The following is a 72,089-nucleotide window of genomic DNA, read 5'->3' on the forward strand; positions in this document are numbered from 1 at the left end:
CGGCTGTGTTAATAGCGGACCAAAACAAATGCACGCGCGAGCAAACTGTCACTCATTGGTCAGATTTTGGGGTGTCCCCCCCCCCCCTAACCCTGACTTTACTGATGACCGCGGAGAGAGAGAGAGAGAGAGAGAGAGAGAGAGAGAGAGTCCCGCACGGTGCTGCTGTTGCAGCGTCACTACAGACCCCGGCTCTTCTCTCCTGCGCGGCAGCGGGGACACAGCTGACTGACACCCGGCAACACAAACACCATTTCAGGGTCTGCTCTGCTTGTTGTATCTCCGCTGTAACAACGTGCAGCAGCAGCAGCAGCAGCAGCAGCAGCAGCAGCAGCAGCAGCAGCAGCAGCAGCGCGACACTGTTCGACAGACCTTTCAAAGCCCCTTTCCCTCATTCGGTCACTAAACTGTCTGTACACTTCAGTGTACTTGTGTTCTCCAGCATCTGACGAATGTGATCGTCTGCCCAAATATCAACGACGCAGTGTACCTCATCGCTGCTCCACGTTGACCCACGACGTATTATTATTCTGTCGGTTTGTTAAGTCGATTGCATTCTCAGAGCGTACAAGTCGCGTCGGGTTCGTTTGGAAGTGCGCCGAGATCACCCTCTCTAGGTGGTCTCGGCCCGCTTGTTTTGTTCCGCAACAGAATGTGATTGCTGTGTTCATATATGCCCAACTGAACCGAAATAGGGGGGAAACGCTCCAGGCTTCGGATCAACAGCTCCAAACGAGCCAGGTGTGAAAACGCCCTAAAACACCAGAACAATGTGGTGTTATATTTTATATTTATTAACTTGACCTTCTCTCCCCAGCAACCTCCTGCAAAGCCTCACCGTCCCTCATCTTTCTACCTTTTTACCCTACCCTCCAATCTCCCCCAATCCCATTCAATCTTGTTTTCTGTAGCTCAAATGTATCCCCTTGCCCCCCTTTGCCTTTTATGTCTCTGTCTGTTTGTGTATTGTATGTTTGTTTTTGTTTTGCTGCCATTTTGGCACATTTAAAGAAATATAATATAATATCTGATTGATTGGGGTAATTAGCCTATACATTATGCATTCAACTTGTCGGCGAGGCTATTGAGCCGGACTGTATTGCAGGGGTTCCCAAACTTTTCAGGCCGGGACCCAGAAAATAAGGCGTCAGAGAGCCGCGGCCCAATGCACATCGTCAGGGTTCTTTTTTTTTTTTTTTGCCAGGCGACCGATTTTTTAAGCCAAATTTCACTTCAATCCTATTAAGTTAGTTCAAGTTAGTTATTCATTTATATGTGCTATTTATGAGAGGGCTAACTTGTTGCAAAATAATAATGATAATAATAATAGCCTCATTAAAATACTATTGTTGCTTCGGTTGTTTTCAGCATTTTTCTTTTTTTGTATCCACTTTCTCCCATTTTCTATATTTTCTCCCATCCCAATTTCGTATCATCCAATTCAACCCTCCCCTGTCACGAACGCTGTTTCTTGCCTCCCACAAGCCGGCTGCAATGTGGACTAAGTCATACATAGCACAAGTCCCCTCCGGTACTTGAGGTAACAGCAGTCGCATCTTTTCACCTGCGCAGCTCGATCTCTCAGTGGCGAGGAGTAACGCGTGGGAGGCTCACGCTGCCCACGACACTTCCTGATTCTACTGCGCAGGCGCACCAACCGACCTGTAGGAGTCGCTGTCCACAATGCCCGATCCCCACCCATCAGTTTCCCACCCCCTAATACGGCCAATGTGTATTAGTATGAACGACCAGCTAAACTGAAAGCAATGTGGAGCGCTGGGCTCGAACAGGCGAGCCCAGCGTCTACGCATTCGTGGCGAGCGCCTTGCCCACTCCGCCACGTAGCCACCCTGGTTGTTTTCAGCATTTTATGTGCATAATCTGTTATTTAATTTGAAATGTTCATTGAAATAAGTAGATTTTTCGTTTATTTATTAAGTTAATATAAAACCATATAGTCACATTTTAGAATACAATAGAATAGAATTTTAGAATACAACTAGAAACACTGTCCTGGCCTGCTTCTAAATTCAGTGGCCTGACCCGTGTTTTGAATATTTTTCTTTTGAATGAAGTTTTATCGCTCTATTCTCAAATGCATTAATGTGACGTCAACGGCTCATTCAATTGCTCAAATCCGTCAAACAGCGCATCTCATCAGACATTTTAATCCCAGTTACAATATCACAATAACGTGCGAGTGATGATACAATTCAACAATCCTGAGATTCCTCGTAATTCATAATCCACAAAAACCACAATCCACGCATAGACACTTCAATTTTATGCTTGAATGAAAACACAATCCAGGCGCTCCGTTAAGCAAATCTACAGCGGATAATATATGAAACTAATCAGAGCCAAACGGCCGATTTCATTCATTAAAAATATCCCAGCGGGATTCACATAAGCAATGTGCCGTTATTAAAATAACCACATGCAGCGTGTATCGCGACTCCGAGCGCCGTATATGACGTGCATTATTTTATTTAGGACAAAGTAAATCTATAGGCTGAATATGATTTATTATCAGCATTTAGTTCTATTATTATACATTTCAAAAGCCCCCTCTAGGAAAACGAAGCACAAAAACATAATTTAGAATGGTATAATGGGATCTAGACTGTGAGAAATATTTCAGGAAGCGAGCTGGCATTTCTTTGCGAGGGCGTGGCCCAGCTAACTGAACTTAACCCTGCTCCGGACCAGGTTCAAACTTTCTGATCTGTTACCATGGTGATTTAGAAAATCCGACTTCGGGGAACGGAAAGGTCCGGCTTAAGTCAAGCTATGCTGAAAATTATCCGGCTAACTCAGTTAGCCAGGTACAGGGAACGGGGCCAAGGTCTGCTCGAAAAAGAGATCATTGATCTCAAGTGACTACCTGGTCAAATAAAGGTTAAATAAATGTGTGTTCACTCTTATACCATGACATATTGTCCCAGGAACATCCACACCGTCTGTCTCACTCAGAGCGACAGAAACACAACTGTTGTTGTCAATGAAAACCGTGTCTATGCTAGTACTGCTTCTCTCTCAGAGGCTTCTGTGCAGGTCAAAAGCTCTTGGTAGTAGTTTTTCATTTCAAAAGAACGGCCAAATATTACTACCACTATTATTGTTATGATTGTTGATGGACTGATAGCTGTAATGGCGTACTGAAGCGTTTTCCAGTGGTCACAATAGTAGACCTTGTTCCCTGTGTGTTGTGTATTATCAGTTTGGATGGTTTTAAATTCCTGCTACATTAGTTAAATGGTACCTATTTTTCATGTGAAGTTTTCCCCACAGTGGTATAGTTTCTCTCCTGTGTGAATGACGTTGATATCATTTCAGGAGCATCATTATGAGTGTAACTCTTCTAATATTGGTCACAGCAGTAGCGTTTATCTCCTAGGAATGTGCAGGTGAATTGACAGGTTTGACATTTGCCTGAATCTTCTCTCCCAAGTGAATTTTCTCATGTTTACTCAAATATGATAATGTTCTGAATCTCTTATCACACAAACCACAATGATGTGGCTTCTCTCCTGTGTGAATTATCTGGTGTCTTTTTAGATGAGCCAGTCGACTAAAGCTCTTCTCACACTGGTCACAGAAGTAGGGCTTTTGTCCTGTGTGAATCATCTGGTGTGTTTTCAGATCAGACAGTCGACTAAAGCTAGTCTCACACTGGTGACAGGAGTAGGGCTTCTTTCCTGTGTGAATCATCTGGTGTCTTTTCAGATCAGACAGTTGACTAAAGCTCTTCTCACACTGGTGACAGAAGTAGGGCTTTTGTCCTGTGTGAATCATCTGGTGTCTTTTCAGATCAGACAGTAGACTAAAGCTCTTCTCACACTGGTCACAGGAGTAGGGCTTCTCTCCTGTGTGAATCATCTGGTGTGTTTTCAGACTAGACAGTTGACTAAAGTTCATCCCACACTGGTCACAGGAGTATGGCTTCTCTCCTGTGTGAATCATCTGGTGTGTTTTCAGACTAGACAGTTGTCTAAAGTTCATCCCACACTGGTCACAGAAGTAGGGCTTTTGTCCTGTGTGAATCATCTGGTGTGTTTGCAGACGATGTCGATGTCTAAAGTTCATCCCACACTGGTCACAGGAGTAGGGCTTCTCTCCTGTGTGAATCATCTGGTGTGTTTTCAGACCAGACAGTCGACTAAAGCTCTTCTCACACTGGTAACAGGAGTAGGGCTTCTCTCCTGTGTGAATCATCTGGTGTGTTTTCAGACCAGACAGTTGACTAAAGCTCTTCTCACACTGGTCACAGGAGTAGGGCTTCTCTCCTGTGTGAATCATCTGGTGTGTTTTCAGATGAGACAGTTGACTAAAGCTCTTCCCACACTGGTCACAGGAATAGAGTTTCTTTCCTGTGTGAATGCGCTGGTGTTTATTGAGATTCATCTTTGAACTGAAGTTTTTTCCACACTGGTCACAGCAGAGACCTTTTCTTCCATCCAAGCCTCTTGGTTTCGTCCCAGGCCTGACAGGACAGCTATCTGGATGGAGAAGAGTGTCAGAGGAAGGAGATTTGGTGATTTTATTCAGCTTAATTTCCATGTAAGAGGTTTATAATGGTATGTAGCTGGGTTTTATAGTTTAAGAACACAGTGTAGTCCAGAGTTGTCTACAGTTCTAGACTCAACGCCCACTTTGAAGTCCCCAACACCAACCAACAGAGAGGGGTTCTGACCACGGAGCGCACACAGGACTCACCACTCACTGTGACAACGGCAGAGGTACGTACGGTTCTGAGCTGAACAAACCCACGGAAGGCAGCCGGCCCAGACAACATCCCCGGCCGTGCCCTCAGGGTCTGTCTGTTCAGCAGAGCTGGCTGACGTACTTGCTGATATTTACAACTTGTCACTAGCACAAGCTATTGTGCCGACCTGCTTCAAGATCACCACCCTTGTGCCCCTGCCAAAGAAAAACACTGTGACCTGTCTGAATGACTATCGTCCCATTGCACTCACCCCAATAGTAGGGCTGGGCGATATGGCCAAAAACGTTATTGCGATAAAATTATAAAATTATTTTCATATAACTCTATATCGATAATTATCGTCGATATAATGTCTGTCAAGTTTAATTAACTTTTTATGCCCGGCGCCGATGGACGGGCTATTAATAGACTTGTTTTTCTGCTGTGAATGTCTCGAGTTGATGTAGTCATCAGTCCGCGCACGTTAGCAGTTAGCCAGAGCGAGCAGTGTATCCCATGACAATGTACTAAATAAATATCCCTAAAATACTCTGTTCCGTCACAATACATTGCAACGACATCCACCGTATACCACACACTACTATAACCGTGGCATCAGAATTCACGCCACATACATACTCGGCACGTAAATATATAAAATAGCGCCGTGCAAGCTAAGTATCCTAGCCAGCTTCGTTTCCAAGCGATGTATTCCATGACAATGTACTAAATAAATATCCCTAAAATACTCTGTTCCGCCACAATACATTGCAACGACGTCCACCGTATACCACACACTACTATAACCGTGGCATCAGAATTCACGCCACATACATACTCTGCACGTAAATATATAAAATAGCGCCATGCAAGCTAAGTATCCTAGCAGCCTTGAGTCCTGAGCTGTGGTGCGTAAGCACGTCATCACGTAACGTTGGTTGTTGTTAGTGAGTGTGCTGAGCCGAGGCTGAACGGAGCCAAACTTGGAAAATCGATATATCGAAACTTTGCGACCACGTTTCATGTTTATTTCGAGGAAATAATTTATCGCGATATTTATCGTTATCGTTTTATCGCCCAGCCCAGAGGATAGTCATGCCGCACATCAAGGAGACCATCCCAGACACACTGGACCCTCTGCAGTTTGCGTACCGTCAGAACCGGTCCACTGAGGATTAGACCTGCACGATTTTGGGAAACAATCTAATTGCGATTTTTCTGACAGATATTGCGATTGCGATGAATTTGCGATAAAAAAATTAAAGCAGCCCGAAATGTTTCTTTTTACCTGGGAATTGATACCGGTACCCAACGGTACCTTTTTTCTGTACTTTACTCTCTCTGAAGTCTAAACTTCACAACACACAATCTAAAACCCCTCCCTACCTCCCTCTCCCAAACCGTTCCTACAACAACTTTTTTATGTTGCATGATCATCTATATTTATTTTGTATTATAATTTTTTTTACGTTTAAATATCAACATTATCTGGCAATCCTCAGTAAATACTATCAAACTCCTCTGATGTCATCTGGTCTTTCAGAAGACCAGATATGGGAGGGAGGGGGGGGGCGGGGAGAGAGAGAGAGAGCGAGCGAGCGAGAGAGAGAAAGAGCGAGAGAAAGACACACAAAGAAGCCCAGCTTCGAAGGCTGAGAAAATGCCACCCAAAATTCTCAGCAACTTCTACAGAAGTACGGTTGAGAGTGTCCTTACCAGCTCAATCACGGTCTGGTATGGAAACTGCACTGATAAGGAGAGGAAGGCACTCCAGCGAGTGATTAAAACTGCTCAGTACATCTCTGAAGCAGCCTTCCCCTCACTACAGGACATTTACTCTACCAGGGCCACCAGGAGAGCACATAACATAATTAAGGACAGTACACACCCCCAGCACAGACTCTTCAACCTCCTGCCATCTGAAATCCAGGACTACGAAACTGTGACCCCCCCCCCCACTTTTTATTTTGTGCCAGGCAGACACTCTGACCTGACTGCTGCTGTGACCTCACTGTCACCCTTCCCTTGAACTGTCAATCACTAAAGACACTTAACTGCTGCTGTGACCCATTGTCCCCTCCATATTTATACTTGTAAACACTACTGGATCCTACACTGTGAATCGGAACGTGCAATAACGTCAATGTTACTCACTTGTGCCTTGTATATATATCTTAAAACTTTTTTTTTATATACAAAATATATGTTTACCTTATTTTTTGCATTCACTTGTATTTAAATAAAATAATTTAAGTATTGTGTGATTTTGTGTGAAGGGCGGACTAGCAAAGTAAGATTTGCATTGTACAGCAAACTGTCTGATCTTGAATCTTTAAGACAGAGTACAAAATTTATTTCAGATTATTAATCTGATATTCAATATACATTATTCGTTCATTTCCAATTAATACAATCCGTATGAATTAACCTCTTAAGCCGTAGCCATATTTTCAGAAAATCTGCCTAAAAGTACATACCCAAGTAAATAGAAGATTGCTCCACTTCTACAAGGACCATTTGCATATTCCTGGGCCCTCATTCATCAACGTGACATAGAAAATGTACTATTTCCATACTTAAGCACAGAATTTAGAATATGTGCACGCACAAAAAAAACGGGATTTATCACACGTGCGTACACAGGTCCTACGCACACCTGTCATTTTTTTTTTTTTTGGTCTTTTTCCCCCTCCATTTTCCTCCGATTTTCTCCCATCCCAATGTTAGTCGTATGCCAATTCCCAGTCCCTTCCTGGTCGCTGCGCACTTACCCCCCACAGTCAGATCATCTGGGAGAGTGGAGGCTACCACGTGCTTCCTCCGACACACGTCCAGCCAATCACCGCTTCTTTTCACCTGGCAGCGCGGATTCTCATTGAGAGGGCGTAGCGTGTGGGAGGACCACACTATCCCCCTCAAGTCCAATCCGCACTTAGCAGGCGCCCCGACCGAACTGTAGGAGTCGCTGTTTACAACGACCCGGACCCACCCCGCCAGCTTCTCCCACCCTCTAATACAGCCAATTGTATTAGTGCAGACGGCCAGCCAAGCTGGTGACAACCCCGGAGCTGTGAGCTGGATTCGAACAGGCGAATCCAGCTCACAGCTCCGGGGCTGGTGACGAACGCAATCTCCGCTCGGCCACCTAACCGCCCTACGCACACCTGTCTTGATAAATATGACTTTGATCCTACGTTTGAGCTTGTGCACTGTTTTAAGTATTTGCATACCAGAACCGCCCCGATTAACCATATACGGTAATGGAACACCCCCAAGAAATGTGGAAAAATGGACTAAGCCGAGGGAAGCGTGTTATGTGACAGGCTGACAGACGTGTACACGTACGGTGATGTCGGATATGATATCTATTAACCATTGCTGCCTGGGCAGCGCAAACACTAATAAAGACCGTGCTGGAATATGACTGCCTTTTCCCGTTTTGTTTGATTAATACCCAGGGATTAAAGTTCTCCTCAATTTTATTCCAAATCGCGACGGATTTTCCGTAAATTTTCTACCTGCTGCATATGATTTCTAGAGGCATACAATCTATTTTGATGTCAGTATTGGGTAGCCTATATAAACAATAATACGAGAGCATATACAAGAACAATGAATCTCACTGCCCTGTATGATGTAGCCTGCCTTTCAATACATGAACTTGAATTCCATCATGTTTGTGTGCTGTTGTCACAATGGGTGGTACTGGTACAGTAATAACAGTCTACACAATATCACGATGGACCATGCCATGTAGCCTATGTTCTATTATGACATGATCTGTGACGACAAATGTTCTAGAATGTTTGATTAAGATAGCATACTCTGACAGCATGCCTATGATCAACAAAAACGCGAACTTGAATCCCATCATCATATTTACATAGTCTGTCCACTATCTTTATTACTTTGTTATTCCACCCCCCCCCCCCCCCCCCCCCCCATCTATGTAAAGCGACCTTGCATGGGTCTCTCTTGAAAGGCGCTATGTAAAATGAAGCGATTATTATTATTGTTGTTGTTATTATTATCATGTCTGTGTGCTGAGCTCAGTGACGTTTCAACGGAGCGAGGTAATCTATTCTAATCAACAAATTGAAGTAGAAAGCATTCCGTTGTGGCCAATCTTATTTGGAAACATGACACAAAATAATAGTATGTCGCTTTTTATTTGAAACAATATTTAATGGCGTTTGGAGGTGGGTGTTCTGCTTCTGCCCCCCGTGCCAAACAAGCAAGCCAACCTCTTGTTCCCGCATGAGCCCGTTATAATTACACTACTGTCGCTATTTTACAATGAACTATAATGAATTACGGGTCATACAGAAGTTGAACACGCCAGTGTTGGAACTTGGAAGTAATGCACGGAAGCTTATTTCCGCGTTGAAACTAATGCAGAACTGAGGAGCGCTTATGCCGTAGTAACGATGTTCTACCACTGGGCGTCAGCTACGCATGCTCCGAGCTGTGCGTAAATATAAGCACAAAGTCAAGTTCAAGTTGAAATTGATGAATCCCACACTTTGCTTAGAAATGGTCGTATGCACAGGTTAAGCACATATCTGTGCGTAAGTCACGTTGATGAATGAGGGCCCTGGTATCTAGGGACATAGATGGACCTCAGGGAATGTATTCCCAGTGGCAGAAATATTGTGTCTGTTACTATGCTCGAGTAAATTGTAATGAACCAAATGAGAATATACATTATTTTATAAAAAAATTTAATTCACTTTGAAGGTGAATAACACCATGCTAACATTGACCAGACGTGAAAAATGCAGGTGTTCATTCAGCACCTTCTTGAGATCAAGTGTAGACCAAATAAATAAAAAAGTTAATGGATAAAAGGAAGATGATTTACAGGGTTTTTTGTAGATACAGTACTGATTTTTGCATTGTTCATCGTTATTTTTTTGCATTGCTCATTGATAGACTACAGGCCACCTCATTCCCAGGTTTAAATGACTCCATAGACATGGTGTCATTTATATAGGCTAAGTAGGTTTTTTGCATTGGCCATTGCTCTTACATTGACATTTCTTTTTTTCTTTATTATCTTTTTCTATTCTATGTTTGATTTGATTAATTTACTTATGTTGATTAAATACTTTGATTGTATATATATACATATATAATGTATTCATCTTATATATATTTAGTATTATTGTATATTCCTTCCACAGTGATATATTTTTTGACATAGCCTACCATTAAGTGGATTGTGTCTTTGCCGACCCCTTCTAACTATGTCATGTTATGTATATGCTGTGCCTCCATTCGTTTAGCACCAGCTGTCTCTCATTGTAATTAGACTCTCCCAGAGTCCTGGGCCATATTCCCCGTACCTGGTTCAACTAAGTCGATCAAAAGTCCCATTATCCAGATTCAATTAACCTGATGTTTGAATCCACGCTTTCCCTGTTCCTCGAAGGTGGATTCAGTCTCGTTAATTCGAACCAGACTTGATGCTCAGGATAAGTGCTCAGCTGAAAAGACAGCAGGTGTCGATCGCAGAAATCCTGATTTTCTAACGGCATTGATTGATTGATTTAAAACTTTATTAACATATTGCAGAATGGGTACAATACATACGGCTCAATAGCCTCGCCGACAAGTTAAATGCATAATCTATAGGCTAATGTTAAATCCCTCATTACCCCAATCAATCCGATTATATTTCTTTAAATGTGCCTGATGGCAGTAGGCTTAATGGAATAAATAATCGAATGAGATCTATTGCTAGCGAAAAGAATTAGTTAAACTCTTTCAGAATAAGTAGATACAAACAAGCCCAAAGAGTATCTAATTGATAAGAATTAATATTAAATTAAATTAAAAACACAAAACCAAGAACGCTGTAGCCCTCTCCATATCCTCTTTTGGATAAAATCCAAGCACTCGGGGTAAGCTTTTGGAGAGGTGATCCACCTTGCTAGGTGTAGTGCGTCATTTCAATATATTGTTTACAACTTAACTTGGATTCGACTATGGAACCCAATGGATTTTCTTATTCTAACGAGGATGGAAAACGGATCATCACAAGCTCATCATTACTTGATGGAACACAAGCTGACACTTCAAAGAACTCTGATCTTAAAGATATTTAAGCAATGAGCAAGAAGGTTGATACACTGAGCAATGACCCGGAGAAGGCTCCACTTGAAATCAAATTGACAGAACATTTGAACAAATTCGCAATGACACTCAAACAAGATAAGCTCCGTAAATTCCAGCGGGATGAAAAAGACTTTAAAGAGAACAATGTTTACTCATGGCACAGACCAGAGGCTGCCGGCCCATGGCATAGACCCAAGGCTCAACACTTCCACCAACCCAAGCGCACACGTCCCGCACTGTCTCCTTCAACTTCACCAGTGAAGAAGACTGATGCCCCACGAAGGAACCCCGAAAAGGATTTTTTTAGGAGAAGACCAATCTCCAACGAGCAAAGACAAGGATACATGGACACCCCACAAGGAATACAGAAGAAGAGGACGAGGAGGGGGCAAAAGAAAGCGTGGCTTAGAAGCGTGGCTAACGCTAATGGCACGCATACCAGAGGCTAACTGCCTACGAAAACAGGCACAGAGGCACTGAAAGAGGATTTCACCCATCTAATGAACACACTAGACTAGACAAATATCAAGATGTATCCATCAGTGGACCAATTGCATGCTTTTGCAGAGGACAAGAAGCCTTCTGTCGACTCCTTCAGACATTAAGCACCCCCACAGCCCAAATGGAATGATATATATATATATATATTTTTTTAATTATACTTTTTTTTTATAGTCAACTAATAGTCGACTATCGGCTAATTTCGGCCAATCAAAGTCGACTATCCAAATCCTTAGTCGGGGACAGCCCTAGAATCGACACATTAAGGCATGGTATAAGCAGAATCCACAGTGTGCGTTTACCCCAGTTAGTCAAAATAGTATACAAACTCCCTGTAGTATTTGTTGCGAGTTTGTCCCCTCCAGGGTACCGTAGTCCAGGAGGGGAGTCACGTGATGTTCTGTACAACGTCAGTTGGAATCCGGCAGGGAATAAACAACCAGCACGAGAGAAGTTGTCCGATGTCGTTATTATAATACTGTGTTAAATAACCTAGCCATAAGGCGCTACTTATTACATGGTGTCAGAGTAGAGGTTTAAGTACCCGCACCGAAAAAAAAAAATAATAAAAAGAAAAGAATGGATTCGTACGGCGTTCCAGCTCCACGGATGGACTGGGAGTCGGCAAGTTTACCCGAGGCATGGAGACGGTTTCGCCAAACAACAGAACTGATGTTCAAGGGACCCCTGTGCGGGAAGAGGAGAAGTGCAGTTACCTTTTGCTATGGATTGGGGGAAAAGGGCGCGACGTGCACAATACTTGGACACTCGCCAACGAGGAAGCCAAGAAACTGCAGACATACTACGATAAGTACACGGAGTATATCACACCGAAAGCTAACCCGATCTACGGCAGATATAAGTGTGACGAAAAGAGGCAGGGAGAAAGTGAACCATTCTACCAGTTTGTGACCGAACTAAAGCTATTAGTCAAAGACTGTGGATACCCTAACAGTGACGAGATGGTCAGAGACTGCATTGTTTTCGCTACCAATTCGCCCAGAGTGCGGGAAAAGCTACTTAGCCAGGGAGCTGAGCTAACGCTAGAGAAAGCCATTGATATAGCCCGCTCGCATGAGCTAGCAAGGCAACAGCTTAAAGCTATGGGCCAGGGCAACACCCACGAAACGGTACATAGAATAGGCAGGAAAATGTACACGCGAGACGTAGCACCGAGAGCAGTTAACGCTAGCTACAGACAAAGGGAGGGTTACGTTAGCACTGCAGCTAGGTCATGCGACTACTGTGGAGGGCTACACGGTGCCAAACCGCCTGCCCAGCTAAAGGCAAACAGTGCATTGAATGCAATAAATTCAACCACTTTGCTAAAGTATGCAGATCTAGCTCCCAAAGACAGACAAGAAACTACCACGGTACAGTACATGCCGTCAGGGAGAACACAGTAGAAGAGGACACAGACAGTGAACAGGGAGAACTGTATTTCGACAACATTACAGTGGAGAGCACTAGGGCTGACCTTCGAAGCTTTTTTTGGCAATCGAAGCTTCGGGGCCGAGCTTCGATTTTAATTCGAAGCTTCGAGAAAAAAAAATAAAAAATTTAATTCTTTTTTTTTTATATTTTTTTTTTGTTTTATCTTATGTTGTGGGACTTGTACAGCACTTTCGTAAACGTTGTTGTTTTTAAATGTGCTCTATAAATAAAGTGGGTTGGATTAATTAATTAAGTAGCCCCTTTCGTGACTGACGCATCCAACAAGGTTTCACTCGGCTGTGTGATTTAATTCAAGGTGGATCGCTGTTGTCGTTTGAACAACTTCAGATTTAATGGGAACTACCAATCCCCCAAATCAAGAATGTTTAAGATGAATGAAGTAAGATTTTGATTATTTGAAATATGGCATGTGTAGACTAAACTATGCACAGAATTATGTCAGTCTACAAGGTCCGGATTCTACATGGTCCGGCAATGTAGACCTTGTAGACTCCACTACAGACCAATTATCAGTGAATGTTCATGCATTTTTAAGAAGGGCAACTTCCACAAAAAAACAAAGAACTCACCAAAACATCTCAGTAGCACCTTATCTAAATGTTATATTTCATATATGGAGATTCATATTTATTTATGTATTGCATGCATTTCTACATTTTATTTCCTATTTTGTTTATTCATCCCAGTATCTTTCTTTCTTATGTGTGGAATTCTACAAGGTGCGCGCACACACACACACACACACACACACACCTACACACACCTACATTTAGTCATTTAGCTGACGCTTTTATCCAAAGCGACTTACAAGTTCTGTACGACAAGACAGCAAGAAGGGTACAACTCTATCAGCTGAGTAACAATGTTCATCAAAGTGTTGCGTGTTACAGTGTAGGTTAGTTTATTAGGACAAGTGCATGATAGTAAGGTTAGTCACGGTAAGATTTTTTTTTTTTTTTTTATCATTTCAGATAATGGTTGAAGAAGTGAGTCTTTAGTCGACGGCGAAAGATTGGACGGGATTCGGCTGTCCTAACTGGGATGGGTAGTTCACACACACACACAAATCAAAGTAAAAAAAAAAATTGTTGATTTTTTTTTTTTTTGATTTTTTTTTTGATTTTTTTTAAACTTCGATTTTTTTTTTAATGTTCGAAGCTTGTGCCATCGAATCGAACGTTCGAAGCTTCGAAGCATTTAAGACAGCCCTAGAGAGCACCACCGAGGGAGAACAGTCAGAACTGTACCTAGACAGCATCTCAATAGAGAACGACGGTAAGAGCAACGAGCAGGCCTATGTAGAGGTTGGGATAGGAACGCCCCGACAGCAAGTTAAATTCAAAATAGACACTGGGGCACAGGCCAATACCATTCCCACCAACATGTTCCAGGCGCTGTTCAAAAATGTGACATGCACAGACTCACTCAGTATGGAGGAGACGCGCTGAATGTGAAAGGCACATGTCAACTCAGATGTAAAGTCAGAGACAATGCAATGATGCTGGACTTTTATGTAGTCGACACAAACGCCCCGCCAGTCATGGCAATGAAAACATGCTGTGACCTAAACTTGGTCAAGATAGTGATGGCTGAAGGCGGTTGGATGGCGTAGCGGAGATTGCGCTCGTCACCAATGCAAGAGGCTGCGGTCTCGACTCCTGGAGTCAGCATTACCTGCGGCTTGGGTCGATCGTCATACTAACCCGTTTGGCTGGGTTAGGGGGAGGGCAAGTCGTGGGTAGTAATCTGGCGTTGTGGACAGTGACGCCTACAGGTCAGGTCTGGGCGCCTGCTCAGCAAAATACAGGAAATGGTGAAGGCAGCGTGACCTCCCACGCGTTACGCTTCACCAATGAGAGTCCTCGCTGCCAGGTGAAAAGTGAGCCACTGGCTGTCTCCACATGTGTCGGAGGAAGCGTGTGGTAGACTTCAGGGTTCCCTTGTACCGACCAGTAGGAGGAACATGCGCACAACAACCAGGTAGGGGAGGGGGGGAATTGACATAACGACTAAATTGGGATGAAAAATTTAAAATCAGGCAGAGATAAAGAGGATTAAAAAAAAAGATAGTGATGGCTGTGAGTGAGGAAAATAACAGTGTACCACAGAGCATAATGGAGGAATATGCAGATGTTTTTCAGGGGATAGGAGAGTTCCCAGGCGAGTGCACCTTCCGGGTCACACCAGATGCAACACCGGTAGTCTGCCCGCCAAGTTTCAAGTTCAAGTTTCTTTAATAGTTGTCATACAGAAGTACAGAATACTTTCATACAAAATGCTTCTTACTGTTACGCTCCAGAGACTGTGCTAGACAAGATAGTATCAAATAACATAGTATAGCATGTAATTTAGAAGAAGAAAATGAGGTCACAGTGTTCGGTATAGACATATGTACAATGTTCTGAGTTACCATATAATATACAATACTATGCAGTGTACTAATGTACAGTACTATATAGTGCAAAGCAGAAATGGGATGAGGTACAATTTAGGTACAATTTACAGTAAGGTGTACGAGTTGTAGTGCAATCCTTCATCAATAAATATAAAGTGTGGGGAGTGGGTGCTACAGTGTGTTTGTTTAAAGTGGGTGTGTGCTATAAAGTGTGTGGAGTGGGTGCTACAGTGTGTTTGTTTAAAGTGAGTGTGTGCGTGTGGATGTGTGTGCTATGTGCATTTGGTGGTTGTTGTTGTGTAGTGTTCATTGTTCGTTTAGCAGCCTGATGGCCTGGGGATAGAAGCTTCTTCTGAGTCTTTCTGTGCTCGCCTTGAGACTCCGGTATCGCTTGCCTGACCGCAGCAGTTCAAAGAGGCAGTTGTTCGGGTGACTGGAGTCTTTAATGATTCTCTTAGCCTTGCCCTTGCAACGCTTGTTGTAAATGTTCTGGAGGGTGGGGAGCCCCCCTCCAATTGTGCGTTCGGCTGAACGTGTCACTCTTTGTAGTCTGCTTCGGTCTTGTGCAGTGCTATTCCCAAACCAGGAGGTGATGTTGCCGGTCAAGATGCTCTCTATTGTACATGAGTAGAAGTTCTTAAGGATCTTCTGACTGACTTGGAACTTCCTTAGGCGCCTGAGGAAGTAGAGGCGTTGTCGTGCCTTCTTCACAACACTGTCAATGTGTGTGGTCCATGTCAAGTCCTCGGATATGTAGGCTCCGAGGTACTTAAAGCTGTTGACTCTCTCAACCGGTGCCCCGTCGATGCTGAGGGGGCTGTAGTCCTTGACCCCCGACCTCCTGAAGTCCACAATCATCTCCTTTGTTTTGCTGACGTTCAGGGAGAGGCTGTTTTCCTGGCACCATCCCGCCAGGACCTTGACCTCTTCCAGGTAGGCCCTCTCGTCGTTGGCAGAGATCAGGCCCACCACCACTGTGTCGTCAGCAAATTTGATGATTGTATTGCTGCCACGCAGAATCCCCATCGCCCCTACGAGACAAACTGAAGGACGAGCTCGACAGCATGGAGAAAGGCAACAATCATCTGCAAGGTAACAGAACCCACAGAATGGGTGAACGCACTTGTTGTTGAGAAGCCAAAGACAGGGAAACTCAGAGTGTGTCTAGACCCCAGAGCTCTCAACAAAGCCATACAACGCCCACACTACCCTCTCCCGACTCTGGAAGACGCGACCACAAAGCTCGCAGGAGCACAGTATTTTAGCGTGTTAGACGCAAGGTCAGGCTACTGGGCCATAAAACTGAGCACTGAATCGTCAATGTTGATCACATTTAACACAGTGTTTGGCAGGTATCGCTTTCTCAGACTGCCATTTGGAATCGTGTCTGCACAAGACGAGTTCCAGAGACGCGTGGATGAAACATATGAAGGACTGGAGGGCGTGACAGCGATAGTGGATGACATACTGGTGTTCGGCAAGACGAAGGTGGAACACGACCAGCGTCTCAGAGTGACGCCCTAACCGCACAAGGGAGAGAGGGGTGAGAATCAACCGTGACAAATGCAAGATATGCGTGTCGGAGGTAAGCTACTACAGGCACACACTCTCACGTGATGGCATCAAACCAGACCCAAACAAGGTGAAGGCGGTCAAGGACATGCAACCCCCACAGAGCAAGGCAGAGCTGGAGACAGTCGTCGGGATGATCAACTACCTCGCCAGGTTCGCTCCACATCTCTCAGAGATAAACTCACCTCTCAGACAGCTTCTGAAACAGGACAGCGAGTTCATATGGGATACAGTCCACGACAAGGCCTTCCAGGAGATGAAAAACCTCATCACACAACACCCAGGTCCAGTACTAACATATTTTGACCCACAGAAAGAGCTGCGACTCCAGGTTGATGCATCTAAAAGTGGCCTTGGGGCGGTCATGCTCCAGGATGGCAAACCAATCGCCTATGCCTCCAAGTCACTCAACAGCACCGAAGAAAACTATGCACAGATAGAGAAAGAGCTTTATGCGGTAGTATTCAGCTGTAAACGGTTCCACGAATATATGTATGGACGAAGAGTGTTTGTGGAATCGGACCACAAGCCTCTGGAGGCAATACTGAAGAAACCACTAGCAGCAGCACCACCCCGGCTGCAACGGATGATCCTAGCGCTACAGAACTATGACATCCACATCATTCACCGCCCCGGAAAAGAGATACCGGTGGCCGACACACTGTCATGCAAATCAATCGAATACCATGACAGTGCCCTGCAGGAAGGGATGGAGGCCCAGGTTCACACAGTCCTCAGAAACATTCCCGTGAGCGACACAAGACTCACGGAAATCAAACTGGAAACGGCACAGGATGCACAGCTCGCCGCTCTAAGATGAGCCACGCTTGCTGGCTGGCCAGACACTAGAAAGAAATGCCCGCCCAGCATCCAGGAGTACTGGAACCACAGAGCTGAAATCTCAAAAATAGACGGCATGTTAATCCACGTCGAGAGAATCATTGTTCCACAAAAACTCAGGGAGGACATGATGAAGCGCATTCACGCCGGTCACCTCGGCATCGAGAAAAACAAATCCCGAGCAAGAGACCTACTGTTTTGGCCTGGCATGGGGAAACAAATCGAGGAGACTGTAGCAGCCTGCAGCATATGCCAAGAACGGTGCAGCGCAAACCCAAAGGAACCGATGAAGTCACATGCCATACCCGAGCGGCCGTGGCAAGTGGTAGGCACAGACCTATTCCAATGGAACTCACAAGACTTTATTGTCACAGTGGATTACTACTCTAGGTTCTTTGAGATGGAGAGGCTTCACAGCTGCACCTCATCAGCCGTCATCAGGAAACTAAAGGCAGCAATGGCTCGACACAGCATCCCCGAGTCCATCATCAGCGACAATGGACCGTGCTACAGCTCTGGCGAGTTCCGCAAAATTCACACAGACATGGGGTTTCACACACACTACTGCAAGTCCCCACTTCCCACGTAACAACGGCCTCGCGGAGAAGACTGTTCAGACGGCAAAACGCATCCTGGACAAAGCCAAAGCGGAGAACAAAGATCCCTACATGAGCCTGCTGGAATACCGTAACACACCGGTGGACAATCTGAAATCACAAGCACAGCTCCTGATGAGTCTGCGGTCTATCCTACCAGCAACACACCTGCAGCCACAGATCGCCAGTCAACAAGAGGTTCGCAAACAGAGAGAGGTGTGCCAACAACGCCAGCAGGCATACTACAACAGATCTGTCAAACCTCTGCCCCACCTGCCCACAGGCACACCAATCCGCTTCCGGCAGGAGGATGGATCATGGAGACCTGCAACAGAGACAGAGCCTGCACACACCTACAGGAGCTATCACATCCAAACACCCGAAGGTCAGAGCTACCGACGCAACCGTCAGCACCTCAGTCAAAAGAAAGAGAACACTCACACTAATATGCCACCATCTACCGCTACCAACATACAGCAGACGATCCCCAGCACCAACGACAACACACGTCAGCGAGACCCCACTGAACCCCCAGACATGGACAGTCAGCGAGCCACGCAACCTGGTCACACCACAAAATCAGTTCGCACTATCAAACCGAGACAAATTCTCGATTTGTGATAATTTGTAAAGGGTGTAGGCGGATCGCTGCCCTATATATATATATATATATATATATTAGGGATGTCCGATATTATCGGCCGACCGATATTATCGGCCGATATCGGCAGTAAAATGTGATAACGGAAAATATCGTTATCGAAAAAAAAACATTTTTTTTTTTTAACTTTTATTTAACCTTTATTTACCCAGGCAAGCAAGTAAGAACCAATTCTTATTTTATTTATTGTCAAAAGTATGCATGTTGGTTTAATTCAACAACAAGAGATATGTAATGTTAATTTTTACTTTTTTAATTATCATATTTTGCACAGATAATGCTTACATTTAGAAAGCCTTTTGAATGCATCCAGTGAAATTATTAATTACCTGAAATTATTCAGTTTTTTGGGGGGGAAACCCTGCATATATCGGTATCGGTTGATATCGGTATCGGTATCGGTATCGAAATTAAGAGTTGGACAATATCGGAATATCGGTATCGGTAAAAAAGCCAATATCGAGCATCCCTAATATATATATATATATTTTTTTTTTAATAACAGGATTGTACAATACCAATACCTGCAATGTTCCTGCTAGTATCTGTAATGAAAATATGGAGAAAAAAAGGGGGGCGGGGGGGGGGGGGGGACGTTATCTAGTAATAACGTAGTCATGTTGTGACATGTACTGAAAAGTTATTGCACTTAAGTGTTGGTACCCTGTGAATGTAATAGATGATTTTGCACTCCAGAGTTATGTTTTATAAAGCCATTTATTGAAACGTTATTGCATATAATAGATGATTTTGCACTACAGAGTTATGTTTTATAAAATCATTTATTGAAACGTTATTGCATATAATAGATGATTTTGCACTCCAGAGTTGTTTTATAAAGCCATTTATTGAAACGTTATTGCATATAGATGATTTTGCACTCCAGAGTTGTTTTATAAAGCCATTTATTGAAACGTTATTGCATATAATAGATGGTTTTGCACTCCAGAGTTATGTTTTATAAAGCCATTTATTGAAACGTTATTGCACTTATGTGTTGGTACCCTGTGTATTTAATAGATCATTTTGCAGTCCAGAATTATATTCTCATGAAGCCTTATGGAGTTATCATGTATAGAACTGCTAATGACAATCTTCTCCACCTGACCATTGATTGTTGACACAGGGTGTTTTCTTATTACACTGTTGAAGTGTACAGTTATTACTAGTGGCAGATTTCACAGCACTCTTCAGAAAAAGGGAGATGTAGTATTTGTTGTGAGTTTGTCCCCTCCAGGGTACCGTAGTCCAGGAGGGGAGTCATGTGATGTTCTGTACAACGTCAGTTGGAATCCGGCAGGGAATAAACAACCAGCACGAGAGAAGGTGTCCGATGTCGTTATTATAATACCGTGTTAAATAACCTAGCCATAAGGCGCTACTTATTACACTCCCTGTACTCCTTTACAAACTACAACTACGTTTACATGGGTTTAATGGGCGGCACGGAAGGGGTCACTTCCCGGAAGGGGCGTGGCACTCAATGTGTTAAGGCATGGTACAGTGGCGGCTCGCCACTAGGGGCGCCGCCCCCCCTCAGGCCCCTGAGGGTGACCTACATACGTCATTGTACAGGAAGTTAACGCATACAAATTAGTGCTGTCAGGCAATTAAAAAAAAGTATCTAATTAATTACAGGATTTGTAATTAATTAATCTAAGTAATCACATTTTAATCGCATAATCATTTTATGGTCCGATATTTTATATTCTATAATCATATTTCAAATAGCATTTGTCCGGATGGCAGAATTCAGTACTGTATCTACAAACCTTCTGACCCGTTAAGCCTTAAGTTCCCCCTATAGGGGGACCCTGCTTTTCTTTATCATAAATCGATCAATAGAGACCGTATTTGATCCCCAATTATCATATCATGGGGTATCATTGGAAAGCCACACTCATTGGCTACAACCCTGTGCAAAGATTTTCGAGATCGCCAAATGATTGAGGTGTCCACTAGACACCTGCGAGAGCGCCCCTGGTGGCCGTTCGCTGTAAAAATCCATAGATTAGCCGCATCGTTGTATAAATTGCAGGGTTCAAAACATGGGTAAAAGTGCAGTTTATAGTCCGGCAATTACGGTACTTTATTATATAGTATTTCTTGTATTTGTTTGCATTGCTCATTGCTCTTACATTGATATTTTTCATATTTTCTTTATTATTTTTTTCTATTCTATGTTTGATTTGACTCATTTCCTTATGTTGATTCAATACTTTGATTGTGTATATATACATAATGTATTCATCTTTTATTTTATATATATTTAGTATTATTGTATATTCCTTCCACAGTGATAGATTTTTTGACATAGCCTACCATTAAGTGGATTGTGTCTTTGCCGACCCCTTCTAACTATGTCATGCTATGTATATGCTGTGCCTCCATTAGTTTAGCACCAGCTGTCTCTCATTGTAATTAGACTCTCCCAGAGTCCAGGGCCCTCATTCATCAATGTGTGCGTAGAACATGTTCTATTTCCACACGTAAGCACGGAATGTAGAACTAGTGTACGCACAGGGAAGTCGGGATTCATCACACGTGCGTACGCAGGCTCTACGCACACCTGTCATGATGAATCCCACCTTGGCTCTGCGCCGCGGCTCGTGCACGCTTTCACGTATTTGCATACCAGAAACGCCCCGATTAACCATATACGGTAATGGAATACACCCATGAAATGTGGAAAAATTTACTAAGCCGAGGGAAGCGTGTCATGAGACAGGCTGACAGACATGTACACTTACGGTGATGTCGGATATGATATCTATTAACCATTGCTGCCTGGGCAGCGCAAACACTAATAAATACCGCGCTGGAATATGACTGCCTTTTCCAGTGTTGTTTGATTAATACCCAGGGATTAAAGTTCTCCTCAATTTTATTCCAAATCGCGATGGATCTCCCGTCAATTTTCTACCTGCTGCATATGATTTCTAGAGGCATACTACAATCTATTTTGATGTCAGTATTGGGTAGCAATGAATCTCACTGCATGTATGATGTAGCCTGCCTTTCAATACATGAACTTGAATTCCATCATGTTTGTGTGCGGGACTCACAAGGCTGTTGTCACAATGGGTGGTACCGGTACAGACAGTAATAATAACAGTCCACACAATATCACGATCCATGCCATAGCCTATGTTCTATTAGGACATGATCTGTGACGACAAATGTTCTGATATCATACTCTTGACAGCATGCCTATGATCAACAAAAACGCGAACTTGAATCCCATCATATACATAGTCTGTCCACTATCTGGTGTCATTGCAATGCGTTTTCTATTCTTTCTTATACAGTAAAAAGGGGGAAGAACACTATATTCATATGACTTGTATTCTGCTTACAGCTTCGAAATTCCACTTGTTTCGTTTAACGTAAAGCCTTTTAAATATAATCAAAACGTTCCTGTGTTTCTGCGGTCTGCGCAAAATAATAACGAGTTGAGCTTTATGATTTATGATGAATTGAAAATGGGGGACCCTGATGTAAACAAGACGAAAGTTGGTCTGCATCCCCAATTAACAATTGTATGTACTGAGCTGTACTGTACCCCCCCCCCCCACCTCCAATGTACAGCCCTCACCCAACCCACCCAACCCCACCAACCTCCTCCAATGTACAGTTTCTACGCCAAATGTATATACACTCCTTTTCTGGACACTTTTGTATCACAAACAGTACTGTATTTGCAAATCTGATATGTCATAAATGTATAGATGTAGCAGTACTGTCTATCTGTATGTCATGTATGTCATATATGTTATGATGAATTGAAAATGGGGGACCCTGGTGTAAACAAGACGAAAGTCTTTCTCTGGTCTGCATCCCCTTAACAATTGTATGTATTGAGATGTACTGTACTGTACCCATTCTGCAATCTGTTAATAAACTTTTCAATCAATCAATCAAAACCCATTCTGCAATCTGTTAATAAACTTTTCAATCAATCAATCAATCAATCAAGCTACGCGGAGCGCAGTCAGTCAGTAGCCTACACCCCGTATATTCCGATAACGCTATATAAACCATGCTGCATTCATTCTGAGAGAAAGATCTATTATTCCAAATGCTATTTATAGGGTGTTGACCATAATTACACTACTGTTGCTATTTTACAATGAACTATAATGAACTACGGTTCGTACAGAACATGCCAGTGTTATTATGCACAGAAGCTCATTTCCTTGTTGTAATAATATATTCTACCACTGGGCGCCAGGTACGCCTGGTCTGACCTGTGCGTAGATGTAAGCACGGAGTCAAGTTCAAATCGAAATTGATGAATCCCACTCTTTGCTTAGAAATGATCGTACGCACAGGGTAAGCACAGATCTGTGCGTAGAACACGTTGATGAATGAGGGCCCAGGATTCTCTATATTAGTTTTGTTTGGTCTTAGTTATCTATACCCTGATGAAGGCCCTATGTAGGCCGAAACATGTTGGTTTCTTTTAAATTATCTAAATAATGTGAGCCATTAAATAAAAGGCTTTTTAAAATTTGTAGAGCTGCCTTGGACTTCAACTTGTTTTTATAAATATAGAATATCAGGCCTATAAATTACCTTATTATGGCCAAGTCATACATCTATGGATCGGGCCAAATCTCCTCTTTCCAATGGAGTTCAATCTGGATTTAGTACCACCAGGCTTGTAGAAGTGGAGCAATCTTCCTTTTACTTGGTTATGTACTTTTAGGCAAATTTAGAGAGTCTGGCTTAAGAGGTTAAAGTCAACACTTATAAAGTCATAATGTTTACAGATTAAAGTCAACATTTCCATACTTGTTTCCATGCAGTCCAAACAGCTCTGCTCCTGGTCCAGCTGTGGCGGTTTCATGCAGTCCACCAAACAGACAGACAGTTCTCTCAAACCAAGGTGTTCAGTCTTGGGGAAAGTAACAACAAACAAAAGGTCTAACTTTTCAGTTGAAATTCATCAGGAACACAGAAAGCCAAGCAAGAACCATCAGTCCTTAACCAGCTATACAGGTAGCTCCATTTTCCTAGGCTAACAAATTGGAAAGGAAGGAAAATCCTGACAGGAAGATTTTTATAAGAACTGAAAAACACATGGGTGTATATATATAGACAGATGCACTGCTATAGTTCTGATCTATGAATATAAGCCTATGATATTGCATTTAATTTGATGGCCAAAACATCTGATTGGTTATTGATGCAGACAGCTGTTGTTTGTCTCCAAAGTGGTGTTTCCAGGGTCGCATTGGAAAAACTAAGACCACGTCCTCGTCAGAAAGTACACTAAATTAAATGAAAATACAACTAAATGCAATATCGTGGCCATCTACAGAAGATTGAAAAATAATTGTTTGGTAAACTGTAAATAATACAACTTTACCATGGACTCCTAAGCCAAGCTAAACTAGGATAATGTATGTCAGATAAACAGATGAGAAACACTGCTAAGCTAATGTTAGTTCTGGATTTTGCTAATGAAGGGCTAATATCTGAGGCTGCCGTGGCTACGAAAACAATTGAACGTTTGAAACCTCAATGCTTTAGTAGTTTAGTGGAAAAAAGGGTTCACTCACTGTCATTTATATGGATTATTATAAGGCAAGCCATTCATATTTTGTTCTGTAAAATGACTGTTACTGTGTGGAACTTGTTTCATTAGCTTATTTATTTGTTTTTGATACTGTGAGGAATGCACTTTTTCAGTTTGTATACTTTGTTTACATAGACACATATCTGACTTCTGATTTTACCTGCCAGTATTGAATTTGAATCCCAGGCTTATGCAAAGATTTGCAACAGTTCTAGAGGCCTTTATTTTATTTTTACATCACTGAGTGATGAACCTCACTATGGCAATTGGCAAATGTTTACATTTTGCAATGTTATGTTTACAAGTTATTGACAGGATGTCAAATACTTTGTTTGGTTATTTAATTTTTTGAGGCGTGCCGTCCTATAAATGCCAAGTAATAGTTGTTTCATGGACCAAGACCACGACAGTCTCCTCTCCTATAGCGTCAAATGTTTTATCTGCTGACAAAGCACAATACCTGTTGGTTTTTAGTTCCACTCATTGTTCAGGGAAACACATTGTTAATGACATTGACGGATTGTGAATTTTGTGATTAAAATTATATTTATTTGGAAAAATAAATATGGTCACTTTATTTGAAGAGTCAAAACTGCTGTCTTGGCTTTGTTTTGTTCATAGTAGTAATAGTAACGCTCATGTCATGATAAATCTGGTTAGGTCAAAACTACAGGAACACACATTTTTTAAATAATAATAATACAATAAATATATATATATATATTATCGGTATCGACCTTGAGGAGCAGAAAGTTATCGATATCGATATCAAAAAATCAATATTGTGCACCCCTAATAATAACACTAATAATAATATAAAACAGCCATGGATGGTCACCACCAATGTTCCCTCTAATTATTTTCGGTCTGAGCAAACACTAAAACCTCCTGAGCAGACATCAGCAGCTACTGAGCAACATACGTCACCTGCCGATTAACCGGTTAGTTGATAAGCGGCGGTTTGTAAAAAATCTGAGAATCTTAATTTCCCTCAATGTCTAACATAAAAATATATACATTTTGCTGATACACAGAGAAATAATACAAAAAGGCATATTATATTCCTTAATCAAATATTTATTTGACCATTGATTGACGATACAGAGCAAAGTCCATACTTTGGTGTGAGTCATGTCACTAACTTTTGTCTTTTTAGGAGGCTGACTCGTCATTATTTTATTAAGTGAATTATAATGCGACTTCAAGGGTGACCATAATTTTATTGTGATATTTTTTTAAAGAGGACACTCTGCCTTCAGCCTCAAGATACTAAAGTTTACTCAAAGATGCCTTATCATTATAATATATTTAAAGTATGCCTCCTCTGTATGGATATAAAATTATTGTTTATAACATTTTATATAACAAAATAATATCTCTCTATAACCAAAGTTACTCAACATGCTGTATTATGCCTAAAGTAATCTATCTGACAAATCTCAAGAAAATAACTAAATCAACCTATGACAAAATAATATATATTTTCAAGTCTTACTGGACAAAATACAACAAGCGCCTAGAGAATTGAAGTTCAGTTCTGAATCTATGATAACCCTGAGACTTGTGACCTCAGATTTGATCCAAGGGGTTAGTCCTCCCAGGTTCTATATAAGGGAGAAACATAGAACACCGGCCTCCAAAGAGTTGCTGAATTGTTTCCCCTCAATAGTGGTTTGCAGTCCGTGCACCTAGGTTGAAGGACGAAGTCGTGACAGACGGTTTGTTTCTCTTATTTTTTTTTTGTATTTTTTTTTTTTATTATTTTTTAAACAAACATATAAACAAACATGACAACACACGATAAGATATACAAGCATTAATTGTCAGGGCACATCCAATGAGATCACATTTTAGTTAGTTGTCTTATATAAGATATACCCCTAATACCTGTTATCTAAAAAACCTACACACATATGCTCCAGCTCGAACCCCCCCCTCCCGGACCCCACCTTGAGAAGTACCTCCACTATCCCTCGCACCTAACCAGACACTACCATTATAAGCTAGCTTTTATTCTCTCCACCACTTCTAACCACATTGACATTTTGGATTCATTGAGACCCAGAATTCTTGCTGTAGATATTTCATGGTAAATTACATCGAGATATGTAAGAAACCAAACTTTACGGCACATTTTTTCCGGTTGAAACCAGCGTGATGCGATCAGCTTTTTAGCTACTGTGATACCCGATAAAACCAATCTCTTTAGCTGTGGATTCACTGCAAACTCAAAAACATCATTCAATAGTAATACCGAGGGGTGTACAGGTATATTCCAAGATACGAGTTTTGATATTTGTTGGGTCACATCTTTCCAGAATGCCTTAACTGGTGAGCAGTCCCAATACATGTGCATAAATGTCCCTTCGTCCCCATTTGTACATTGGGAGCATTTGGAGTCTTGTTTAAGCCCCATTCGGCACAGTCTTATAGGAGTCAAGTATGTCCTGTGAATATAGTTAAGATTGATTTGTTGATGATCCGGGTTCCTTGATGTAAGTCGGACATTTGCCCAGGCTCCTTGCCAATCAAAGTCATTTTCCAGGTCTGGTATATCCCTCCTCCAGACAGAGTCTAGTTGGAGGGTTTCATACGAGGACGTTAGTCATTTATGATAAAATTCTGAAACAAAACCTCTCGATGTCTCTCTTTCGTAGAAGAATTTGTGGTATCTGTGGTGTTCAATTGGTCTGTCTAATGGAACACCGTGAGACTTCAAACATAGCTGTAACTGTTTGTAAAAAAGCCATGTGGACTTGGTGAGATTAAATTCTTTGCGTATTTCTTTATCACTACAAAAACCCGTATTTCTTTATCACTACAAAAACCCTGTTTGTTAAAAACATCCCCTAATGAGTGTATGCCTTGCTCTTCCCATATAGGGAATCTTATAGGTCGTTTTCCAATTAAGAGTGCATTGTTATTGAATAAGGGAGTATGATTGTGCCATTTTTGTGGGTTAGGATTTTTTTTGTGTGATTCACGCCATATCCGGATCGCATGAGTAATTATGGGGCCAAATTTTTTGTTCACAGTGCTTGATTGGTAGTTTAGTGTATGCTATGTCCTTCAGTCTATGTGGGGCTACTATGTTTTCTTCTAATTTTCTCCAGGATACTAATGCTTGGGGGTCAAACCATGTTGTCAATGGACTTAATGTGTACGCCTTAAAATATAGGAAAAAATCTGGAAATGCCATGCCACCATCTGCTTTATTTCTCTGTGCGGTGGATCTTTTTATACGTGGTGGTTTGTTATTCCAAATAAATTTGTATGTGGAGGAGTGTAATCTTTTCCAGTAACCCTCTGGAGGGGGTAACGGTAGCATTGAACTGAATAAGTTGATTCTAGGTAGTACATCCATCTTAACTATTGATATCCGTGCTTGTACTGTGTTTTTAAGTTTTGCCCATCTATCAAGGTCGTCTTTGATTTTGTTTTGGATTTTTGTGTAGTTGTGCTTCACCGTTTGTCTTATGGTGGGGAATATTTCCACTCCCAAGCATCTGAAATGTTTTACCATCGGTATCTCTCCTGGGAGGGTTGTATCTTTTTTTGCAGGGGTGTTAAGTGGAAGGAAAGCCGACTTCGGCCAATTTATCTTAAATCCCGATAAATCACCAAAGTCCTCAATCAACTTGAGCAGATGAGGCAATGTGGTGTTGGGGTTTTGCATGAACAATATTACATCGTCCGCATATAAACTAATTTTTTGTTGTGTGCCCTTGATTACGATTGGTTCTATGGATTGGGATTGTCTTATATATTGTGCTAAAGGCTCTAATGATAGATTGAACAGTCCGGGACTAAGAGGACAACCCTGTCTGGCAGAGCGTGATACCGGAAAGATTTTGGAGATGATTGTGCCTGTTGTAATCATGGCCGATGGGTCTTTGTATAATACTTTAATCATATCGATGAATCCTTTTCCTAACCCCATCCTTTCTAGTACTGCCCATAGATACGACCATTCCAGCCTGTCAAAGGCTTTCATAGCATCCAGGGACAGCATCGCCTTAGGTATAGTGTCCTCCTTGTCGGCATCAAGTACGTGCAGTATTCGTCTTATGTTTTCAGTGATCAGGCGGCCTCCTATGAAGCCAGTTTGGTCCGGGTGAACTAAAGACGTCATATGCTTTTGTAATCTGATGGCTAATACCTTAGAGTACAGTTTGATATCGGTTCCGAGGAGGCTTAAAGGTCTATAACTACCGCACTCGTTGGGGTCTTTGTCTTTTTTAAGGAGGACTGTTATGAGTGCAATATTGTCATTCTTATGGAAGTTCCCCTCCTTGACTGAGTATAAGATCATATTTAGTAATAAGGGGCCAATTATGTCCCAACAAGAAAGGTACATTTCTGATAGGAAACCGTCTCTTCCAGGAGCCTTACCACTTTGCATTGCGGTTATGGCCTTCTTGAGTTCCTCTAGTGTGATCGGTGTTTCTAACTGTTTAGCGTCATCCTCTGAAAGTTTAGGGAGAATAATTTGATTAAGAAATGTGTCCATTTTGTTTTGATCGAAGGTCGTTTCTGATTTATATAAGTCGGAGTAGAATTCTTTGAATGTATCGTTTATTTTTACAGGATCTGTTACAAGTACTTGTTGTGCTCTAATGGTAGTTATATCTGCAAATTTTGCATTAATTCTTAATCGCATGGCTAATAGGTGGCTGGGTTTGGAACCATGGGAGTACTGCTGTTGTCTTGTGCTGCGTATTTGTATTTCCGATTGTTGTCTGTATATGGCATTGATCTCTATTTTTTGTACGTTAACTTGATTCTCTAGTCGAGTTGAGTTGTTGTATTTTAGAGAATTAAATAACGTTGAGTAAAGCGTTTCCAGCTCAGCCAGTTTTGTGCATTGATTATTGCGCATTTGAGGAAAAGCTATCCGTGAAATCTTTGATCATTCCCTTTACCGACATCCATATTATTCTGGGGTCTTGCACCTAGTTTGCATTCTCCCGTTGGAATACTATAAGAGCTTCTTTGAGTTGTGTAATGAATTCCTTGTTATTAAGCAGCAACGAGTTAAATCGCCATCTTGGGGCTCGGGAGGATAGTATACCAAATGTACCTTTAAGGAGTAAATAACAGTGATCTGATAGTGCGTTGGGTATCATTTCCACTTCATAATTATCAAATAGTCTCTGTGATGCAAAGACATAATCTATTCTGGATAGTGTATTATGTCTCGCAGATCGACAAGAGTACTTTCGGGTCGTGGGATTAAGTAACCGCCATAAGTCATTTACACCTGTAATCTTCGACCAATCCTTTAATGCCTTTGATGAATTATTTTGTTCGCTGGAAAAGGCGAGGTAAGATTTGTCCATCCTTGGGTTCCAGATGGCATTAAAATCCACACCTATTATAAATGAGTAATCGGGAATGTCTAACATTGAATTGGTTAGTGTAGTGAAGAAATCTTCTTCGTACAAATTTGGGGCGTATACCGCTACCAACGCTATTTTCCTGTTCTTATGTTCAATCTTAACTATAGTTATCCGACCTTCTACATCAGACCATACTCCCTTTAGTACAATATTCAACTTACGTTTAACGACTATGGCTACACCCCGAGTTCTCGTACCAATAGAAGAGTGACTAATATTATGGTATGTGTTGTCCGCTAATTTATCTGTCTTTCTCTAGAATGTGCGTTTCGCTTAGCAGAGCAATGTCCACATGTTCTTTTTTCATCAGTGTGAGCACGCTTTTGCGTTTGAGTTGGTTATTTATTCCCCCGGTGTTCCATATCATTATATTCAAACTAGCCATAATCTATACATGTTGTATTGTAATTTTTGGTAATGCTTCTAGAGTCCGAGGCAATAATAGATATACATCCCACTAGTGAGGTCCCGTTGAGAGCCGAGCTTAAAAACATACATATATACAAATAAAAATCCCCTACCCTTCCCTCCCACCGAGAGTCGTACAGGATTGTGTTCCATGAACACAACCTTTGCGTATGACTCCCTCCCTTGATCTAACACTCTAAATTCTACCATAAGTAGAATGTCGACTGTGGCTTGGCCACTTTCCCGTAAAATTTAAATTTAAATAAGATAAAACTAAAAATAAAGACCAAAAATTAGCTTCAATTGTCATGCCCTAATCACTTACATTTTATATGAACTTGTGTAATTTATAGTAACCCATGAATAATATGGAGGTATTGAACTGAAGAGAGAGCCTCAATAAATCAGAGAAAACGGATGAAAAAAAACAAGTAAAAGGAAGAGAACATTAACTTAGATCTTAAAAGAGCATTGCTATGCTTAAACATCTAAAGTATAAATTGGAGAAGTGGTGGAAATATTTCCAATTAATAAAAAACAGTTTTTAAATACGTATATGCAGCATTTCCCCTGACCGGGGTGGGCGATGATCCGTTGTGTAGAATGATCTTTCAGCCGGCCGCTGCTATGATGGTTCTGTGGTTCTGCATCTAGATGCTGTTGATTATTCCCCCGAGGGGCTTCTGGTAGAGTGACTGACCACGTATTGCTGTTATTCCAGAATGTTCCCTATATCAAAGAATGCTTTAGATGTTCTAGATTATTCCAATATGTCGTTTTTACATTGTTTGAATGTTCCAGTATGTTCTGGAGTGTTCCAATCTTGAATCCAATATGTCCGCAATAATAGAAACCCGACGGGGAAAGCATTCAATAACTCTGAGCACGTAGGTCTCTCTGTCCCAAATCCTCGGTTCATTAAAGATTGTACTATATGGTGACCTTGCATAACAGAGATTAAAAGGCCATTTATACACTATTCTGCGTGTTGTGCAGACAAGTATTTGGCTGCATCTTCAGGCGAGTTGAGGAAAACCCTTGCTCCTTTTTTATCGACAATGCGAAGTATTGCAGGGTATGTTAATAGGAGTCTGTATTTCTCCAGATATAGTTGAGACATCACCGTCTTGAACTTGGCACGCAGGTCCACTACATCACGACAATAATCTTCAAAGCAGTGTATTGGTACATCCATGTATTTCAGATTGCCTTTCATCCTGCGAGTTTCACGAATAATAATTTCTTTTATTCTGACTTGGCGCAGGATAACCAATATCACTCTGGGCTTAGCGTTATTGCCAATGGAACGGGTCCCCAATCTGTAGCACTGTTCCACCTCTGGTACTTTAGGAAGGATCTCTGTTCCCAAGATTTTCTGTAATTCTGTGGCAAACTCTTCAGGGTGAGCACATCTCACTGACTCGTCCAGACCGACTATACGAATATTCAGCTTGCGTTTTTGATATTCCATCTCGAATATTTTGGCTTTCTGTTCTTCATTGATTCGCTTAAGCTCCATCGTTATATCGCTGAGCTCCGTATTGATTTCTTTGTAGTTTCCCTTCATCTCAGCAGTTAGGTTAACGTTAATAACCTCTACTTCTTTGTAGATTCGAGCGAATTTTTTTTCGTGGGCTTCCATTACTGTTTCCAGAGCCTCGGTGCGTTTAATATGTGCGTCGGCGTCCGCTCTCAGCGCATCTATTTTGCCTTCAATAGATTCTTTTAGTGATGCACCGATGTGAAAATTGTGGCCGATACCGATAACCGATATTAATATTGCTGTTCTGGCCGATACCGATATTTACCGATGTCGATATCTCTGTATAGAAAACACTTTTTTATGATAATCAAATAAAGAGCTATTTTCCAAAACGCATAATTTTTTTTACTTTTGTAACTTATTTTCAGAAATGACTGATATTTTGAAACTATTTAAGGCCAAAACATGTAAAAAGAAGAAAAAAAAGATTAATATTTTTTTATAATATCGGCCCTATCTTGATATCGGACCGATACCGATGTGTAAAAAAACTGCCATATCGGCCGATATTATATCGGCGGCCGATATATCGTGCATCACTAGATTCTTTAATAGCATCTACTTTTTGGGTTATTATCTTCTCCATTTCCTCCATTCTCTTCTCCATTGTCTTCCCCATTTTCCGGATGATATGTTCGGTGTCTGCGGAGGTATTTGATGGGGTTGAACTTGAAGCGGCCACTGTCAAGTCTATATTTTCTGCTGTATGCCGTACGAATCCTGATTCCTGCGGCGGGACCTCTACGACTGTTTTTGGACTCGTTGTGTTTTTCTTTGGTTTCATCTCGATTCTTTTGGTCAATATAGTTAGTTGATAGTCTCAGTTGATATATGCGTCAAGTTTTAAACGCATTAATGGTTTATAAATATGTTTTTAAAACGAAAAAAAAAATAACGGGTGAGCAGCTGTGTCACATGCGACCTACTCCATTCTAACGCTAAACCGGAAGTTTCTCTTATTTTATATTCTTTGTACCTCCGATTGTTCTCAATGTAATCTCCATGCATAATAATGGTGTGAGAATTTAATTACAGTAGGAATTCATAAACGTTATACACCTATGCATGATGTACCCCCCAGATTTCCCCATGGGGATAATAATAATAAATAATAATAATAATAATAATAATAATAATAATAATAATAATAATAATAATAATAATAATAATAATAATAATAATAATAATAATAATAATAATAATAATAATAATAATAATAATAATAATAAATAATAATAATAATAATAATAATAATAATAATAATAATAATAATAATAATAATAATAATAATAATAATAATCTATTTGTATAGCACCTTTCATACAGAGACTGCAGCTCAAAGTGCTTCACAACAGAAAAAAGACAGGCATAAAATGAACACATGCAGACATAAAATCAACATGTTTCACATTAGGATCTAGCATCCCAACAAGCCATCATGTTTATGGTTTGATTCAGTTTTAGATAAGACAATAAATTATAAAAAGAGTAAGATAAAATAGACAGAGTAAAATAGTGCAGGATCAATAAAATTATATCTTATCATGTACTCACTCACACAGTGAAACACACACCAACAGGTAAAGGACCACGATGAAAAGAAGCTCTTGGGCTTTACTGTGTCCAACAATATGATACCTCCTGGTGAGGCTGCATATATCCATTATCTATGTATGTAACATATTTTATAGTCAGTAAATAATTTAAATTCCATTCAATTTGCCACCCCATCTAAGAGAAATATGTAAATGGCTGAGTAAATTAATAGCTTGTAACCAACAACTGTAGTTATCTGATAATATCAGAAATTAAGCAGGAGCATTTGAAAGAAGCACATTAACCACATTGTTGTGAAATAACTCTATCACCGGATGGTCTGGCTGCACAACGTCGACATGCACTGGAACTAGGGATGCACCGATATGAAAATTTACCACCGATACCGATTGTTCAACTAACACAATCGGCCGATACCGATATTTGTGGCAAAATATTTTTTTTAAATATTTTTTAAATATTAATTTTCTTTGTAATTTTTTTTTTTTTTTTTTATGAAACTACTGTATATTTGTCTTACAAATTGTGCTCACCGATATGAACATAGGCCTCTTTACTTACTTAAAAAAAGGAAACATCAAGAAATAGCACTATCTCTCTCCCAGTATGTTCTGCAGGGATGCAGCTAGATACTAGTTCTCCCAGCATGGTCTACCTGCTGGGCTGCAGCGAGATACTATTGTCTCAACCAATGACATTTTGATTGACAGTCGATTCTGCCAATTACGTCACACACCGCTTGCACCCGCCTCTGCTGTTACCACCAATCGGCAAGCGTGTTGCATTTTTTACTCCTGCTTTTGTCCGCCATTGATTTTGATGACAGAGGTTTTCTAGAACAACAACACGGCGCAGCCGACGTTTAGCTTTTAGCTCCGCAGGATGACTTAAATGAGGCATAATGATTTTACTGCAACTAATGTTATAATAAAACAAAGCCTTTCTATACATGTGTCTGATTGAAAACGTTATTAACAGAATGGGTAAAACTCAGGGCTCTGTGAGCAACGGAAGGAACTGAGCTAGTATGAACGCTTGCTACGTTCGGGTAAATAATATGCTGATGTTATGAACGTGTAACACTAACTATAAAATGTTAATGCCACAAAACGAATGCCTTGTTAATCATAAGTAGTAACTTTGATGCAGTAGCTTGTGTGTGTGTGTGTGTGGGCCGGGGGCGGCGTTGTGCAGGTAGGTCGCGAGTGAACTTCTTTTTGTCTTGACGCTACACAAATTGATGGATATTTATCGGCTACTGCCATGTTATAATAAAACAAAGCCTTTCTATACATGTGTCTGATTGAAAACGTTATTAACAGATTGCAGAATGGGTAAAACTCAGGGCTCTGTGAGCAACGGAAGGAACTGAGCTAGTATGAACGCTTGCTACGTTCGGGTAAATAATATGCTGATGTTATGAACGTGTAACACTAACTATATAATGTTAATGCCACAAAACAAATGCCTTGTTAATCATAAGTAGTAACTTTGATGCAGTAGCTTGTGTGTGTGTGTGTGGGCCGGGGGCGGCGTTGTGCAGGTAGGTCGTGAGTGAACTTTTTTTTGTCTTGACGCTACACAAATTGATGGATATTTATCGGCTACTGCCATCGGCACATTCGAGCTTATCGGCCGATAGGCCGATTGCAGTCAACAAGGCACTTATCGGCCGATACCGATACCCAACCGATACATCGGTGCACCCCTAACTGGAACCAACATTTGACAAGAAATTATTCTACATCAAGGATCACAAATATCATTTTTTCCTAAATGACCTGTATAATTATGTAATTTTGTGCCTTCTGAAACACCCGTCATATGGTTAGGTAGACTTATAATAAAACGTGCTGTGGACACTGACCAGAGTAGCAGGCTAGCTAGCAGCTAACCACCAGCTAACCTTATCATTTAGCTGCGCTGTCGCTTATTCTACACAGAAATACCCCGACAAACACACAACGACAGGGAGGAAAATACATTTAAACTGCAGGAAAACGACAGGAATTAAATGTAAACCCAGTAGGTAAAATTCACCTGCAGGTGACTTGCTTAATCCTCCCTGTGTCCGTCTCTCTCCACTGGTGAGCGTTGTGGGGCTGTGTGTGATGGAGCAGGTGAGCTGGTGGAGTGATGACTGATGTGGAGGTTTCCAGGGGTTAAGAGCTGGCTTCCCCTGGCTCCTGTGGGATTTATTCAATAACAGGTAGGGGTTATTAAGTCAAACGGATTAATACAATGGTGAGTGAGAAATGTATCTCCACTACAGTGATAAAACACAGTGTGCTCTGATTCAAAGGGGTCTTACGGTGAAGGGAGAGGAATGCATGTACTGACGGTCTCCATAATCAAATACAGACAGACATCATTGTTGATTGCACATTGGGCTTCCAAAAGTGAAAATAAACTATTTGATGTATGGTGTACAGCCTGTTCTACTGCTATGGTGCAATGCTTTATATTGGCCACTAGATGGGAGTAGAGACTGCTATAAATTATATTTAACTTCAAGACTGTAAATTGCAGTTGAAAAACAGTAATAAATCGCAAAACACTGCAATATGTGGCTGAAAGGGGCACGTCACCAGAAAAGAATGCTGATTTATTTTGGACGTAATCACACACATCCAAAATATCTAAATAGTTTTGCATTTCTTTAGTTTGACAGTTATTGAGAGTAAATACGTTTGAATATGATCATCAGGGACATTGAATACTTTTTTTATCCACTTTTTCTCCTAATTTTCTGTATTTTTCTCCCATCCCAATTTAGTCGTTATGCCAATTCCCCCCTCCCCTTCCTGGTCGTTGCGTGCATGTGCCCCCCACTGGTCGGTCTAGGGAGGCCTGAAGTCTAGCAGATGCTTCCTCCGATACATAGGAGACAGCCAGCAGCCTCTTTCCACCTGGCAGCGAGGACTCTCATTGGTGAGGTAACGCGTGGGAGGTCACACTACCTTCACCATCTCCCTCCCTCACTGTGCAGGCGCCCTGACTGACCTGTAGGAGTTGCTGTTTACAACGACCAGAATACCACCCACCAGCTTCCCTCCCGCTGACTCTGCCAATTGTGTCAGTATGATGACCGACCAAGCCGGAGGCACCACCGACAGCCGGATTCGATACCAGTGTCTCTGCTGTGGTAGACAGAAGCTTAGTCCGCTGTGCTACCCGGCCGCCACGGGACATTGAATACTTGTGTTAATTACAGCTCAATGAAACTATAAGGTACCAGTCCCTATAAGACAAAGTATTGCTATTTTTCCATCTACATATAATTTCATTGAGCTGTAATTAACACAAGGATTCAATGTTGCTGATGACATCACTGTTGGCCATATTCAAACACATTGACTCTCAAGACACTTAGACCTGAACTGCTCCCAATGAGCAGGCTGGCACTAGGGATGGGCAAGAGTAATGTTTTCCCAGATCAAGTACTCGCATGAATTACTAAAAAAATCTATTGGGAAATCAATGTTTAGAATGCATCTTAAAGCGCATGACAGTAGCAATAACAAGATATTGCGTGGAGTCACACACACACACACTACAGATTTGATTATGTCTCGCTCCGTGGACATAACAATGCACAGCAATATACACAATGAATGCTTAATGCGTATTGTCATTTAAAACAGTCAGTTACGCAGCCCAGCTGAGGTACGCCGTTTACTGGTGCTCAAGAACATACAGGGCCAGGTGGAAGGACATAGAGACACACCTAGAGCGAGTCCAACCTCAGGCCAGACTGGGGGGGAAAGAACACACAGCGCAACAGGGAAGTAATTCAATAGTGGACCACACCCTGGCGGTTTGGAAAGAGGTGGTCAGGAAATATAAATCAAAAGAAGACAGTAGACTTCTGATTTGGCCTTCCCAGACCCCCGGTTTTGGCCCGGGGTCACTGGACGCCACTTTTGATGGGTGGAGAGATAGGGGTATAACAGCCACATGTACACTTTTAGAGGACCACAACTTCATGTCTTTTGAGCAATTTAAGAAAAAATTTGATTTGGGTAATGACAATTTGTTTAGATATCTACAACTGCGACACTTCTATGATACAGAAATCAAGAGTAGGATATCGGTAGGGGGTAACGGGGTGGTGGGAATGATGGAGCTGGCGTATTCGCGAACTCCAGTGAAAATAGTATCGGAAATGTACAAAAGTTTACAAGTTCGCAACAACTGTGATTCATATAATGTGAAGAAGAAATGGGAAAGTGAACTGAGTATAATCTTGACGGAAGATGATTGGCATTCTATATGTGAGACACAACACTCATCCACTAGCTCTAGAGGATGGAGAGAATTTGGTTGGAAAAATGTGATGAGATTTTTTAATCAACAGATGAATGCCAACCACTCACATATTTTGGTTATGTGATGAAGTGCAACCATTTTGGAAGTGTTACACAGGAAATGTACAGGATTCTTAGCTATGAATTCCCTATGGAACCCCAGTTGATATACCTGGGTTTGATCACAGAGGAGACCATACACAATGAAGACTTGTACCTGTTCAAAATCATGACAATAGCTGGTAAGAAGGCCATCACAAGGAGCTGGCTCAAAGAAGCCGCTCCAGACAAAGAGACATGGAGGGGCATAGTGGAGGAGATAAGAGATATGGAAAAAATGACATTCCTGCTGAGAATGAAGGCCAAGACATACGACAGACGTTGGTCTAAATGGACAACATGTGAGCCGTTAGATGATTAAAGACTGCCAGGGCACAACAAAACAGACCCGACATGCAAGAGCAAATACAGCTCTCTCCCCCCCCCCCCCCCCCCCCCACCATACAACACTGTCCTGCCCCGTGAGTCCTGTCTGTCCTGTGGTGGTGGTTGTCATATTATTATTGTGAACTGTATAATGCTTATGTAAAAGTTAATGAATCCTGGAAAAAATGGGTAAGACATCAATGCAAACACGGGAAACCATACTGCAAAAGAAATGTTTCTAACTGAAAATGTGAAAAAGTGACTGTGAAAAGGAAATGGAGAATGTCTATGTGAAAATGTAAAAAAGTTACTTTGGAAAGAAAAAAAGAGGAAAATTAACAAAAATAAAGAGTTATAAAATAAACAGTCCGTTACCATTTGTAATAATTACATTTACCTCCACTTTGTCTGCAGCAGGTCTGTCCATATCAATACTAGCCTATGATCGCTACACAAAGTGTGGGACATGTTGTTGGCACAATTTGGAAATGCACCAACTACTGTTTTTATCTTTTAGATAACAATAAGCTAGCTTTCAACGCAACAAAGTTTTCGCGATAAACTTGTTTTATCAAGTGTATCATTCCATGTATCATGAATTGAAAATGGGGGACCCTGATGTAAAGTTTGTAAACAAGACAAAAGTCTTTCTCTGGTCTGCATCCCTTTAACAGTTGTGTGTATTGAGCTGTACTGTATTGTACCCATTCTGCAATCTGTTAATACAATTTTCAATCAATCAATCAATCAATCAATCAACCGCTCGGTAAGGACAGGAGCGCTTTCAAAACACCAGGCCACAGCAACAGCAACAAGCTGGCACAGTGGCTGAAACGCTCAACAGTTGAGATGTTCGGTCATTATTAGTAACAAGCTGAATAAACGCACATGTCTCTCTCTATACAGAGAGTCGCACCAGTTTCTGACCTAAACTCATAACTTTAGTAGCGTGGTGTAGCATTAGCATAGCAGCTTAGCTTGTTAGCTGCTCCAGCTACCTCTGGTCAAGGCCCAGTCTGGATGGAAAAGTGGCAGAAACGCGGTCAGTAGATGAATAAAAGCAGATGTTACTGTAACAAAACGGAGAGGTGGATATGAACCTAATGTACCTTTGATGTGTAATTTGAAGCGAGGCATCGATGCTTGTGTCGAGTAATCCTAGGCATATTTAAATATTTAAGTGGAGCGTGTATCGAGGCGCGTATCGGTGACGTATGTGATGACGTCCGAAGCCTCGCTTCGGGGTTGGTCCAATAGTATCCAGCTGCAGCCGTTCAGACCAGCGCTTACAAGCCCCGCACATACAAGCCCCGCACATAGCAACCCCTCGCTTCCATTGGCTGATTTTGGTCACGTGATTTTGGGTCACGTTGCACTGCGGGATTGATTGATTGATTGATTGAAAACTTTATTAACAGATTGCCGTATGATTTGGGTCACGTTGCACTGCGGGATTGATTGATTGATTGATTGATTGATTCATTGATTCATTGATTGATTGATTGATTGATTGAAAACTTTATTAACAGATTGATTGATTGATTGAAAACTTTATTAACAGATTGCCGAATGGGTACACGTGACCACAGGCCCTGATTGATTGATTGAAAACTTTATTAACAGATTGTAGAATGGGTACAGTGACCGATTGATTGATTGATTGATTGATTGATTGATTGATTTATTGATTTATTGATTTATTGATTGATTGATTGAAAACTTTATTAACAGATTGCAGAATGCAGTACACACAATTGTTAAGGGGATGCAGACCATGCAGTACTGTTACATTTGTGACATACAGTAAATATATACAAGGGGGAGGGAACTGTACATTTATGATGAATTGAAAATGGGGGACCCTGATGTAAACAAGACGGAAGTCTTTCTCTGGTCTGCATCCCCTTAACAATTGTGTGTATTGAGCTGTACTGCAGATATATTTCAATTGCCTTACTTATTTACATAAGTATTATAGGCCTACAGCAGTATTGTACAGACAGTCTGTGTGAAGTCTGTGTGGTTATCCAGCTGCACAAAGGCAGAGCAAGAGGCTCTACAGAGGGTGGTGAAGGCGGCAGGCAGGATTGTCGGGACTCCTCTATCAAACATCACCTCCGTCTTCACCTCCCGCTGCCTCCACCGCTCCAAGTGTATCATCAAGGACCAGTCTCACCCAGCACATCACCTCTTTCAGCTCCTTCCCTCAGGGAGGAGATACCGGTCCATACATGCCAAGAGTTAAAGATTTAAGAACAGCTTTTTCCCCCAAGCAGTCAGACTGTTAAACGCTCATTGACTGTCCCCTCACGTGCACCATGCACTTACCTGGACTTGATAATCACTGTTACCACTCATCATGCACTTTATTTAAAATATTCTGTTATGTACAGTGTTATATGTGTTTCATGTATGTATATATTGTACTACGGTCTGTGGGAGCTCCCCTGAAATTTCACTCACGGTCATATAAGAGTTTTAATGTAGAAGGTTTTATTAATGAAATGTTGGGTATAAACTGGGAGGAGGTATGTTGTGAGGATGACCCAGAGGTTGCACTGGACTTATTTATGTCAGAAACAAATCAGCCCCATGGATAGATAGTAGCTTTTAATGAATTTTAATGAATGAGAGAGACATACTGTAGCCAAAAAAGCATCAGTGTGTTCCAGTTCTGCAGATGACAGACAAAAGTACCGTTCCTTACGTAATCAAGTCACAAAGTTAAATAAGGTGAGAAAAAGGGAATATTTTAAACCATGGTTATATGATGTGAGAAATGATGGTAAAAATCTATGGAATGTTTTAAATCAAATTATGGGTAGAAAATCCAATGTCTGTACACCTTTTGTTGAGTCATATGGAATTGTCCTAACCAAACCATGTGATATTGCCAACCATTTTAATGATTTTTATGCAAGTAAGATATCTCAGCTCAGGCAGGGAATGCACATCTCAAACAATACAAAATCAAATGACATAATTAAGAATATCATAATGAAAGATAAAGGGTGTACATTTGATTTTCAACAGGTTGAGGTTAGTGATATTGAAAGGTTCTCCAGCTTCTGCTCCACTCTTCTTCTCTTTGTCAGCCTTTCTATCTTTTCTATATTAGGTCTGGAGTTGCCCTCATTAAAAACTGATTTGGAGTCTTTGGGTAAAGGAGTAACCTTAGCCTCCTTCCATATCTTTGGACATAGTCCCACTTGTATACATCTATTAATAATATGACACTGGACTTGCTATGATCGTAGCAGTAATTCTCAATAATTTACTATCCAAGTTGTCTGTGCCAGCTAACTTGCTGTCAGGTAGAGCCTGGAGTAACCTTTCAATATCACTAACCTCAACCTGTTGAAAATCAAATGTACACCCTTTATCTTTCATTATGATATTCTTAATTATGTCATTTGATTTTGTATTGTTTGAGATGTGCATTCCCTGCCTGAGCTGAGATATCTTACTTGCATAAAAATCATTAAAATGGTTGGCAATATCACATGGTTTGGTTAGGACAATTCCATATGACTCAACAAAAGGTGTACAGACATTGGATTTTCTACCCATAATTTGATTTAAAACATTCCATAGATTTTTACCATCATTTCTCACATCATATAACCATGGTTTAAAATATTCCCTTTTTCTCACCTTATTTAACTTTGTGACTTGATTACGTAAGGAACGGTACTTTTGTCTGTCATCTGCAGAACTGGAACACACTGATGCTTTTTTGGCTACAGTATGTCTCTCTCATTCATTAAAATTCATTAAAAGCTACTATCTATCCATGGGGCTGATTTGTTTCTGACATAAATAAGTCCAGTGCAACCTCTGGGTCATCCTCACAACATACCTCCTCCCAGTTTATACCCAACATTTCATTAATAAAACCTTCTACATTAAAACTCTTATATGACCGTGAGTGAAATTTCAGGGGAGCTCCCACAGACCGTAGTACAATATATACATACATGAAACACATATAACACTGTACATAACAGAATATTTTAAATAAAGTGCATGATGAGTGGTAACAGTGATTATCAAGTCCAGGTAAGTGCATGGTGCACGTGAGGGGACAGTCAATGAGCGTTTAACAGTCTGACTGCTTGGGGGAAAAAGCTGTTCTTAAATCTTTAACTCTTGGCATGTATGGACCGGTATCTCCTCCCTGAGGGAAGGAGCTGAAAGAGGTGATGTGCTGGGTGAGACTGGTCCTTGATGATACACTTGGAGCGGTGGAGGCAGCGGGAGGTGAAGACGGAGGTGATGTTTGATAGAGGAGTCCCGACAATCCTGCCTGCCGCCTTCACCACCCTCTGTAGAGCCTCTTGCTCTGCCTTTGTGCAGCTGGATAACCACACAGACTTCACACAGACTGTCTGTACAATACTGCTGTAGGCCTATAATACTTATGTAAATAAGTAAGGCAATTGAAATATATCTGCAGTACAGCTCAATACACACAATTGTTAAGGGGATGCAGACCAGAGAAAGACTTCCGTCTTGTTTACATCAGGGTCCCCCATTTTCAATTCATCATAAATGTACAGTTCCCTCCCCCTTGTATATATTTACTGTATGTCACAAATGTAACAGTACTGCATGGTCTGCATCCCCTTAACAATTGTGTGTATTGAGCTGTACTGCATTCTGCAATCTGTTAATAAAGTTTTCAATCAATCAATCAATAAATTGCCCACGGAATTATAAACGACCCCCCGCCCATCCGGTCATCATCAGATCATACGTAGTAACTTCTGGAAGTACGTCCATTTGACATTTTTTATCTCGCGCCGATTGCTATCAAACTGTATACAATCATCAATATAATGCATTTAGGGCTATAAATCACGTTCTGGAGAAAGCTGCAGAAAACGATAAAAACATACTTATACTTTAGACCGTATTTTAGTATGAATATGTGAATGAAAAAGTATAACGTTGCTACACCCTGAACAATAGATATAGGACTTTGAATGGGCCATGGTAATGTCAATTTAGCAATACAATTTAAAAAGTTATAGCCCTGCAAAGAAGGGGAACTTCTCCATGTTAAATAGGGCTGGCGAGGGATGGTAAATTATGAATTTAACCCCGGCGATCAAAGGGTTAACACTTTGATTGCCACAGGTCCGGTGCCCCGGAACCCCGTTGCGTGCCACCACCCACTTCACTGATAGAGCTCTCATATTTGCGAACGCATAAACTATGTCTTAAATTATGGCTGTGTGTCTAATGCGACCGTCGCTTGTCAATGACTTGTTTGCAGTCAACTAGGGCTGCAACTAATGACTAATTTGGTAGTCGACTAATCTGCAGATTATTTTTTCGATTAGTCGACTAATCGAAAACCAATGTAAACAACAACAATTTTTTTTTTTTTTTTTTTTTTTTAATTACCTATCTTTGTGAAAGTGGCTTCTCAGCTCTGGTCCAGCTGAAGACAGAGCAGAGGAACAGATTGGACATTGAGCATGACCTCAGAGTTGCTTGTCTACCATCACCCCAGACTTTGAGACTCTTGTCAGGACCAAACAACAACATCATAACATGATGATCCCATAGCAAATTAAAATAATGACTCATGAAACATTTGAATTTGGATCTTTAAGCCACTTTAAATGAAAATGTATTTGAAGAACAATACAGCAATCACTCATAACAAGATAAATAAATAAATTAATACAAATTAAAGTGGAAGTGTACTTTAAATAACTTTTGTTTGCTGTGTGTGAGAGGAGTCCGTGTGTGTGTATGTGTGTGTGTCTTACTCTGATCGCTGTGTGAGTGAGAGGAGTGTGTGTACTGTGTAATTTGTGTGTGTGTCTTACTCTGATCGCTGTGTGAGTGAGAGGTGTGTACTGTGTAATTTGTGTATGTGTGTGTGTCTTACTCTGATCGCTGTGTGTGAGTGAGAGGAGTGTGAATGTGTGTGTGTCTTACTCTGATCGCTGTGTGTGAGAGAGAGGAGTGTGAATGTGTGTGTGTCTTACTCTGATCGCTGTGTGTGAGTGAGAGGAGTGTGTATGTGTGTGTGTCTTACTCTGATCGCTGTGTGTGAGTGAGAGGAGTGTGTATGTGTGTGTCTTACTCTGATCGCTGTGTGTGAGTGAGAGGAGTGCGTGTATGTGTGTGTCTTACTCTGATCGCTGTGTGTGAGTGAGAGGAGTGTGAATGTGTGTGTGTCTTACTCTGATCGCTGTGTGTGAGAGAGAGGAGTGTGAATGTGTGTGTGTCTTACTCTGATCGCTGTGTGTGAGTGAGAGGAGTGTGTATGTGTGTGTGTCTTACTCTGATCGCTGTGTGTGAGTGAGAGGAGTGTGTATGTGTGTGTCTTACTCTGATCGCTGTGTGTGAGTGAGAGGAGTGCGTGTATGTGTGTGTCTTACTCTGATCGCTGTGTGTGAGTGAGAGGAGTGCGTGTGTAATGTATTGTGTGTCTAGTCTGATCATCATCTCCTGCAGGGGAACAATGTTTTCAATGTCCAAAATTTGCTATGGGATCATCATGTTATGATGTTGTCTGGAACCCTGAGAAGCCACTCTCACAAAGATAGGTAGTGCACAAAAAAAAATTTAAAATAAAAAATTAAATAAATAAATATATATATATATTTTTTTTAATGACTAATCGACGCAACAATTTCTCGTCGACGATTTTTTATAATCGACGTCGTCGATTATGTCGACTAATCGTTGCAGCCCTACAGTCAACATTGTCGAAACGGAAACACATTGTCATTTTTCGGCCTATTTATGAATTGTTTTCAAATAAACGCTAGATTATCGATAGTATAGGTGTACTTATGCACGCTATAGAAGCGGGCTGAAAATCGATTATCCATTTCCTGATCAGCACACACATACGGGACACGCTGATATATAGGTGAAAACAGTTCTGATTATCCCAAGACTGGTCAAATAGATTCCTTACCTCAGATCAGATGTTCTCCAAAAAGGTTATTCCAATTCCTGATCGCCATTCCAAATATCGATCGCGTTTATTGATCCAACGCTGGATGGTCGAAACACCGATTCCACGCTGTTCTGATGGGCCACAATGAATCTGATCGGCTCAAGTTACATGGCTGTAGGGCTTTGATTGATTGATTGAAATGTTTATTAACAGATTGCAGAATGGGTACAGTACAGTACAGCTCAATACATACAATTGTTAAGGGGATGCAGACCAGAGAAAGACTTTCGTCTTGTTTACATCAGGGTCCCCCATTTTCAATTCATCATAACATATATGATATACATGACATACAGATAGACAGTACTGCTACATCTATACATTTATGACATATCAGATTTGCAAATACAGTACTGTTTGTGATACAAAAGTGTCCAGAAAAGGAGTGTATATACATTTGGCGTAGAAACTGTACATTGGAGGAGGTTGGTTGGGTGGGGTGGGGTTGGGTGGGTTGGGTGAGGGCTGTACATTGGAGGTGGGGGGGGGGGGGGGGTTGGGTAGGGGACACACACACATTTTACACTGTACATTGGAATATTGACAAAGCCTTACTTGGTCATTTACTGTACAACTAGGTTAGGACATTTGTAGGGGCCAGTTTCGAATTGCAGTCTCACGTAGGTGTTTTTTGAGAGTGTTTTTGAAAGTGGGTAGTGATTCACATTTCTTTACAGCTTTAGGCAGGGCGTTCCACATTGATGTGGCATAATTGCGAAACGTGTTTAGTCCCTTGTTTGAGCCAAATCTGGGTTTTACATGATTTGTGGAGCTCCCTCTGGTGTTGTGATCGTGGTATTCACTGACCTTTGGGAAGTATTTTGACATGTACATGGGTACCTTGGTCGCGTAGTGTATCTTGTAGACCAGGCCCATTGCAAGTTGCTGTACTCTGTCGTCTACTCTAAGCCATCCTAGGTTGTCAAAGTGGGCAGGGGTGAGGTGGGTTCTAGGAGTCAGGTCAAGTAGTAGTCTGACTAGCTTGTTTTGAGATGTTTGTAATTTGTTTTTTAGTGCCTTTGAGGTGCTTTGGTACCATGAGGTGCAAGCATAGTCGTAGTACCCTTGAATGAGTGCTCCTGCTAGAGTCTTCAGGGTATTCTTGTTTACCAGAGAGGAGATCCGGTACAAGAATCGCGTTCGTTGGTTGACTTTTTTTATTACATTGGATGCCATTTTGTCACAGGAAAGATTAGCCTCTAGGATGGAACCCAGGTAGGTAATTTCATCTTTCCTTGTGATAATATTGTCACCCACTGTAACCGAGAAGCCGTCGGTCTTGCTGAGTTTGTTATTTGAACCGAAGAGAATGGACTCTGTTTTGCCCATGTGTAATGATAGTTTGTTGTCGGCGAGCCATATGCAGATTTTGCCTAGTTCCGAGCTGAGGGCTTTTTCAACCTGTAACTTGTTCTTGTCAGAGACCAGCAGGGTTGAGTCGTCCGCAAACAGGAACAAGTTGCAGTCACAAGCTGACGACATGTCATTTGCATAAATTAGGAATAGTAGCGGTCCTAGTATGCTTCCTTGTGGAACACCACAGCTCACTGTGAGGGGGGGGGGTAGGGTACCGTTTACTTCCACCATCTGTTCCCTCCCCTCCAGGTAGGATTGTATCCAGCTCACTGATAAACTATCAAAACCAATTGCTTTTAGCTTGTCAATCAGAATGGTGTGATTGACAGTGTCGAAGGCCTTTTGTAGGTCCAGCATGACCATGCCGCAGTATTTGCCCGCGTCCACCTCTTGTTTGATGTGGTCGTTCAAGTAGAGAAGGCATGTGTCAGTGGAGTGGGATGTTCTGAAGCCAGATTGGAATTCGTAGATTAGATTTTTTTCCGCGAGGTACTTTTCGATCTGTTCGTATACTATTTTTTCCATGACTTTCGAGATGGATGTAAGGATAGAAACAGGGTGGTAGTTACCCGGGTCTAATTTGCTGCCCTTTTTGTGCAGGGGTGTTACTCTCGCAATTTTGAAGTCCTTGGGGACGTGTCCCTGTTTTATGGAGAGGTTTATTATGTGTGTGATGACTGGGGTGATGGCTGCTGCTGAGTCTCTGAGGAATTTGGAGGGGATGTTGTCATGGCCAGTGGCCTTGTTTGGTTGGAGGGCGCTCAGTTTTTTGAGTACCTCATCTGTAGTTACCATTTCCAGTTTGAAGTCGTCTTTGTGGACGCCTAGGTTCTTGTAGTATGCTACTATGTGTTCTACCCCATACTGCCCTGAGTGGGAGGGTAGTTTGTTTACCAGTGTTGTGGCTATGTTTATGAAGAAAGTGTTTAAGTAATTGGCTACATCCAGCTTGTCTGTGATGAGCGTGTTGTCCGTCTTTATGTTTATGTTTGAGAACCTGGTTGAGTTTTTTACTGCAGCCTAGTTGATTGTTGAGTAATTTCCAAAGTTCACGTGGTTTATTTTTGTTTTCCTCGGTTTTGTCATTGATGAAATTTTTTTTAGCAGTTTTGATCATGGAGTTTACGTCATTTCTTAGTCTGTTTCTTTCTAGTTTGAGTTCAGTCACGTGGTCTTGGAGTTCACTGCTCGTGCTTTTGGTAAGCTTTGACTGACTTTTACGAAACTCAGAGCATTTTTTGTCTCTGGCTTTCATAGCGGTCAGTATTTCAGTGTGCATCCATGGCTCAGCGCGATTTTTTACCCTGGTGGTTCTTAGGGGGGCCATGTTGTTTAGTATTGATGAAAATTTGGTTTTGAAGCCAAGCCAAGTTTCTTCAACCAGTGTACCATTGAGTTCATCTGACCAGTCCAGACTCTCCAGTTCAAGGTTAAAGGCCTCGCTAGAGTAGGTTTTGAGGTCTCTAGATGTGACTGTTTTGTGACAGCCAGCCTTTAGTTTTAGCTTTTTGCGGGTACAGAATATCATATAATGATCACTTAACCCACATGCTATAACCCCTTTATTGGAGATCTTGGACTTGTCAGAGGTCAGTATGAGGTCAATGGTAGTCTGAGTTGATTCACATATCCTTGTGGGTTGGGTGATTAGTTGGCTGAGGCCGTGCAGATCACAAAACCTATTGAAGGATTTGAAGACGGGTGCATCTTTTTGTTGCATATCCGTGTTCCAATCCCCAATAAGAATTTTTTCCGCATCCTCAGCTCCAGCTAAGCACACATCCAGAGTATCATAAAAGCCAGTTTGATCTGGCGGTCTGTATATTGTGCCGACTAGAACAGATTTTGCCCTTTCAAATAAAATTTCCACCCATACGGTTTCAATTGTCTCATGATGAAGGTCAGTACGGGTAATGAATTTGGTGTCCTTATGTATGTACATACAAACACCACCTCCATACTGGTTTCTGTCATTACGGACTATAGTATAGTTCTCTAATTCTATTTCAGGGTCTGTTACAGATGGATCAAGTTTAGTTTCAGTAAAGCATATTAAGTCTACCTTACCGCTCATAAACAGGTTTCTTATTTCGTCCAGCTTATGCTTAATGCTGTTTACATTAAGGTGAAAGATGTGTAGTCCGTTTTTATTAGCTGTGTTATTGATGTCTTCAAGTTCCAGGTAATTGTCTTCTGGTGCTGCTGTGGGGGAGGGAGGGGGGGGGCTTTGTTGTTGTCTCCGTGAGGTCTGTGTGTTGGTGTGTGGGGAGGGGGGGTCCTTTGTCCTGTGTCTTCTCTGGCGGCAACCCTTTGTTCTCCTGGGCTGGTAAACATAGCCAGCCTGGCTAGGTTGGCTAATTTATCAGGCGATTTGTCCGTGGGGTTGCCGGTTGGGGGGGCTTTGTTGTCGTGGGTGGGAAGGGGGGGGGGGGGGGGTCGGGACCCGCGCCGTGCTGGTACAACAAAGGACTCGGTCCTGGATGTTTTCGCCGTTAGCTCCGCTGGCTAGCCGGCTATCGTGCGTTGAGATGTTTAAATCCCGCGTCGGGATGGTCGTCATGGTTTCGACCCTCGGTTCACCTCCTCTCGTCTCTGCCTCACGTGTGCTCGTCTGCTGCGGCGTCATTTGGGAAGAGTTGCCGTCCGCGCAGTGGATGTAGCCACAGGTTGAGTTGTTGATGTTGGTCGCGATGGTAACCTCCCTCGCTTCTTGCGCTGCCAGACCAAGTCTTCTCGCCTGAGTTCTGGTCAAGACCGGGCCTGGGTTTAGATGAATGTCTCCCGAGAGTAGCAGGATAAGGGACAAAAAGGTCTTTCGGTCCATTCTGCCATTCGGGGGTCTGTTCTTTCTTTCAGGATTGGCCGTTAATGTTGCGTGAACGGTCGCTGTCCCCACGGCCAGGTGCTTATGCTCCGTGCCGTTTTGGAAATAAAAGTCGCTGTGTACCTCCTTTTCTATTTTTGCTCTTCTCTCCTCTTCTGTCTGGTTGTGCTTCATCGTTGAGTAGAGGTACGAATCCGTTATCCAAAACATAACGAGGAGAAAATGTGCGCAAAATCTCTTTTGCTTGCTGTATTGACGAGGGCTCCGGGAGCTCAGGAATTTGCGACCGCTCATGGCTGTGTCCTGGTAACTGACTATTAGTCGATTAGTCGACTAATCGGTCGAAAGGAGCCGGAGTCGACTGGCCAACCTCTTAGTCGAATATATTAAAAAAATATATATATAAAAAAATTATTTTTTCTATAATTATAATATTTTTTATAAATTATACATTTGTTTTAACTTATTTTTTTTTATCATTCTTTCCAAAAGAAAAGAGGCCTAGAAGTGTGGCTAACGCTAATGGCACGCATACGAGAGGCTAACTGCCTACGAAAACAGGCACAGAGGCACTGAAAGAGGATTTCACCCATCTAATGAACACACTAGACTAGACAAATATCAAGATGTATCCATCAGTGGACCAATTGCATGCTTTTGCAAGGGAACAAGAAGCCTTCAGTCGACTCCTTCAGACATTAAGCACCCCCCACAGCCGAAATGGAATGATAAAAAAAAAATTTAAAGAAAATTAAAAATATTATACTTTTATTTTATTTGTTGTCGACCAATAGTCGACTAACGGCAAATTTTGGCCAATCATAGTCGACCATCCAAATCCTTAGTCGGGGACAGCATGAGACGCAATTATTGGACCCGTTGCTCGCAGAGTTTACATAGAAACAGCGGGACTCCCAAGAGGAGTTATCACAGGCTGTAGAACGCAGGGCTTAAGAGCTGCCAAGCTGCTTCAAAACTGTAAAGTGTGGGTATCCGGCTCAGCCCCTGGCTTCCAGCTGGAGCGAAACACGGAAGTTATGTGACTGTCGAGTCCTGGCTCTAGGCAGAATCACGAATAGTGGTCTAAGAGAAGTTAATTCTATTTGAACGTGATTCACTGTGCATTAACAACGTTTCGCATGTTATGACTTTGAACGTCTGCCATTTCCAACGCAAAAGGCATATACAATTAACAATACGACGCATCGATAATGAATACGCAAATCGACTACATTTACTCTGCGACCAGGTCGACGAATCGTGACAGCCCTACTGCGGACTGCAGACACAGCGAGGCCATGTGCCATATACAGAAATTCTCAGATGATACAGCTCTGATCTGTCTCATCAACAAAGGCGATGACCAAGCCTATAAAAAGGAGATTGACTTGATTGATTTGTCCACTTGTGTGATGCCAATTTTTTAGAACTTAATATCAAAAGTCATCAACTTCAGTAGGAAGACAGTCTCTCCTGTCATCATTAGGGGGCAGAAATGGAGATAGTCCAGTTCTATAGGTATCTTGGTGTCCACCTGGACAGCAAGCTGGACTGGAAGAAGAACACAGATTCTGTGTTCAAGAAAGCCCAGTCTCTGCTTTTTCATTTGAGGAAGCTTAGATTCTTTGATATCAGCAGGTCACTTCTTCATGTGTTCTACCAAGGTATCCTTGCTAAGTTGCTAGTGTCCTTTTTTCCTTTTTTATGATGTGCTCTGCTGGGGGGGGGGGGCAGCATCACAGACAAAAAACGAATAAATTAAATCATTAAAAAGGCTGGCTCAGTGATTGGCCTCCCTCCTGATTTCTTGGAGATCATTATTGCCAAGCGAACTAGGACTGGCAATTTTTTGAAGGCCACCCTCTGTACAATATATTTGATGCTCTGCGAAGCTCATTTAGCGATAGGTTTCTGATGCCTCTATGCTCATTGAGCGATTGAGAAGGTCCTTTGTTCCTGCTGCGGTTAAATTCTTTAACGAACACCGCTAGCTCTGTGTTGAGAGGCTCTCTTCTTATCTTTTATTTACTGTGTTGTGTAATTTGTACTGTATGTAATTGTTTCTTGTTTGTGTATTTGTATTCGCTCTGGTGGCAAACCATGTTTCCCCTCTGGGATTAAGAATAAAACCAGACCATGAATCAGTCCGAGGCAGTACTGGGTATCAGGCTCATTTACTGGAGGTCTCTGTGTGACACACATCAGATGCACAATCATTAGGTTTGGTGTGGAGTTGCTTGGTTTCACCTCAAAGGCATCCGAAAATACTGTGTTACAAATGACACTATTATACTGTATATATTCTGTTGGGCAAAAAACGAAATAAAATTCCATAAACAATCTTAACAAAAATATTAAATGACCCATATGCACTTCTATAACAAATATGAAAATAAAAACACATTATAATCACACAGTATCATTCAAATAGGGCTTTAGTGACCTTAGAACAAGATGTAACTGTGTTGTGTTATTATAATAACAATCACACCAGCCAGACTCACCTTATAGCTGAACTGATGTGGATTAGCTAGAAGGCTATTAGGCCTACAGCCTTTCATTCCACATAGAACAACATGTTCAAAAGAAACAGACACAAACATCTCCATACCTGTGTTCCACACATCAGATGCACATCACTGGGTTTGGTGTGAAGCAGCTTGGTTCCAGCTGATCAACAGAACAGAACTTGACTGCAGTCAGCTGGAGCTCTGGAGCTGAGAGGAGAAAGAGCTAACAGGAGCTAGTAGCTAGCTGTACAGGAGCTAGCATTAGCCTACTTTCTCACAGACTAAACTAATACAAAGTGGGTTATTGGTCTTGGATCCGAACACAATGTACACAGGATGAGTCGAATATTTTACGGAACATGTAGCAACAAGTAGATAACGTTTAAAACACGAATTACAACTTTTATAAGCGTTTATCAGGCGGAGATTCAGCTCACCTCGTAGGCATCTGGAAATACTGTACGTACTGTAGCGTTCTGTCGTACCCGTATTGTTAGGAAGAATGAGGAGAGGTTTATGTTTCTTTTGGTTATTTAATTCCACTTCAGTGAGTAACATAACAGGTCAATACCTCACTCGTTAGGAACACACACAGCTCCCTCCTTCACGTATATTTCACGAACACAACACAACTTCCGGTGCCACCTCCTATCTCTCCCGGGGGGAAACACCCCCCCCCCGGGTACAGTGACACACAAGACCCCAGATCATTACTTGAATGAATGAATGAAAACTTTATTTAACAGATTGCAGAATGGGTACAATACAGTACGGCTCAATACATACAATTGTTAAGGGGATGCAGACCTGAGAAAGACGTTTGTCTTGTTTCCATCAGGGTCCCCCATTTTCAATTCATATAGACATTTATGACATACACAACATACATGACATTTATGGCATAGGGACATATAGGTATTTAGTACTGATACATTTGTGACATAACGGTATTCAAATATACAGTACTGTTACCCCTAGATCCTGACAGAGTATATACATATGATGGGGAGGGGACTGTACATTAGGAGGGGGTGGGTGGGTGGGAGGGAAATATACATACGGCGGGGAGGGAATATATACATGCGGTGGTGAGGAGACTGTCTATTAGGAGGTGGTGGGGGTTTTGGGCATTTACGGTGGCCAGTTTAGAATTGCAGCCTCCCGTAGGTGCTCTTTAAGAGCGGTTTTGAATGTGGGCAGGGATTCACATTCCTTTACAGCTTTGGGTAGGGCGTTCCACATTGTTGTGGCATAATTGCGAAACGTGTTTAGTCCCTTGTTTGAGCCGAATCTGGGTTTAACATGATTTGTTGAGCTTCCTCTGGTGTAGTGGTTGTGGTATTCACTGACCTTTGGGAAGTATTTTGACATGTACATGGGCACCCCGGTCGTATAGTGTATCTTGTAGACCAGGCCCATTGCAAGTTGCTGTACTCTGTCGTCTACTCTAAGCCATCCTAGGTTGGCAAAGTGGGCAGGGGTGAGGTGGGTTCTGGGGTTCAGGTCAAGTAGTAGTCTGACCAGTTTGTTTTGTGATGTTTGTAATTTTGTTTTAAGCGCCTTTGAGGTGCTTTGGTACCATGAGGTGCACGCATAGTCATAGTACCCTTGAATGAGTGCTCCTGCCAGAGTCTTCAGGGTATTCTTGTTTACCAGAGAGGAGATCCGGTACAAGAATCTAGTTCGTTGGTTGACTTTTTTTATTACATTGGATGCCATTTTGTCACAGGAAAGATTTGCCTCTAGGATGGAACCCAGGTAGGTAATTTCGTCTTTCCTTGTGACAATATTGTCACCCACTGTAACTGAGAATCCGTCGGTCTTGCTGAGTTTGTTATTTGAACCGAAGAGAATGGACTCTGTTTTGCCCATGTGTAATGATAGTTTGTTATCAGCGAGCCATATGCAGATTTTGCCTAGTTCCGTGCTGAGGGTTTTTTCAACCTGCAATTTGTTCTTGTCAGAGACCAGCAGGGCTGAGTCGTCCGCAAACAGGAACAAGTTGCAGTCACAGGCTGACGACATGTCATTTGCATAAATTAGGAAGAGTAGCGGTCCTAGTATGCTTCCTTGTGGAACACCACAGCTCACTGTGAGGGGGGGGGGATAGAGTACCGTTTACCTCTACCATCTGTTCTCTCCCCTCCAGGTAGGATTGCATCCAGCTCACTGATAAGCTATCAAAACCAATTGCTTTTAGCTTGTCCATTAGAATGGAGTGATTGACAGTGTCAAAGGCCTTTTGTAGGTCCAGCATGACCATGCCGCAGTATTTGCCCGCGTCCACCTTTTGTTTGATGTGGTCGTTCAAATAGAGGAGGCATGTGTCAGTGGAGTGGGACGTTCTGAAGCCAGATTGGAATTCGTAGATTAGATTTTTTTCCGCCAAGTACTTTTCGACCTGTTCATAGACTATTTTCTCCATGACTTTCGAGATGGAGGTAAGAATAGAAACAGGGCGGTAGTTGCCTGGGTCTAATTTGCTGCCCTTTTTGTGTAGAGGGGTCACTCTCGCAATTTTGAAGTCCTTGGGGACGTGCCCCTGTTTTATAGAGAGGTTTATTATGTGTGTGATGACTGGGGTGATGGCGGCTGCTGCGTCTCTGAGGAATTTGGAGGGGATGTTGTCATGGCCAGTGGCCTTGTTAGGTTGGAGGGCGCTAAATTTTTTGAGTACCTCATCGGTTGTTACCATTTCAAGTTTGAAGTCGTCTTTGTGGACCCCTAGGTTTTTGTAGTATGCTACTATGTGTTCTACCCCATAATGCCCTGAGTGGGAGGGTAGTTTGTTTACCAGTGTTGTGGCTATGTTTGTGAAGAAGATGTTTAAGTAATTGGCTACATCCAGCTTGTCTGTGATGAGCGTGTTGTCCGTCTTTATGTTTATGTTTGAGAATCTGGTTTTAAGTTTTTTACTGCAGCCTAGTTGATTATTGAGTAATTTCCAAAGTTCGCGGGGTTTGTTTTTGTTTTCCTCAGTTTTGTCGTTGATGAAATTTCTTTTTGCGGTTCTGATCATGGTGTTTACGTCATTTCTTAGTCTGTTTCTTTGGATTTTTAGTTCAACCACGTGGGCTTGGAGTTCACTGTTTGAGCTTTTGGAAAGCTTTGTCTGACTTTTATGAAGTTCAGAGCATTTTTTGTCTCTGGTTTTCATAGCGGCCAGTATTTCAGTGTGCATCCATGCCTCAGCGCGATTTTTAACCCTGGTGGTTCTTATCGGTGCCATGTTGTTGAGTATTGCTGTGAATTTGGTTTTGAATCCAAGCCATGTTTCTTCAACCTGTGTACCACTGAGTTCATCTGACCAGTCCAAGCTCCCCAGTTCTAGGTTAAAGGCCTCTCTAGAGTAAGTTTTGAGGTCTCTAGATGTGACTGTTTTGTGACAGCCGGCCTTCTGTTTTAGCTTTTTGCGGGTACAGAAAATCATATAATGATCACTTAACCCGCATGCTATCACCCCTTTACTGGAGATCATTGACTTGTCAGTGGTCAAAATGAGGTCAATGGTGGTTTGTGTCGAATCGCATACCCTTGTGGGTTGGGTGATTAGCTGGCTGAAACCGTGCAGATCAGAAAACCTACTGAAGGCCTTGAAGACGGGTGCTGATTTACGCAGCATATCCGTGTTCCAGTCCCCAATAAGAATTTTTTCTACCCCCTCCACCCCAGCTAAACACCCATCAAGTGTGTCATAAAAGCCACTCTGTTCTGGTGGTCTATAGATTGTGCCTACTAGTACTGGTTTCGCCCTGTCTAATAAGATTTCAATCCAAACAGTTTCAATTTCATCATGGTTAAGGTCAGTACGGTTGATGTATTTGGTATTGTCGTAAATTAAATTGATCAAAATGACCCGTATAAGCATTACAGGAGGGATCAAAATCATCTAGCGGTTTCTGGAAAAGGCCATAGGAGAATTCAGTCAAAGGCTAACAGTGCAACCTTTCACCCTTCACCTAGTAGCTATAGGAAAAAGCCCGGAGTACCATAAAAATAAGAACAGATCAAATGGCAAACAGATGAAACCTCTTTCCCCACACAACAAAGTGGGATGGAGGGCCCAATACTTAACTTTAAGTCAGGCCTGAAGGCCGGCACCAGAGTTCTGTTTACTTTAGCTAAGCAGTCCAAACAGACCTTTCTGGAATACCCACTGTTAGGTTGAGTGGGTACTATATTTCCATCTGTATGAGGGTCGCATTCAGGGACACTTGGGTAAATCATTCTAAAAGGAAACTAGTTCACATCCCCTCTGTAAGGTCACCTTGTAACGCTGCTTCGCAAGACCCAAATCACTTAGAGGGGAGACCAAGTTAAACAAAATAGAGGTTTAGAACTTAAACTAAGACAAAGTAAGATTAAAACAACTATTACCTTTTCTCCTGATACATTGATTAACTATGGAGTTTATGCATCAAACATTGTACACATGTTTTCACAGAAAAACTGTGACCTCAATTGTCTAATTCTGAATTAGGATTATATAGTCTAGCACAGTCTGGAATGTAACAGTAAAAAGCATTTGGTAAAACTAGAATAATAATACTGTATTTCTCATCTGTTGGAAAGTTGTGTGTGTTAATACTATGAATTGAAAAGTGGGGACCCTGATGTAAACATGGACAAAAGGGCTTTCTCTGATCTATATCCCCTTGGCAGAATTGTATGTATTGTGCTGTGCTGTACCCATTCTGCAATCTGTTAGCAAAGTGTTCATTCATTTATTCAATAAAAATTCAATGTTAGTCCGTTTCATTACAAGGAAGAACGAGCCGAAAATAGTCATTTCACTTCCTTATTGGTCAGGGAACCCAGTTCTTTCGTGTTAAGCCAATTAGAGCAGGAACCGGAGTCTCTGTTCTGTGACATCACGGGGCAGAGACTCGACCACTGGGCGGGGTTTGGGTGATTCCTATATTTACCACAGGTTGAGAGACATGGAAAGAACGCACGGAGACCAGCAGACCACGTCGACGCACGGAGAGCATCATCTTGAGACGACCCCCAAAACCTACGCTGAAAACTATCCAATCGAGACGTGCTGCAGACGCTGATTAGACATAGAAAAGTTGACAAGAACTTTAAGCTGTTTGGATCTTCCAATAAACGACGGCTAGACTGTCTTTGTACCTTTCGCGCCTGGCTCCGACTCCAAATCATTTATAAGAACATTTGAACAAAACGTGTGAGTACCACAGCAGAGATATGATAGAGATCCACTATACGATCCTGAGACTTTAGTAAATAGAATCCTTGAAGAGACACGTTAGTATCCTTGTGTATGTACACACAGACGCCACCTCCATACTGGTTCCTATCCCTCCTGACTATTGAGTAGTTTTCAATTTCAATCTCTGGATCCTGTACAGATGAGTCTAATTTTGTTTCTGTGAAACACAATATGTTAGCCTTACCGTTTAAAAACAACTGTTTGATTTCAGCCAGTTTAGGTCTCAGGCTATTTGTATTAAGATGAAATATGTGTAGTCCATTTTTGCTGGTAATCAGATTGACGTTGTCACACTTGAGGTAACTCTGTTCATTTGAGTCCTGTCCTGTGGTGGGGGGAGGGGGGGCGTTGTTGCTGTTTGTGCCGTGGGTGGAGAGGGGGGGAGGGGGTGATTCTTCTTTGTCCTTTGCTGGAGTCTGTATTCCTTTGTGTGAAAGCCCGCGATGTGGGGGGGGGGGCTGGTTGATTACAGATATGTCTGATTGAACTCCCCCCCCCCCTTCTGAGCTCTCGCCCCGAGAGACACATCAACAATAGCACATTCACAATAACATTTTCCATTTCAAGCAGAACACACTTTTTTTTCTCTTTTTTTACACAAAGTCCTTGAAACGACCTGGCGGCAGCCTCCGCCTCTGCGGACGCGTTGTCCCTGCCCGAAGGACTGAATCGACCTGCTGCTGCTGAACAGGAACCGTACGGGGAGTGCCATGTCTGTCCCGCACCGGGGACACAGTCTGTGATTCTGAGGGGCCCCCCGTATGGAAAGAGGGGACACCCCAGTGGCGGCTCTGCCACTAGGGGCGCAAGGGCGCCGCCCCCCCTTCAGGCCCTGCCTGGTTATATGAGAGTAGAACAAGAAAAAGTATCTTTTTGTTTTTTGTTTTATAGCCCTATAAATAATATAAACATGTTTAAAATGAATAATATTTACTCATTTTAAGTATGTTTGTATTTCCAATGCACAATATAACGTTATTATCTCAAATAAAAAAACACTCGTTTTCCTGAGCAGGAAGTGACGTTTTTTAAATTTTTTTAATTTTTTCGTATTTCTCGGCCCGGGCTAGACGCGATAGCGCTCTGAGTGCGCGTCACAGTTTGATCGCTGTATCCGTCACAGCCAATCAGTGCATAACGCGTTGTGCGTTGAAATATGACTATTATGTTGGAATCCGGGCGCGATTTGAAGCGGTCTAGCCAGTAGCGTCAAGAATTTCTGTAGCCGCATTTCGCGGAGACGCTCTCTGATTGGCCGACGCCAGTATTTTTTTCCGTAGCAGAATTTCACAGAGACGATCTCTGATTGGCCGAATCCAATTTCTAATGTTCCAATTCTAGCTTATTCCAATTCTAGCTTATTCCTAGGTTGGTGATGCAGGCAGCTGTTTGTCTTAGAGCGTGCCGTGACTGCAAGTTCTTTAGACTGTTAAGCTTAGGCACTCTTTCAAAGTTGGTTAAGGTTAGAGTTTGTCTTAGAGCATGGCGATAGAACGCCAGGTAGTTTGCAGTCTGTTCGAGCGGAAATGGACAAAGGAATGAAGTACTTGTGTTGTGTGGTGCTTCTGCTAACAAGCTAACACTTGGCTAACAAGCTATATGGCGGATGCAGTCTGGACACAGTGGACAGTGGTCTGGAATACATCAACAGTGGATTATACACTTTATCAAGGCAAGCCCTGAGTCCTGCCCTGGACGTGTCAACTAAACAGTGAGTCTCTCTCTCTCTCTCTCTCTCTCTCTCTCTCTCTCTCGCTCTCTCTCTCTCTCTCTCTCTCTCTCTCTCTTCTTTTGGATTGAAAATACGTGGATTATGGCTTGTTCAATATCGTCTATGTTTGAATGAATGAATGAATGAGAACTTTATTAACAGATTGCAGAATGGGTACAATACAGTATGGCTCAATACACACAATTGTTAAGGGGATGCAGACCAGAGAAAGACGTTTGTCTTGTTTACATCAGGGTCCCAGATTTTCGATTCATATTAGGGATGCCCCGATCGATCGGCCACCGATCGTTATCGACCGATAATCAGTATAAATATGCGATCGGGGAATTCCGATAATTAGTCATATTCGCCGATCGCGGAAACTGATCAAGTGGATATCTCACTCGCTTGTCTCAGACGCACAGGACCTGCAAACTGCTCCTCCTCCCTAGCCCCGCCTGTACCCGTGTAGAGTTTGTAACATACCTAGCTATCGTTACTGTTTAAACAAAATTACCCAGTCAACTATTCACTTTTAGTAGGCATTGTCTAACGGTATTTAGCCGGCTAGCTACTGATAGCTCCGGATATCAACAAATGCCCCAGGAAGTCTAGTAGTCCATGTTGATATCTCCGTTAGCTTGCGTTAGCTTGCGTTAGCTTGCGTTAGCTTGCGTTAGCTGACGTTAGTTCACAGTTCAAAACGAAATGTCCGATTGAACTAAATAGTTGTCTTAACGTCATCTAGCCGGCTAGCAGTAGCTACAGATAGCTCCTGATATCAATGTCTTATAACATTGATTGAATGCGTATTCGAGCTGAGGGCTTGCTGAATGTGAAATGACCAAAGCATAACGTTACCAATAGGGTCCCGCTGCAGCGCCGGAGAATCCTTTTTGGAGCTGGAGGCTACTAGAGTACACACAGACAGTGGAGCTGTTTGCAGATAGCGAGCATTTTGACTTGTTGCGTGGTGGCGATGTCTCACAGATAATACAAGTACAAGTCTAATTATATAATATATATATTTTATAAAAAAAAAAAAATTTAATTTTTAATTTCTTTTTAATCAAAAACGATCGGTATCGGATCGGTATCGGCCGATATGGCTCACGACGATCGGTGATCGGTATCGGTGGCAAAAAACGTGATCGGGGCATCCCTAATTCATATCGATAGTTTAATAGCTAGCCTTGGCTCGTTTAACAATATGCAAAATATGTGTACAGCCCTGTACTCATACTGAAGTTATTCTTGGTATATAATAGGTCTGATTGTGTAACGAATCGATTCCACGTCGCGCTGTGTGTGAGAGAGAGAAGGAGAGAGGGAGAGATCTGCGTGTTTGGAGACGGAGCGAGTTTTGTTTCTAACTTTTCTATTTATATATTGTGTTTCAAGTTGTGATTGTGAATTAGACTATACTTTATTTGACTGGTTGTGTGTTGTTGTAGTAACAGCTGAGCGACTCGTTCATAAGAGCCGATTCATTGCCGTGAGCGTGAGTCGAATCGCTCACGGCTTGCCATGAGTCGGTTGCGTGGTACTGTACATGTTTGCAAAATGTTTGGTATAGCGCCCCTAGTGGTGAAGCATCGATGGGCCGCCACTGGGACACCCCCCGCTGGTGGACCACGGTGCACTCCCCTCGAACGGCGGTTACATCCGGCCCCAGTGGTGGTCCGAACACTGTCTCTAGGTGAGGCCGCTGGGAGGGCTGGGTCTTGCAGTGGGAGGCAATCCCCTCTGTACGGGGCCAGTCTGTCTCTGTGAAGAGCAACTTTCCTCCCCCTGAGCGGCAATTGTACCCTGTATACCACCTCCCCCACCCTCTCTAGCACCCTACATGGCCCTTGCCAGTGACAGTCCAGTTTAGGGCACCGCCCCCTCTTCCTCCGAGGGCTATACACCCAGACCAGTTCCCCGGCCTGGAAATGCCTCCCCTTAGCCCGCACATCATAGTTCCTTTTTTGTCTCATGCCCGCCTTTTCCAGCTGACCCCGGGCAAAGTTGTGGGCAGACTCCATTCGATCCTGGAGTCTCCTGGCATACTCCCTCCCCGGGGGAACGGGGGGAGTGTCAGGGGGCTTGCCAAACGCCACCTCCGTCGGCGTCCGGAGCTCCCGGCCCAGCATGAGCAGTGCTGGCGTGCAGGAGGTGGACTCCTGTACAGCGGATCGGTATGCCATGAGAACGAGGGGGAGGTGCGTGTCCCAGTCTCGCTGGTGCTCTGCTGTGAGAATGGCTAGCTGCTTGCCTAGAGTCCTATTGAACCTTTCCACTAACCCGTCACTTTGTGGGTGCAGAGCAGTGGTTCGGGTCTTCTTGGTGCCTAGCTGCTCGCACATGGTGGCAAAGACATGTGACTCAAAATTTCTCCCTTGATCGCTGTGGAGGGTTTCCGCTGCGCCGAACCGACTGAACATGCCCTCCACCAGCGCGTCAACCACAGTCTTGGCCTCCTGATCCGGCAACGCATATGCCTCCGGCCATTTGGTGAAATAGTCCATGGCGACCAGCACGTAGCGATTGCCATTGTCCGTGCACGGAAACGGCCCCATAACATCCACCGCCACTCTCTCCATGGGGGCTCCCACCCCCAGCTGTTGGAGTAGTGCGTGGGACTGATCAGGTGGGCCCTTGTATGCTGCGCAGAGGTCGCAGCGGCGACAGAAATCCTCTACGTCCCTTTTAATCCGTCCCCAGTAGAACCCCTGACGGAGGCGGCGGAGAGTCTTTGTGATGCCAAAGTGCCCAGCCCCCACGGTGCCATGGGAACTTTTTAACACAGTCTCTCTCATTGCTTTGGGGACCACCACCCGCCACCTGTTCTCTCCCGTAGCCGGCTCCCTCCACGCTCTCTGTAGAACCCCGTCCCACACCCGCAGAGCCGCAAAGTCTGCCCACAGTCCCTTTGTAGCAGTGGTGCCCCCTGCCACCTCCCCCCAGGGTGGCTTCTGACCTGACTCTACCCATTGCAAAACAGGTTTTAAATCAGGGTCCTGCTCTTGCTGCGTTCGCCACTCCGCTTCTCCGATCACCTGCAGCTCCCTGTAGACCGGCCCGTCGCCCTCGTGCTCGGGGCATATTGTTACCTCCTCCCGGAGCTCTCTCTCTCTTGCCTCCCTCTTCTCACAGTATCGACACCCCTCCGGAGCACAGGGCCGTCGGGACAGGGCGTCAGCGTTGGTGTGGCGGACGCCGGCCCTGTGCTCAACGGTGAAGTTGAAGTCTGCCAGCCTCTCCAGCCAGCGGCACACTTGCCCCTCCGGCTCTCGAAAGGACGTCAGCCACTGGAGAGCGGAGTGGTCAGTTCTGATTGTAAACGGCGGCCCACAGAGGTAGTACCTGAAGTGTTTAACTGCCTCAACGATAGCCAGAAGCTCCCGGCGGGTGACGCAGTAATTCCACTCTGCTTTGTTGAATGTGTGGCTGAAGTAAGCCACCGCTCTTTCTCCGTCCGGCCCCACCTGAGACAGCACGGCCCCCATACCCACGTTGCTGGCATCCGTGTCCAGGATAAACGGCAGGGAGGGGTCTGGGGGTCGAAGCACAGGTGCTTCTGTTAGTCCTTTTTTTAGGAGGTCAAACGCCTGCTGACACTCAGGCGTCCAGGTGAAGTCAGCGCCTTTCTCCTTCAGTCGAAATAGGGGCTCAGCGATGCAGGAGAACCCCCTCACAAACCTCCTGTAGTATGAGGCGAGCCCCACAAAGCTCTCGAGCTTCTCTTTGTCTGCGGGGGTGGGCCACTCTTTGACCGCCTTTATCTTCCCCTCCTGCGTGCTGATGCCCTCTCCCGTCAGTTTGTGTCCCAAGAACTCCACTTCTCTCTTCATGAAGTGGCACTTGTCGGGGTGAAGTTTCAGTCCTGCCTCGGCTATCCTCTCCAGGACCCGTCTCAGTGTCTGGAGGGCCGCCTGGAAGGAGCTGCCGTGGGCCAGTATGTCGTCCAGGTACACCACGCACTCCTCTGGAGGAATGCCAGCCAACACGCTCTCCATTAGCCTTTCAAACGTGGCTGGGGCGTTGCACAGCCCGAAGCTGAGGACACGGAATTGCCACAGCCCCCTTGGTGTGCAGAAGGCTGTCTTAGGTTTAGACTCTGGGTCGAGGGGCACCTGCCAGTAGCCAGCCTGTAAGTCTAGTGAGGAGAACCAGGACGACCCAGCCACTGTGTCCAGCGCCTCATCAACATGGGGCATCGGGTAAGAATCTTTCTTTGTCACCTTGTTCAGTGGTCTGTAGTCGACGCAGAATCTCATTTTGGAAGTGTTCTTCTTCTTTACCATCACCACTCCCGAAGCCCAGGGACTGGCAGAGGGCTCTATGATGCCCACCCGCTGCATCTCATCAATGGCGCACTCTGCAGCTTCTCTGTACGCCATGGGAAGGCGGCGGGCTGGTGATCTGATAGGCCGGGCGTCCCCTGTGTCTATTTGGTGATGCACCAAGTGAGTGCAGCCAATTTCAGCATCTGTCAGTGCAAAAATTTCCTTGAACTCATTTAGCAACTGCCACAGCTCCTCTCGCTGTTCCGGCTCCAAGTGGCCACCGTTGCGTTCCCATATGCCCCTCACAACTGCTAGCCTGTCAGCCTCTTCCTCCATGTTAGGCTGCGCCAGGGGGAGGGGGCCCCCGGGTGTAAATGGGGCTGCTGATGGGGACAGGGGCGTACTGCCAGCAGGTGAAGGGAGCTGCCTGTCAGGGGCAATGGGCATGGGGGGTGAGCGTTCAGCCGCCGAGTGGGCAGGGGAATATCTCAGGCGGGTATTCCGGGAGCGGGAGCTACCGTGACTGTCCAGGGGGCTTGCAGAATGAAACTGTGTCTCTGCTGCCCTCACTGCCAGTGGCGCTGACCTCGGAGGAAGTGGGGGGGATATCATCTCAACAGTGGGGCCCCCAGGGAAACTCAATGTGTTCTCCCCCAGGTCCAGCAGGCATCGGGCAAACTTCAAAAAGTCTAGCCCCAATATGCAGGGGTCCTGCACCTCTGCCACCCACACCCGGAACTCCACGACAGGCCCCCCACTGTTATGACCACATTTCCCTTCCCCAACATGGGGGCTAGCTCACCAGTCACTGTCCTCAGCTGCACCGACGTCTGCTCCAGCTGTGTCCCCACCGGGACCACGTCGGGCCTCATCAGCATCGCAGTCGAACCCGTGTCCACCAGGGCCGAACACGGCACCCCAGCCAGGGTGACGGGAACATAGCAAAAATTGCCTGCATGCGTCCAGCCCACTACCATGACTGACTCAGTGTCAACGTCTGCTTCTGGGGGGAGTAGAGCCCCACCCCCCCGGCTGTGCTGATTGGCTCCCTCCGCTGGAGGCAGAGCAGCATGGGACATGGCGCCAGGGATCCGCTCCGCCCCATCTACACGGACCCCCTGCCATTTCCCTGCCTCTCCTGGCGATTGCGGCAGTCCCTGCGGAGATGCCCGGGTTGGCCACACCCCCAGCAGCGCATGGGCCCCGGTGAATGAGCCGCACCTCCTTGTGGTTGCAATGTTACGGCACGCACCAGCTCTGTCATCCGCTCCATCATTGCGCCCACCTGTGTGGTCTCGCCCCGCAGGTCTTCTCTCTCCAGCGCCAGCTCCAAGGCCCCCTGCAGCGTGCTCGGGTGCCGCAGCTGAACCCGCTCACGCAGGTCTCGCGGCTTGATGGCGCGGACAAACTGATCCCTGGCGTACTCACTCAACACCGCGGGGGCATGTGGCCGTATGCCCGTCTCGTGAGTGTCTCAATGTCAGTTGCCAGTGCACGAAGGGACTCACCGGGCCGTCTGTGCCAGTTACATAGTTCTGTGACCACGATGCTTTTATTGTCACATCGACCGAAACGCCTCTGCAGCGCCCCCACCACAGCTCCATAGTCTCTCAGCTCTTCCGGTCCCAGTGCACTCAAACATGCCAGGGCATCATCCGTGAGGGACAAAACGAGACGGGCAGCCTTTTTTTTTATTGTCCATCGGCCAGCCATTCAGTTCGGCTGCCAGCTCAAATTGCATAAAAAATGCCTCCAGACTGCCTTTACCCGAATATTTCAGCGCCTGGTCTGCTCTCCATCCACCGTGTGCACCTCCACATGGTGCCACGCTCTGCATGTCATTCCTACCGGACGCCGCCGGGTGGAGTACCAGCGCCGCCGTCGCGTGGCCGTCACTCTCCCGTCCTCCGAGATTGCCAACCCCGACTTCGGCACCGACCTGCATTCTTTCCAGGTCTGGAAGTCCACTTGACAGACCTTCATCCTCCCTCTCCTGTTTAATCTCGTGGCGTGGCTCTTCTTTTGCCGACATTGCTAAGCTAACGTGATGTAGCTAGCCAAACAGCGGAGCTCCACAGGGTACACAGTGCGCGTCAATCCGAGTTCACTGATCCCACTTCAGACACCAAATGTAGCGTTCTGTCGTACCCGTATTGTTAGGAAGAATGAGGAGAGGTTTATGTTACTTTTGGTTATTTAATTCCACTTCAGTGAGTAACATAACAGATCAATACCTCACTCGTTAGGAACACACACAGCTCCCTCCTTCATGTATATTTCACGAACACAACACAACTTCCGGTGCCACCTCCTATCTCTCCCGGGGGGAAACACACCCCCCGGGTACAGTGACACACAAGACCCCAGATCATTACAGTACATTGGTGACGTCACGGTGGGTGCGTTCAGACACGAGTAGGGTATATCTGCAGATCCGCAAGCCCAACGTCTGGGCGGGGCGTCGTGGCTTGTACCTTGTTTTGCACTACTGCGCATGCGGATGAGGGCGCTCTCTCTCTCTCTCTCTCTCTCTCTCTCTCTCTCTCTCTCTCTCTCTCTCTCTCTCTCTCTCTCTCTCTCTCTCTGATTGATTGAAAACTTTATTAACAGATTGCAGAATGGGTACAATACAGTACAGCTCAATACACACAATTGTTAAGGGGATGCAGACCAGAGAAAGACTTTCGTCTTGTTTACATCAGGTCCCCCATTTTCAACAGATAGACAGTAGGCTACTGCTACATCTATACATTTATGACATACCAGATCTACAAATATACAGTACTGTTTGTGATACAAAAATAGTCTAAAAAGAGAGTATATACATTTGAGGGGGAAGAAACTGTACATTGGAAGAGGTTGGGTAGGTGGGGAAAACTGTACATTGGAGGGGGTTGGGTTTGGACATTTAAGTTTGTGACATACAAGATATGCAAATATGGTTAGAGTTACATTGATGGAGAGACTGTTAATAACTGGTTAGAGTTACATCAGAATCAGTAAATAAGAGTTTTTTTTTTTTTTTTATACTTTATTGTGTCAAACAAAAACATTTTACATTTAGGTATAGTAAGTGTACCCACATACACATACACAACTCCACCTGTCCATACGTACATATGTACATACCCACACAAATGTACATACGCATATTCCAAATCTTGACACTTTTTTTTTATTTTTATTTTTTTGTACCCATCACCCATACAAAAAACAGGAGACGAAAACACAAACAAAGGGGCGAGCACCAGCATAGATCCCGGGCCGGCACACATCCAACATCCATCCCTACCCGTCCCCACACACACACAAGAAAAACAACAAACAACAACAACAATAATAACAGCAAACAAATAAGAAATTAATAGAAAAAAGAAACCAACCAAAAAACTAAAAATGTAAATAAAATAATAATAATAAGTAAAAAGGCTTGAATTTTCATTGTAGGTATACAGTAGCTGTAGGCCTAAGGGGTGTTCCCCAACAATTGATCAGTAGATCATCACTGTTTCCTGTTACTTAAAATCTTCCTTAAAGACTGATCTGTCTGTCAACTAGTACCCCTCCATAGTTTAAAGAGACCCCATCTTTTTCCCAGCATATTTTCATTCTTATTGATTCTGTAGGTTACCTTTTCCATACTATATATGTCCTCTACAGTTTCTAACCATTTGTTTACTTTCGGGGGTTCAAGTTTTTTCCAAGCTCTTGTAATTTGTTTAAGTGCTGCAGCTCTCAAAATAAAAAAAGGTATAGTTCTTCTTTTTGTAGGTTTTTGGGGCGTGTTCCTAAGAGTATATCATGTTTTTCTATACCCACTTCCTTAAACATCTGTTCCATTATGTCTAGAATATCTGACCAGTAGATTTGAATTTTTTTACATGTAAAGAAAATATGTGTATGGTCAGCATTCTTCTCCCCACACTCCCTCCAGCAGCCGGGATCATTTTGTGCGTATTTGGACATACTCGATGGTGTTCTAAAGTACCTCATATTTATTTTCCAAGCATACTCCTGCCAAAAGGGTGATTTTATGTAATGGAAGATATCTTTAAAGCTTTGATTCCACTCCTTATCTGGTATGTTTGTTTTCAGTTCCTTCTCCCATTTATTTTTAATATAGCTTAAATCTTCAATTTTGTTTTCTTGGAGCATTTTGTTTGTCCAGTTGTATTTTTGAGGTTATGGCTTTGTTGAGTCTTTATCATGTATTTCAGTAGGGGGTGGAGATCTTCAAGAGTTTTAATTTGGACTTTTTCTCTTAAGTAGCTTCTTACTTGCAGGTATCGGTGAAAGTGATTACTAGGACAGGCATATTTATTAGCTACATTTTCAAAAGAATCCACTCCTTCATTGTACATTTGATAGAAACGTATGAGGCCCTTAGCTTCCCATGTCTTAAAAAAAACGTCAATACTGTTTGGAGAAAAATCTGGGTCCCATGCTATTTGTCTTAAGCAGATCATTTCTTGTTCCTTAATTTTATTTATTTTACATATTTCCTCCAGATTTTAAATGTGTTATATATAGAGTAATTGTGTATTTTGATCTGTGCTTTTTTATATCTGGAGAAGATCAATGTGCTGAGTGATTCCACTAGATTCAACTCAATTGACTTCCATTTGGGTCTCATCTCGTTTTTCATCCATATTAGAATCGGTTTTACCTGTGCTGCGTAATAATAATTAATTAAATTTGGTAATGCTAGTCCCCCTCCTTCTTTTTTTTGTTGCAAGATTTTGAGTTTGACTCTAGGTTTCTTTTCATCCCATATAAATTTTCTCAGCAGCCCCTCCCAAACGTTGAAACATTTAGGTGTTATGTATAATGGCATGTTTTGGAATAAAAATAGAAAACGTGGCAAGATGTTCATTTTAATAATGTAAATTTTTTCAAATAAAGTGAGAGGTACAATTGTCCACCCATTCAGATCTTCCTTTACAGAGTTCTCCAAACTTCCATAATTACACTGATGTAGATTGTCTAGGTTATTAGGTATAGTTATTCCCAGATATCTCACTTTGTTTCGGTCTCATTTAAAGTTAAACTGTTTTTTGAAGTCTTTCTCCAAGTGGTCACCTACTTCCATAGCTTCAGTTTTATTTAAATTAAGCTTATATCCAGACAGAACTCCATAGTTTGTAATTTCATCGAGTAACTCCGGTAGTGAAATATATATATCTGTAAGATACACTATGATGTCGTCCGCATACAGTGCTAGTTTATGTTCATCTTCCTTTATTGTGAGACCTTTTATCCTCATATTTTTCCTTATGCTTTCGGCTAAGGGTTCTATGCATAAGGCAAATATTTGGGGCGATAATGGGTCCCCTTGTCTTGTCCCCCTTTTTAAAATAAATTTCGTAGAGAGTGTCCCATTCACTCTTACTCTTGCGTTAGGTTCTTTATATATTCCCTTAATCAATTTAATAAAAGTTTGGTGGAATCCAAAATTCTCACATACTCCAAATATGAAGGGCCATGACACCCGATCAAAGGCTTTTTCAGCATCTAATGTCAATGTCAGCATTTGTTGCTTTGTTTGTACTGCATAATCAATGATATTAAGAGTACGCCGCACATTGTCGCTTAGGAGACGATCTTTAACGAATCCTGTTTGGTCCAAGTTAATTATATTAGGTAGTACAGGGATCGGCAATAGGCGGCCCGCGGGCCGACATTGGCCCGCCAGCAATAATTTCTGGCCCGTCAGATTATTTTGAGAATATGATATTTATTTTACGCGCAGGAAATATTCACTCGGGACGCCAGGGTGTCTTTTATTGTGAAGCTGTATCTATCTACCGGTAGTCATCAATAGCACTATAGCCAATTGAAATGCTAGAAATGGTCACGTGGACTGGGAGAACCAATGGAATAGTCCCTAACAAACTTTCACTTCCGCGTTCGAGATGGAGCGAGTAACAAAATGTGTTAAAAAACAAAACAAACATCTTTGGATAGGGAAATGCAACAGGGAAATATAACGCTTCTTTTAATAAACAGGAGCCATACTTAAAATACGGGTTTATTGCAACAGGTCGGTGATTCTTGCGTGCCGAGCCGACGTCCTCTCTGCATAATATGTGGCGACAACAACAACGAGGAAATGGTTGTTATTACAACTGTGTTCAAGTTGGAAGATAAAGTAGCTGCATTCAACGCCAATCTGGAATTGGAGGGCGGCGAGTGGATATGTGACATGTTTCAAACATTAGCAGGGATTTTGGAGGACTGAACAACAAACAAGGTATGGTGAGTCGTGTTTTCATGCATTCTGTCTTCTGATCTGTTCATCACCCGCCGCGGTGATCTGCAACAGCTGATCTGCTGTTCATGAATGAATGAATGAAAACTTTATTTAACAGATTGCAGAATGGGTACAATACAGTACGGCGCAATACACACAATTGTTAAGCTGATCTGCAACAGCTGAGAGCTGTTCATGAATGAATGGATGAGTGAGAACTTTGTTTGGCGGATTGCAGAGTGGGTGCAGTGCAGTGCGGCGCAGTGCACACGGTTGTTGGGGGGATGCAGACCAGAGAAAAACGTTTGTCTTTTTTCAATATCAGTATATTAAATTAGCCATTGTTTTTGATCCTGGCCCGCCAAGCAACGGCTTGGGGAAAATCTGGCCCGCGGCAAAACCTAATTGGCGACCCCTGAGGTAGTATATGTGAGAGTCTGGTTGCTATAATTGATGTGAATAATTTTTGATCTACATTTAAGAGCGATATTGGTCTATACGATGCACAGTCTGTCGGGTCTTTTCCTTCTTTAGGTATAACAGTAATGATGGCAGAATTCCATGTGTCCGGCCAGTTTCCTGTTTGTAGGATCTCATTAAAAACTCTACATAAGATGGGAGTAACTAGGTATCTAAACTCCCTGTAGAATTCGTAAGTAAATCCATCACTTCCAGGACTTTTTCCCGGTTTACCCTTCTGGATGACCTTTAGGATTTCTGTCTCTACTATTGGTTGTACTAATTCATTATTTTGTTTAACGGACACTGTGGGAAGGTTTAAAATATCTAGGTATTGTTTAATTTTCTGTGGGTCCACACCTATTACTTCTGGAGTGTAGAGGTTTTGATAATAATCCTTAAAACATAATGCTATTTTCGATTTCCCCCTCTTATATGTGGAGTTGTTATCCATAATAGTGGCTATTGCAGTTTTTTCTTTCTGTTTCTTTAGTTTAAATGCTAATATTTTCAGTGCTTTTGGGCTGTTGTCATAATATGTTTGCCTACAGAGCATGAGATTCTTTTCAATGTCATGTATTTCTATAGTTTCCAATGCTTTTTTAGCTACGTTCAATTGTATCTGTACTTCTTTGTTCCTCCCTTTCTCATGTTCTTCTTGTAGTTTTTTTTACTTTGTTTTCCAGTACCATCTTTTCTCTATCTCTTTGCTTCTTTTTCCAGGATGAATATGCTATGATTTCTCCTCGTATTGTTGCTTTTGCAGCTTCCCACAGTATTGTGGATGTCACTTCTCCATTGTCATTGATCTCAAAGTAAGACTTCATGCTATGTTTTATTTTCTCCTTGAAGTCCTGGTCGCCAAATAGGGAGTTGTTTAACCTCCAAATCGTTTCCCCTCATTCCATCTTCAAGTTTAATTCCATTATGATTGGTGCATGGTCTGCTATAGTTATAGGTAATATTTCACATTTTGTGACCTTTGAAATCTCATTTTTAAACATAAAGAAGTAATCTAGTCTTGAATAGACCTTATGTGCATTGGAATAAAAGGTGAAGGCCTTGCCTTGGGGATGTAGACAACGCCAAACATCCAAAAGTCCCAACTCTATTTGGGTTTTTCTTAATAACACTGCCGCTTGTTCCGATTTATGTTTTATTCTACTTTGGGTGTCTACCTTCTGATTCATCACCAAGTTGAGGTCTCCCCCCATTATGAGTGTTCCCTTCACCTCTGTCATTATCAAGGATACGATTATTTTCATTAGATCTGCTCCTTTTCCAGGCGGATTGTAGACATTAATCAAAGTTATTTGTTGTTCTTCTATTTCCCCCGTAACCTAAACATATCTTCCTTCCTTATCTCTAATACATTTTTCTTTATTAAAAGTGAGGTTATTTTTTATGAGGATTGCCACTCCTCTTTTTGCTGATGTGTGAGAGGAGAAGAATACTTGGGCTGAGGCTAATTTCTCCAACTTTGCATGTTCCACTTTGGTCAAGTGTGTTTCCTGAAGGAAGATTATTTCTCCTCCTTCCTTCTTAAGTTTTTGCAGTATCCTCTTCCTTTTTATTGGGTTATTTAGGCCATTTGTATTGAGAGATATTAATTTAAGTGTCCCCATTGCACTGCTTTTGAGGCTCTTTTCTTATATATGTATTCAAAACCTTTAACCAAAAAAATAAAAATAAAAAAAACATAGATAACTGAAACTTTGTGTACAAGAACACAAACATAAAACACAAACATAACACCCAACAGTGAACTTCCAATTTCTGCAACCTCTAGATAGTTGATGATAAACATTTAATTTCAGTATCTGAAATATTCTAAAATCGAATTGTTTTACCCCGTGCACCCCAGACACAAACGAAAGGTTATGTATATAACCTAGTTATATGAGTACTGGCTAAGCGTCCCGCTCTTAAGCCTATCGAGATATACCTCATCTCATGTACCTACTGTACTCCACTAACGAAAAAACAAATACGCCCATCACCTGCCGGGTCCCGCCCCTATGGAGGCGTAGCCTACTTGGCCATCGCGTCCCGCTCTTAAGCCTATCGAGATATGGGGTAGAGCGGACGCGAGGCTCGACAGATGTACCCCCTGAGGACCCGTAAGCCCACATCAAGGGGTTGGGGAGTCCCGTCACCCCATCCTTCCTAATGAAGGGGGGGCGCAGTCAACTCCACCTGAGTGCGAGCAAGAGGGAACTAGAACCCCTTGAATACACAGCACAGGCGGAACCACGTGTGACCTAACACACTGTGGCCCATACCCACACACTCCTGCTACCCTACCAAAGGACGGGAAGCAGGAAAGGCCACAGACCCCAGAACCGCCTGGGAGACAGAACCCCCGGTCATGTCCATGAGGTAAAACCTTACAAAGGGGCCCGGGGAGGACCATGAAGCTGCAGCACA

General features: G+C 42.8%; 1 long non-coding RNA gene across 1 annotated transcript; it reads right to left on the reverse strand.

The window, feature by feature from the left end:
- Positions 1-23,633: 23,633 nt before the first annotated feature.
- Positions 23,634-52,312, reverse strand: LOC311229363. Its single transcript, XR_014619754.1, has 4 exons — positions 52,176-52,312; positions 51,840-51,982; positions 35,371-35,516; positions 23,634-23,739 (listed from the first exon to the last, which is right to left on the reverse strand). It is a non-coding gene; the product is annotated as an uncharacterized lncRNA (long non-coding RNA).
- Positions 52,313-72,089: the final 19,777 nt, after the last annotated feature.

The sequence above is a fragment of the Notolepis coatsorum genome (assembly GCF_963971535.1).
Source record: "Notolepis coatsorum genome assembly, chromosome: 6".
NCBI classification, from domain to species: Eukaryota; Metazoa; Chordata; class Actinopteri; order Aulopiformes; family Paralepididae; genus Notolepis; species Notolepis coatsorum.